The sequence below is a fragment of the Rhinolophus hipposideros genome (assembly GCF_964194185.1).
Source record: "Rhinolophus hipposideros genome assembly, chromosome: 13".
Lineage (NCBI taxonomy): Eukaryota > Metazoa > Chordata > Mammalia > Chiroptera > Rhinolophidae > Rhinolophus > Rhinolophus hipposideros.
In genome coordinates this window covers 67,620,641-67,692,729 of record NC_138059.1, presented here as the reverse complement: position 1 = coordinate 67,692,729, position 72,089 = coordinate 67,620,641, and the positions used below count along the sequence as shown (strand labels likewise).

The 72,089-nt window shown below is 37.1% G+C and overlaps 1 protein-coding gene across 1 annotated transcript; it reads right to left on the bottom strand.

Moving 5' to 3' along the window:
- Positions 1–39,014: 39,014 nt before the first annotated feature.
- Positions 39,015–66,132, bottom strand: PI15 (peptidase inhibitor 15). The gene is made up of 6 exons (XM_081070667.1): positions 65,998–66,132; positions 65,124–65,433; positions 44,621–44,739; positions 43,271–43,403; positions 43,031–43,146; positions 39,015–39,970 (listed from the first exon to the last, which is right to left on the bottom strand). Exons 2-6 carry the CDS (start codon positions 65,394–65,396, stop codon positions 39,835–39,837), a joined length of 777 nt encoding a protein of 258 aa, XP_080926793.1. The 5' UTR covers positions 65,397–65,433; positions 65,998–66,132; the 3' UTR covers positions 39,015–39,834.
- Positions 66,133–72,089: the final 5,957 nt, after the last annotated feature.

Below are 72,089 nucleotides of genomic sequence, written 5' to 3'. Positions count from 1 at the left end.
GGACCCAGTGAGATCTTTATCACCTTCGGGGGAACTACTTGGATTTCTCCAGCTTCCTCTTCTCCTTCCTTTATTACCAGGAAAAGGGAGTGATCTAGATTCTTGATTCAGGATACCTAGTGAAGAAGCCGAGAGGTGGACGGGGTGGCGGTGAGCTGTCCTGGCATAGGGGGAGGTGTGCCCACTCTGGGCCTCCACGGCCTTGCTGGCTTCAGCTTGTGCCCCTGTCCTGCTCCGTGGCCTCTGTCCCCAGTGCCGATGTCCATTGTCTTGCCACAGCCCCCACTTCCTAGAGACACATGTTATGCATGCTCTTCTCCCCCAGTGAATGATTACTTCTTCTCTTCTGGCCCTCAAAGCTGTTTCCACACCTTGCTCAAAATGTGATAGAATCCCTGAGTGTTTTCCCTACAACTTACTGGCTTAGGATGCAATTCATAAGCCCACAGACTGAGCAATTCTGCACTCGGGAACCATGTTCTCCATAAAAATCAATGTACATGTGGAGAAAACAGCACTTTTTTCTCTTAAACTCTTGGAACTGTTCTTCATTTTTCTCTGAACACAACTTATTTCTTAAGGATTCCTGAGCTCTCAGTTATTCGAACTTTGAGGTTGTCTGTGGATATCTTGCATGATTACTAAAACACTTCTTTTTTCAGTCCAAAGGTATTGTTAATTATTGTATTTAGGTCTCATGGAGCCCTACTTCACTTTTCTTTATTAATCCATTGAACGGATGTGTTTCTATCTTATCTATCTATGTATTGTTATTTCAAGTAAACCACTCCTTTTTTTTTCCCCTTGGAGATTCCCAAATCTTATTATGTACTAAAGTCTCGGAATTCTTACAGCAAACAAATGAACAAAAAAAGCCTGTTAACTTTACAATTCAGCATTCCTCAAACTTACTTGAGTATGGTGCCTTTTAATTATAGAATATGTTATACACTGGATAGTTTTCCTCAGGAGGTAATTTGAGAACAGTTGTCTTGAGCCTTCTTCAGACCTTTTATCTAAGTTCTCCCTCAGGATTCTGTAAACACACCCTGAGATGGCAGCTTAGAGGCAGAAAGTAAACAGCCTCACTTTTCCCTTTCAACTAGAAGTGTATTTAATTCCAGTGTCCTTTTAAACCAATCACTTTCAATTACATCCTTTAGTGGGTCACAGTTTAGATGAATCTGACAAGTGGAGGTCATGGCAAGAATATGAATTTCAAGAAAAATGCACTAAAACTCAAGACTACCTGGTAAGGTTTAGAGGAGAGAAGGTCAGCAAGAACAAATGATGGCACACACATCAGATACTCTACTCATAATTATTTCAGGACACATCGTAATTCCTCTATACCCCATGGTGAAAGGAAAGGGAAGAAGGTTTGGGGGTGAATTCAGAGTTCATTAAACAGTTACAGGAAACAGACTTAAAATTGATTGCAAGGATGAGTTTCATTTTTCCAAAGAGTAGAAATGCTATACATATTCTTCTAACTGTTTAAAAGATATAAATAAGAATTAATGCCCAAAGGAAATAAAACGGACAAAACACAGCCTTCCACATGCAAATTTAAAGGAAAATGTTCTCTTAAATAGAACATCAAAGCGGAAATAAACTAAATGAGAAATGTATAGAATTTGACAATAAGAAAAATTCTATATATCAAAGCCTACCAAATACAGGAAAATCACATAATTAATTATTTTAATCATTTACATAAATAAAAGAAATATAAAAATAAATAAAAATGCAACTAAAGTATTGAGAAAAAATTACAAAATCAATCAAAAATACAGAAGTAAAAAGTGAAGATAAAATAGAATTACTGAATTGAAAAAGCAACAAAAATATAATTCCAAGAGTAGTTAGTGAAAATGGCAAAACATGTTAAAAATATAGGTAATCTGAACTAATATAGAGACACAAATACACAAAATACACATGCTGAATGAGTAGTCTTAGATGGTTGGGAATTAAAAGAAGTACAAGATATTGTCTTGCTCAAGGTTATGCAATTATGTTTGAAAGTATATTTGAAGTAAAAATTTTATAGTAAAACTACACAAGAATAACTAGAAAATTGAAAGATACTAATAATTGCAGAAAACGTACTTATACACTAAATAGTAGGCAAAGTAGATTCTTTCTCCCAAAGCTTTATAAATAGGTAATCTTATTATTTACACTATTTCAGAGTGTTGCAAAAAAGGAAAACTTTTACTTTTTAAAAAAATAAATCTAGTACAACATTGGAACTATAAGCCACCATGTTTCCCTGAAAATAAGACTTACCCTGAAAATAAGCCCCAGTTAAGATCGTCAGCCAGACGGACGCATTTAGTACATTATGACGATGTTCCAGAAGAAGATGACATGACTGTATTTGAATAAATGTAGATTGTTGTACATGAGAAAATAAGATATCCCCTGAAAATACGTCCTAATGCGTCTTTTGGAGCAACAATTAATATAAGACCCAGTCTTATTTTCAGGGAAACATGGCATTAAAATATAGCAAAATTAATTTTATTTCAAAAAGTTTAGCAAGTTTTACATGAAAATAATGTCAAAACTATGTGCAAAAAATAAATGAAAAACTACCAAAAAAGGTTTCTGTAGATAGGTATTCTAGGCAAAGAGCTAATATATTTAACAATCAAAGAGGTTATTCAAATATGGAAACAAAAAAAAACCAATTACCAAATAGAAAAACAGGTAAACATTTGAAATTATTTGAAATTAATGTTAAAACCAGCCACATTATTAGAAATAAAAATTAATGTATAAAGGGATATCATTTTTCTCTAATCACATATGCAAAAACTGAAAAGTATTGATAAAAGTAATGTTTTGGCCAAGATGTGTAGATGTGGATTGGACATAAATTAAGCAATATCCATTAAATTCTAAATGTACTTTCCCTTTGACTTAATAATTTTACTTCTATACATTCATCCTGTGGATAAATACACAGCATGCATTTCAACATTTATTTTAACCTTTTTGTAGTAACGAAAATTGGAAATATTGAACTACCTATCAATAGGTTAAGGTATATATATCCACATAAATATATACATTTTATGTTCATTACAAGCAGCGAGTCAGGTCTGTGTTTATTGATATGTTTGACTTTCAAAATATATTAAATGAGAAAAAGCAAGAGGTACATGATATCATTTGTGCAGAAAACACGCATACATATAACCTTTTATTTCATTCATTACATTTTGTTTTTAATATGTGCATGATTTATCTACTGAAGGAAGGAAGGAAGGAAGGAAGGAAGGAAGGAAGGAAGGAAGGAAGGAAGGAAGGAAGGAAAAAATTAAGGAAGAGGAAGTAAGGGCAGGAGGAAGGGAGGAAATACTAATTGGAAGGAAATGAGTTAGGTTTTAAACCAGTTACATATGTGCTGTTTGCAGGACCTCCCAGGATAAATTTTCAGTTAGCAGATAGAATTCCAGTATAGAGGCTAAGAGAGGAGAACCTAGTGTTAAAAAATTTGTGATTCGTCAGTGTGCAGTAGAATTTGGAGGAATGGATAAGATCATCTTGAGGAAATGTGGGAAACAGTATTTAGAAAGCAGGCAGAGGAAGAAAGGCCAATAAATGTCACAGATGTGTGACCAGAGGAAGGGAAACAGCACAGCAAGTGGGGAGGACGTCTCAAGAAGGGACATACACCCTTCCCCATGTTTGAATGCCACTGAAATCTCCACCTGGTGCGCTGTATGAATGGTGAATGTAACCCAGAACACAAATTCTTTTGTTCTTATTTAAATAAGACTGCAATCTGTCTGTGCCTATATGCAGATGTAAAATACTGTGTTTTGAATTGGTATAGTAGACTGTGTCCCTACTTACCATAATTATTATTTTTGCTAACAAAGAGTCCTACGAAACCTAGCATTTAATCTCATAAATCAAAGGATGGATACATAGACAATGTTTGACATATTGTAGGAAATTAATAAGTAGCAATTGAATAAATGTTGAATAAGCACAATCACTTTGTCAAACTCAACATACAAAATGTTAATAGTTTAATGATTAGAATGTATTCTGTAACCATATATTAAATCAAGCAGCTATTAAATTGAGAAGTAATCAGCTATAAGAGAGTTCCATTTATATCCTTTTTCTCCCTAATTGTAAGCAGTGACTATAAGACGCATGTTAATTTTCCAGCTGTGCTGCAAGGAATTGTTCCAGAAAGAGAGAGAGAGGATGGGAGGGGAGAAGGAGCTGCTCATACATCACTACTGTTGTCACACACACACACACACACACACACACACAGACACACACACACAATTGTAACACACTCACACACACACAAAATTGTAACACACACACACAAAGAAAAAAATTGTGCAATTCACAAAGAAAGAACAAAATATAAAAATGAGCATTTTCAAATAACTATATTAAAAGTGATTTAAATGGCATTTAAAGAACAAGTAGCTATTATAAAGTAAAGGAGGCACTTTGGAAGACGTTTTGGCAGTTTCTTACGTGACTAAACACATCTTCATACAACCCAATAATCACAGTCCTTGCTATTTGCATTGACAACTTATGTCCACACAAAAGCCTGCACGTGATTGTTTCGAGCTGCTCTATTCATAATCCCCAAAACTTGGAAGCCACCCTGAGATCTTCCAGTGGGTGACTAAGATAGCCCAGGGGGGAGCACCAGCCCCTGGAAATGTAATCATTAGGAAACAGAGTGACCACGTCAAGATGCTTTGAGTACGTAGAACCAGACATCCTGGTTGAGCCTCCGAGTGAAAAACACTACATTTCTTCTCTGCATATTTTTAGGCAATTGTAAGAAATATTTGTTCCTTTATTGTTAGTTTGTTTTTTGGGGAGTTGGATTTTGAACAGTTAAGATACCTTACATTTCAGGTAGAGGTGAACACAAGCATTTTGTATAAACATGCTTCTTTCAATATACTTCCTATTTATCAATGTTTTATTCTTACGTAACCAAAATACACATGGATCACCTGTTCCAACAAGGCGGTGGTCCATTGATAGTCTCCCACAACAATGCCACTGTAAATGAACCCAGGAGTTGATCAGCTTCCTCGTTTTAGAACCCATTTTAGTTTTGCTGAATGTTAGAAAAGATCTTGACCTTTGTGCATTGGATGCAGTTGAATGTGAGTGAAACATGACTTCCTCAAAAGGGAAAAGGGCTTTGGCCATATGATAACTCTTACCAAATTTTTGATGAGTTAAGTGTAAATGAATCAGAAACGTATTATATTTCCTTTGAAATACACAGGGATTTAAAAATTAAGGAGAAAATGACTTGGCAAAAATGTGTTAGGAGGCTTTGCCAAACCCAAAACATTTGAAAAAATAGTCTGGATATTTTCAGAATTCTAACTGCCACCAGTTTTGCTTATCCCTGATTTTTATAGTTTGACATTTACTCATGGAATCTGGTGGTACAGGATTGAAAATTCTGGGGGAAAGTAGGTTACTACCTAATTGCCATTCATCCAGTACTGTGTTTTCTATAATTAGCTTTCTAGTACATTTAAAGTCTATATTCAGAGCAAAACGTGTTCCACTCTGACCTGGGTTTACATGCTATGTCCTCCAGTCACTAGCCACTTGACCTTGAGCAAGTAACTTAACGTCTCTGTGCCTCAGATTCCTTATCTTTAAAATGAACATAATTATATAATATTACCTACATATATATTTTAGAGCCATGAGTGGTACTGGGGACATAGTAAGGGCTCAATAAATATTAATCATTAGGTAGTACCACTGCTTTGGTTACCAAAGACAAGCCATTTATAAGTAACTTTGCTTCCCCAATCCCTACTGAATTGGAGGAGTTAAACATCCAGATTCTAGTTAAGACGTTCAGCTTTAAGCCCTCACCCAGTTCTGCTCCTGAATCCTTCCGTTCCTTCCATCCTCTCTACTTCTCCTTTGGGGCTGCTCTTACATTCCATCTGCAGAGGAGGAATTGGGGTCACTGCTTGTGTCAGAACAGTTGGGACCACGTTCTGTTCCTCTGCTCTTGCTGTGCCATGGTTCACAACACTGCAGTGACTCCATTTCCGGTCCCTTCCAGGGCTCTCTCTGGGGAGGGGGCTGCCATCACCGCGCCTCCCCCAACTCCTGCATGTACCCCAACCCAACCCTTGACCTCACCAGTAGAAGCATCAATGCCAGAAACAAAAGCACGATCTCATGTTGAGGTGGTCACTTCTCCCTGAGATGGTTTTCGACATAGATCTTTTGTCATTTATGCCTCCATTCATCAACTATAGACTGAGGATATAACACTCGATTTGATCTTTTATAGGAACCCCATTTTTTGAAAGACAGGCGAGTGAATTTATCCTTGCCATTCAGAAAGGTGCGCTCTAGCTGAGCGGACAGTGCCACCTAAGTCAGGATGTCACAGAGCGGAGTGCCTTTACAGGAGGGGCTGAGCGGAAAAGCAGAGGATGGGGAGGGCTGGGAGCGGGTGGGAGAGTGGGACCTGAAAGCTAAACCTTGTGAAATCAGACAGTTCCTCGTATTAGATAGATTGAGGGAAGAAGGTAAGGGCTGGAAAGGGAGGGCTAGAGACGGGGACATAAAACTTTGGTGATTTTGTAATGAGCTTTCCCCCAACCTTTCAACACACATGCGTGTGTGCGCACACATGCGCACACACATAATACCTAGCATTATTCATTCCATAAATACTTCTCAGCATTGAGTACATGAATGGCACTATGCTAGCACCAGGAAGAACAAGATCATGGAACTTTAATTCCAGAAGGGGAGGGAGAACAGAAAGAAGCATGATTATATCATTTGGGTTGTGACAGTAAGTATTATGAAGGAAAATAAAGCAGAAGAATGTGGGGATGGCCACCATCACACAGTACGTACCACTGCACTGCTGTTCTTTGTTTAAAGCATAATTTGTTCTGTGTGTTTCTATTAACCCAGAGAATTTCATCTCACCCAGAGATAAGATGGGAAAAGAGGATCCTGAGTGATTCATATCCAACTTTTTTCCTTTCTGTGCATAATGAAACACATACACATTATGTGTAACTTCCTGGCGGAAGTTGGATGCTGAAGAGTCTTCCTGTTGGTACTCTGAGAGTCTGACTGTTGCCCTCGACTCTCTTGACATTTCTCACCCTGGGTACGGGGGTGCTGTGTCCAAATGCAGCTGCAGTTGACCAGCTATCTCACTGTAGTTCCCAAGTTCAGCATACCTTCTGGATTCTGACTCCCTCCTGCCCCTTCCTCCTCGACCTCCAATCCGGAGGAGTTGCAAGAATGGTCCTTGACCCTTTCATGCCTTCTGATTTCCAACGCTATTTTCAAAGCCTATGAAAATTAATCTCTATTTAATTATTTGATGTAGTTTCGAAAAGTTAACTCATGTGCATTAAGTTTTTATGGATTTTCTCTCATCGCGACAAAAATCAAGTCAGAAATTTCACCAATATATGTGAATAAACACAGGGAGGGAGGCAGTGGCAAAGCTGGGTAAGATCAGTTGGATGTTGTCAACATTTCTAGAAGAAAAAAATCTTATTAATAAAGTGACATATATCAATTGATTAATAAAAGGGCTTTTTAAATTCCCGTGAGATAAACGTAACTAAGCAATTTTAACAAATAATTTTACAATTTTATAATTTTACAAAGATTTACAACGGTTTTTAAAAAATTGTGTCATTAATCAGAAGCATATGTGTTATTTGTACATGCTGTTCCATTGGCCTGGAATGCCCTTCCCTTTGGTGAAACTCTTATTACTTACAATTCCTTTTATGATCTACCTCTGCTTCTCTGATAGCATGCTGTATAAAATTTAGTGCACTTTTATTTTCCCTAAAGCACTAAGCTTTCCTCTGTTTCTGATTTTTTAATCAGAAACATAACCGCTCAAAATCTTACTTGCTTTTTATTTCCATTCTTCATGTTTGATGGATAGTTTGTCTGAAATCTGTCAACTCCTTACTTCTATGAAGAAAGAGTGTCTTTAGGGAGTCACCAATGCTTCCATGCAGATTTGCAAGTTTTAAGATCGGAAATTATGATCACCATTTTAGATATAATATGATCTTCTTTAGGTTGAGATCACACATTGGCTATAAAAGCTGTGATCCCCTGAGGATTAGTTACTTCATGCATGCAAACAATCAGCATTCATTGAGTACCTACTGTGTTCAGATATTGGACTAAGCAGAACGAAAAGTTACTATAATCATGTAAAATTATCTACACACAAGATACAGGAGGGTAGAATTGCCTCCCATTAAAGAATTTGAGAATTTCAGTCAGTATATAGAAATCTGAGATCACTGAACAGAGATGAGACATCTACAATGAAAACATGAAAATAATATTCTAATGGTTTGCTCAAGATGAAACACAAGATTACTCTTTCAGGTTTCCAATAGTTTTGTTCACTTGCAGGATTTTTAGTAAGAATTTTGTAAGTCAGGTTTAATATATGCTGATAAAAATAAATTGAAATTGTGACTTTTAATTTTTATTTATCACCTTCTGAGTTATTTGTCTAACGTTAAACCAGATTATAAAGTATTTAGTTGCTCTTATGGTTACTTTTTAGTTAAGGCGATTAAACTATAGAGTCTTACTGAGATTTAATTCATCAGATCTAAGACATTGGGGAATCCAACTTGATTTCACCCTTTATATTCACCCTAAAATTATAATTCCTTTTCCTCCCGAAATTTGTATAATTATTTATTAAAAATTTGAATTTTTCAAAACTAACTGACAAAGTTCCTAAAACTAATTGTAACATCATAATCTAAAGTGTCCTTTTGATAAAACATGACCATAAATATTACTACAAAACTCTCTGGATTTAAACGTTTCTGAAACCATATATTTTTGTAGGGCTTTTGTCACACATAATTATTTCAAGATCCATCCTTGTTGCGTGTTTCATGCATAACATCTAATTGCATTTACGTAAAACTCTAGTAAAATACACAAAGAAAGCCAGTCAGAGGTTGCCTCAGAGGGGGGCTGAGGGAGCTGTACAAAAGAGCACGGGAAACATGGGGACTGATGGAGACATTATTTTGATTGTGCTGATAGTTTCATAGGTATATGCATATGTTAATTCACACAGTTGTATAATTTAAATGTGTTTATTGTATGCTAATTATAGCTTAAAAAAAGCTGTTGGAACATTGTTTAAAACTCATGAAAATAAACTTTTTCACACTCTTTTTTTTAAGAGAAATAACTCCAATACTTCATATGATTGAAGTCCATTAATTTCATTGAGTGCCATCACATTTTCAGAAATTTTGCTTCCCAGCATCTACAAAAACAAGAAAACAAAAGATTCAAGACTCTCACTACACCTAACATGAGCAAGCACACATCCAAATGACAAAAATCTCAACCCAGTTTAAAAATGAGACCTAAAAAAAATAATAAAAAAAAAAGAAAAATAAAATAAAAATAAAAATAAAAAAATAAAAATGAGACCTAGCCAGACAATCAGGACTAATGTGTCTTTTGGAGCAAAAATTAATATAAAGACTGGTCTTATTTAAGACCAGGTCTTAATATAATAAATAATATAATATAATATAATATAATATAATAAATATATCAGGTCTTATATTAATTTCTGCTCCAAAAGACACTTTAGAGCTGACTGTCCGGCTAGGTCTTATTTTCAGGGAAACACAGTAATAAAGCTGAAAATAATGCCTTACGTCCTCCAAAAAGGCATAATAACCCTCTAAACCTGAAATTTATCACTATATGGTCAAGGTCTAGTCCTTGTACTATTTGGGGCCACCTGGTCCTTTCTGTGAAAGCATTGTTGAAATCCAAACTGAGAGAGACCATGGCTACCTTTTACTAGGCATAACAGTGTTCGCTGCCGAGAATGACCAACTTTTATTAAAGATCAGTTTTCTCACGGACACCATCAAAATGAATAATTAGCTTAGTTAATCAGTAACTAGCTTATATTGCCTCAAGTCCAAATAAGTAAAACCTTGGAGTATTTTGCCATGCATTGATACCAGCATTAAAATGTGTTTATTAATATATAATGTATAACATATATAATAAATATAAAGTATATAATACATATACAATAAAATAGAAATCTGTAATTTACATATTTTTAAAATAGTAATCCAATATACTATTGGTATTACCAACAGTTTATTATAATAATACTAACATATTTTATTGAAAAATTGTTGTGCAGTTTTAACACATGCATTTTTGTTTAGTGGATACTTTTGCCCAATAAAAACTTTTCCTCCTTTGTTATAAAATGTCCCTCATGCAGCCTGTCTTTAATGGAATCCTTACTTCAATCACATCATGCTACTTGCTGTTTCACAAATGCACTACATACGTTCACAGTTCTGTCCCTGTTTCTATCCCAGGCCACAAAGTACACCCTGAAAAAGCATTTTTCAAGAACCAGATTTAAATGTTGAATAAAATAAGTCAAAACAAAACAAAACAAAAGGTTTCCAGTGACTGTGTATAAAGTAACCATGCAATAAATGGTAGTTAAGCAATACTTTTTAATGTTCCTTTTTAGCTTTTGAATAGTAACAGAATTATCATAATATATTTGTTACGCAATGTAGTTATCTGTGGGGAGCCATGATTTCTTGTTTCTCAGAAACCTTGTGAACTGGCTAATATATAGTTAACTTGTCTCAGCTTCTAAGGTAAAGGACCTTGAGAATGTTTACAAGTTGCTAAGGAATGAGATGGAACTGGCCAGTTTCCCAGACACAGATAACTGGTGGCTATCATGACATTTTGGTAGTCTCTTTTCTATAATAATTATGACTAGGAAACTTTGTGATGATTCTGTAGTTTCTGTGTAAAAGTTAAAAATTTATTTTGCTTGAGGTAATGCACCCATGTTATTGTTAAACTGCACGTACCCCTAGGGTATATATATTGGTGAAGGTGATTAAATCATTGCTCCAGCATCACTGGAGACCTGCAGCATCATCATATGTGTGTGTGTCTCTTTTTTCATTCCCGCTCCCCCTTCCAGGGACTGTTCGTCTAGTCGGCAGGCTCCGACAAGTGGCGCCCGAACAGGGACCTGGACACGGGGGTAACAGCGAGGAACACCATGTGGTCAGGGCCCGGCTCACAAAGCGGAGCTTATTTCATTGGATGCACGGTGAGTGAGACACGGTCCCCCTCGGTCGAATGAGTGTGTGAATGATTGTTTTCAGTGTGTGAAAGAAGGGCCGAGGTTAGGGAAAAGAGATGGGTCACGCTAGCAGCAAGGACCTTTATGTTAGAGGACTTAAGAAATTACTCGCCGCCCGTGGCAGCAGGGTGAGCAGAGAACAGTTAGATAAATTTTTAGAATTTGTAAAAAAAGTTTGCCCTTGGTTTCCAGATGAAGGTACCGTCAGCCTGGAAACTTGGGAAAAGGTTGGAAAAAGAGTACAGGATTATTATACTGCCCATGGACCTCAACGGGTCCCAGTAGAGACATTTGGGCTATGGACTTTAATTAGAGACTGCTTAGATCTTAGACATGAGGGCTGTAGGCTAGAGAAGGTAAAGCAGGCAGGGAATGTGGAGCTTCCCGTTTCTGCCTCTGCTCCGGAGGAAGGAGAGGAGGGGGAGGGAGCTCCGATATACAATAATGAACCTGCTTATCAGGAAGTGCCGGATGAGCTATGGGAAGAATTAGATCTGCAAGATCAGGAAGGTTTGGAAGAGGCTGCAGCTAAGGTTGATAGGGGAAAATGTCCCCCAGTAGTGGCTGCAGCTCAAGAAAGTAGACAGCACACTGATCCAATTTATACACTTTCTCAGCAAATAAAAATTCTTCAGGGACAGCTTGTGAGGCTTAAGGTCAACAAAGAGGGAGAGAGTCGTCTCGGACCTCCCCAGGTGCCTTATACTGGGAAAAGCGTTATCAGACCTCCCCTGATTGCTTACACCGGTCCATGGAATCCCGGGGGTAGGGATCCCCCTGTGAATAATTTCACTGCACCGCCTCTTGAGGAATCTCGCATATGGGATCCCCCATTCACCTACAGTGGTGGTAATTCAACAAACTGACTTGGTAGAGTGGCTGTTTCTACCTAATAATTTTATCAAATCACTCCCAACTTATTTGGAATTAATTTCAGAGCTTGTTTTATGAGCTCACACTTAAGTTCTTTATTTAAACGGAATCTAAGCTGATAAAATAGTAGTCCTGTTTAAAAAACAACAAATTATACACTTAAATACCCATTCTAAAATCTGGCAAGTTGCTATTTATGGATATTTTAAAATTATTGATAATCACTATCCAAAAAATAAATTGTTTCAATTCCTTCTAAAGACCAGTTGGATTCACCCTAAGAGATTAAGTCCAGCTCCAATTTCAAAAGCTGTAACAGTTTTTACTGATGGGTCTAGTAACGACAGGACAGCGATAATAAGTAAAATAAATCAACAAGTCATTCAAACTAATTGCACCTCTGCACAGAGAGCAGAGTTACTTGCTGTATTAACTGCCTTATAGGATTATACTAAACCTTTAAATATTGTCTCTGATTCAGCTTATGTAGTTCACACAGTAAAAAACATTGAGATGGCATTACTGTCTAATAACTCAAGCCCGTCTCTCCAGTTTCTTTTTAATCAGCTTCAACAGGTGATCAAAAACCGACAACATCCATTCTTCATTACTCATATACGTGCCCACACCTCCCTACCGGGACAACTGATGCGTGGCAATGCTGTTGCTGATTCATTGATTGCTAATGTTCTAATTACTGAGGCAACTGAGTTTCATTCTTTAACCCATACAAATGCTGCTGGCCTTCAAGCTCGTTTTCCTATTATTTACAAACAGGCCAGACATATAGTTCAAACTTGCCCAACCTGCCAAATTGTTAATGCTTCTCAAGAGTGCAACAGATCGCTTTTGGCATCCTTCTGCCAGCTCAGACCTTAGTTAAATGGAAGGACCCACTTACGGGTTCGTGGCAAGACCCAGACCCGGTCCTCATATGGGGCCGAGGATATGTTTGTGTTTTTCCACAGGATGCAGACAGCCCTCGGTGGCTGCCAAAAAGATTGGTGCGACATGTGGACCCTCTACCTACTGATGATGCTGATGACCCTCAACAATGCAACAGCTGATGGACACATAAAAATAAGAGACTGAGATTGAACACAGAGACTGTTCCATGGAAAGACTGTCCAGGCAATGCTTCTTTTCGTTATGACATTCCTGGAACGGACAGATATATTATTGACTGGTCAAAGAACAATCAGCCAGGATGGGCTCGGGACTTGATTGCTGGACTCTGGATTTCTGATGCACAATATCAGCAAAATTCTTTATAGAAACTGATGGGAGTAATGGATGAGGTTGTTCAAATGGTTGAGTTTTGTAAATCAGGTACTCCTTGTACTCCTGCAACTGTTTTAAAAGATGGAACTAGAGACTGGTCTAATATCACTAAAACTGTTAATGTATCTGCTTGTGTTCCTTCTCCTTATACATTATTAATTGGACATGTTAATGTAAATTTTATGAAAAATCAGTTTCATGTATCTTGCAATAATTGTTCTCTTGCAAATTGTATTTCTTGGGTACCTCAGGGAACTCAAGTTATGGTTCTTAAACAACCTTCATTTGTTATGCTTCCTGTTAATATTTCTGGACCTTGGTATGCAAAAAGAAGTTTACAAGTTTTTAAAGAAATTGAGTATGCCTTAAGTAGACAAAAACGGTTTGTTGGACTTTTGATTGCAGGAATTACGGCTTTGGTTACTATTATTGCAACTGCTGCTTCAGCAGCTGTAGCTCTTTCTCAAACTATTCAAAATGCTCATTATGTTAATACTCTTACAAAAAAATGTTACTTTGGCTTTAGGGATTCAAGAAAATGTTGATGTAAAAATAGAACAAAAGGTAAATGCCCTTTATAATACAGTTCAATATATGGGAGATGTGATCCAGAGTTTAAAAGTTAGATCTCATTTGGAGTGTCATTCAAAATATCATTGGATATGTGTCACTTCTAAAAAGTATAATCAAAGTCAATATAATTGGAATCGGGTTCGTTTACATCTCCAAGGAATTTGGCATGATGCTAATGTGTCTCTAGATATGCTTCAGCTTCATAATGAAATTAAAATTATAAAAAAAGCTGAGCCATTAAAATTTGATGCTGCCCAGGCTGCTTCAAAATTTATTGATGTTCTTAAAAATGCTATGCCTTCTATGCCAAATCTCACTTATTCTATTTTGATTTTTCTAACATTAAGCATCTGTGTCTGTGTGATTCTGTGCCTACTTCCCATCCTCATTAAGCATTTCATTAATCAAATACTGGAGTTGCGAGCTGACATTTATCAACTGAAACTTAAAACAAGACCTTGATTCCCTCTCCCCCCTGTGCCTAATGGGACGGGTTAGCCAAAGACGGGTAAGTCTTAAAGAGCCTTTCAACACCTAAGACAGGGCTTGTATTGCACAGTACGAGCACCGATGACGGGCAAGTTGATAAGGTTATCCTGAGACGCCCAAGCCAGGCGCTGTCACCCTGCTTTTTTGCTGTATAAAAATTTTTACACCTTTAAAATAAAAAAAAGGGGGATATGTGGGGAGCCATGATTTCTTGTTTCTCAGAAACCTTGTGAACTGGCTAATATATAGTTAACTTGTCTCAGCTTCTAAGGTAAAGGACCTTGAGAATGTTTACAAGTTGCTAAGGAATGAGATGGAACTGGCCAGTTTCCCAGACACAGATAACTGGTGGCTATCATGACATTTTGGTAGTCTCTTTTCTATAATAATTATGACTAGGAAACTTTGTGATGATTCTGTAGTTTCTGTGTAAAAGTTAAAAATTTATTTTGCTTGAGGTAATGCACCCATGTTATTGTTAAACTGCACGTACCCCTAGGGTATATATATTGGTGAAGGTGATTAAATCATTGCTCCAGCATCACTGGAGACCTGCAGCATCATCATATGTGTGTGTGTCTCTTTTTTCATTCCCGCTCCCCCTTCCAGGGACTGTTCGTCTAGTCGGCAGGCTCCGACAGTTATCTTTTCAGTGTATTCAGCTACCCTATTAGACTATCCTTGCAAAGTGCAGGGACAAACTGTCCCTTACTCACTTGACAGCTAACTGGATTATGCCTGCTACCAGGCACTTCATGAATATTCGCTGGATTAAATTGACTTGAAATTTATACAGAGATTGGAAACATTCAATAACTCCTAGGGCATATGATTAGGGCATATCATCTTGGTAGAATATAAGATATCAGGTCATCCCTTCCAGCTCTTCTCTTTGACTATGTGTAGGGAACCAACTCAAGAACAAGAGTATGAAGAAGCTGAGATGCATTTGCACACTTAGAGAATGATTTGCATTGCCTATGATCTGGCTCCATCAATCCCATGTTTTCCTGGGTCAGGAGTGGAAGTTAATTTGCTAATTGATTATATTTTAGACAGTGGCTTAGGTACAGTGCAGTGTGACATAAGTTTTAATTCAAGCTCAAGTATAATAAAATTAGCTTTTGGATTTCAAAACGATCACCAAGGCTATAAAATCGTGAATCAATATAGGGCTATTTGGGGAAAACAGGTAAACACTGTTTTGAACATTTTCTGAATATCTACATTTCTCCAGTTTTCCTCAAGGAAGCAAGTACAACATGGATATTTCTTTCTTGAAATTTCTAATGGTCTTGGGCTATTTCACCATTTGTTCAATATTTATCAACATCTATCTGTCTGCCTGTCTTGTCTATTCATCCATCTATTCATCTATACATCTTTCTTTCTAAAACTTGGTCTCCACTCTCACTAAATTTCCTACCCAGTGGAGGAAACAGACAAGACATTAACTATCCAGTTAATAAAATAGTAATAAATTGTGCTACGAGGAAACAAATGAACAAGATCAAAGACAGGAAATAGAAGCAACCTTAGAAAGTATGGCCAAGGAGGTCTCTTTAAAGAGGTACTATTTCAATGGATTTCTGAATGATGAAGGATAATGCATGCAAAAGTCTAGGAAAGGAAATTGCAGGTCAAAGCAAAGAATAGGTCCAGAACTGAGGCGAGAAAGCCCTGAAGGAACTTTCTAGGCTATTTGTAGCTTAGGGTATACTGTCAGATAGGCAGATCTACCCAACAAATTACTCTCTTTTCTTCAAAAATAAAGACAATATGGAATAGCCAACAATTCCTGAGAGATTTCTGTGGCTCAGGAACTGTTTGAAGTCCTTTGTGCATAACTTTCTTGATCGTCCCAAAACCGTATGTGGTTATTATTACCCTCATTTTGTAGAAGTAGAAACTGAGACACAATGAGGATAAATAACTTCCCAAAGTCTTAAAGCCAGATTCAGACGTCTTTTTTCTAGAGTCCATCTCATTATGCTATTCTACCCCTTCTATATTCTAGAGCTTTTAGGAAACTAGTATGGACATATAATTAAGCGTGCCTGGGTAGTAATGGGATAGCCAAAAGAGGATATTTTGGAATAGAAAAAAATTCCACAAAGGCCTCTCTCACACACACAACCCCCACCCTGCTCATCCTACTCCAGGACTGAGTGTAAAAATAATTTCAGCATCAGTGTTAGTCCATTAGTCCAGTGGATACAAATCTGAAAGCAGATGTAAAGCCAGGACACCGATTAAAAGAGGACCATGTGTACACAGAAACTGTTGATAAGGCATTTCACATTCTGGTGCCCAGAAGTTCATCTATCTAACAGTGGTTACTTGAGCTAACAAGGTATACAAGCAACCTTAGGGTTTCAAGTTGAATTGCATATGTTTGTTTCACAGAATTTTTCCAACTGATAATAGCTACAAAACCGCAAGATGGCTAGAGTTCAGAGATGGAACTTTTTTCAGTGGGAGAGTTAGAAGAACAAATTAGGAACCCAGCCAATGGAGGCCTGAGGGCAAAAGTGAAGATACATGAGAAAAGACGAGGTGAAATAGGAGAGAACGGAATGCCAAGGTCCTGGACTGACCAGTAGTAAGAGGTTGACTAGCCTGTTAGGAATCCGAGTTCCTTCATTGTCTTGCTTAGGTAGGAGGCCTGACGCCCTCGGTGTCAGCTGATGTGCTGAGAGTCATGACACTTCAAGACTGAAAGAGTAGATGACAGTATAGGGCAAGAAAGCAGAAGCAGTCCATTCCACAAATATATGTGGAGACAAACTGTGTGTCTGGTAATGGCGTGCTCCCTTTGTGGCTCTCTTCTCAGACGAGCCAGTGGAGGCTCCAATGCACCCCCTGACCTGCCCTTGACTTCCCCAAGCTGGATCCTTGCATACAGAAGACAAATAGAAACAGTAAATGCTTCAATTAAAAATCAACTAAAATGAACATTGCAGACAACATGTGCTTCTGCCCGTTAGATATTCCTGAATGGATCTAAGCCAACATTTTGAGGATAGAACAGCAAGACAACCAAGCAGCATGAGAGCATTAGCGATAGCCAGGCTAGGAGGACGTCACAATGACATTTTATGTGATATCTTTCTTTTAACTCATCCCAGCTCACTTTCCAGAAACCTCCAGACCATTCTTTCATCACTTTGTCCCACCATAGGTGTGCTAAGTAAAATAAGTCAGACAAAGACAAGTATTATGTGATCTCACTTATATGTGAAATCTAAAACCAACCAACCAAACAAACAAAACAACCCCCCACCCCCAAGCCCCAAGTTAATAGATACAGAAAACAGACTGTTTTTTGCCAGGGGTAGAGGGGATGGGAATGGGTGAAGGGGGTTAAAAGGTACAAACCTCCAGGTATAAAATAAATGTCATAGGGCTATAAGGTATGGCATGGTGACTACAGGCCTCTGATTAGATCAGACCGCTGATTAGATCGGCATCTGATTAGATCAAGCCTCTGATTAGATCAAGCCGCTGATTAGATCAGGCATCTGATTAGATCAAGCCTCTGATTAGATCAAGCCGCTGATTAGATCGAGCCTCTGATTAGACCAGACCGCTGATTAGATCGAGCCTCTGATTAGATCAGACCGCTGATTAGATCAAGCCTCTGAAAATGTCAGTACCTGGAAGAGATCCTTCTCAGTGGAGCTCAGATACTAGACATGCTTATGTATGGTTCTCTTCCTCATCTTACAATGTGATCATTTGTCCCCTGGCAGCCAAAGGAGCCCAGTATTAGCTGATAGGCTCTTACTTGAAATAGTTACCTTTAAATTAATTTCCCCACCTCATTCTTCTGCTGCCATCAGTTAATCTGAGGTTAAGAGAAGAAGTCCAGTAAACAAATGCCAAGTGAGTACCATCAACCACTGTGATGGCAGCAATTCTAGACCATAAAAGAATTTCTAATGTTTGAAATCAAAATATGAGAGTACGAAGATCATTTTCCATTCAGTCATTATTATCTTTTCTGGATTAAAAGTTTCAATTTCACCAGATTCCTCAGATCTGTTTCTTTTTAATATTTTGTTCAAAAGTTGCCTTTTTGCTCCCACTAGTTTTGCTTCCCAGAACAAATAAGCATTTCCACTAACCACGGCTTGTACTTTGGCTGGTTCTTGAGCAGAGGTCTTAGAGCCTGCTCGTACACAATAATTTTGCAAAAGGTGGAAAGCCAGCTTTTAGCTGTTGGAACCTATGTAGAAAAAGGGCAAAGTATTCAAGAAGATAACTTTTCTCACCAATTCTCGTGGAGAAAGTCAGCATGGCAGCCCCCACTGGAAAAACTTTCCCTGACTCTCTTCTTTATCCACAATACCCAAAGAAGCTTTTTTTTTTTTTTGTCTTGCTGTGAGCTGAGATTGCAGAATTCTCCAAGACAGCTGTGTGTGCATAAAGTCAAAATATGAGGAGAAGGATACTGTCTGTAGTGTGTGAAAAGTCTCACGGACTCCTAAGAAACAGCATGCCAGAGGGGCAGGGAAATGGGATGATTAAAACAGTACCCCACTCAGTGCCTGGGGTACGCCTCCGTGTCATAGATAAACTTAGAAACAGAGCAAATCGTCTAGGCACAGAAACGTTTTTCCAGTCGTTGCTTCAATAAACTAAATGGCTCCTGAAAGAACATGAAGAGCTAGTGGAACTATAGAGAACAAGAGCTGGCCAGTTTTCCATTCGATGTGGTGGAGAGAGTGTGGGAAGGGGGGATACATGCTAAAATCATGTGAGGCTATCTGCACGTCTGCAGTAGGAGGCTGAGGGATGTCCTTTGCTTATTACGTCCTCAAAGAATTAACGGATTGACATTCTAAATGCAGAAGTAAGTTATACATAGGTCAAAGAGAGTGTAAGCATTTTCCCCCCAAAATTCCTTCTAAGCTAATGGTATATTATTCTGCCATAAAAAATAATGAAATCTTTCCATTTGCAACAACAGGGATAGACCTTGAAGGCATTTTGCTAAGTAAAATAAGTCAGACAAAGACAAGTGTTATGTGATCTCACTTATACGTGAAATCTAAAACCAACCAACCAAACAAACAAAACAACCCCCCACCCCCAAGCCCCAAGTTAATAGATACAGAAAACAGACTGTTTTTTGCCAGGGGTAGAGGGGATGGGAATGGGTGAAGGGGGTTAAAAGGTACAAACTTCCAGGTATAAAATAAATGTCATAGGGCTATAAGGTATGGCATGGTGACAACAGGCCTCTGATTAGATCAGACCGCTGATTAGATCCGGCATGCTGATTAGATCGGGCATCTGATTAGATCAAACCTCTGATTAGATCAAGCCGCTTGATCTAAACAGAGGCTTGATGTAATCAGCGGCTTGATCTAATCAGAGGCGTGATCTAATCAGATGCCGATCTAATCAGCGGCTTGATCTAATCAGAGGCCCGATCTAATCAGAGACCTGATTTGATCATCCGATTGATCTAATCAGCGGCCCGATCTAATCAGAGGCCCGATCTAATCAGCGGTCTGATCTAATCAGAGGCCTGTTGTCACCATGCCATACCTTATAGCCCTATGACATTTATTTTATACCTGGAGGTTTGTACCTTTTAACCCCCTTCACGCATTCGCATCCCTTCTACCCCTGGCAAAAAACAGTCTGTTTTCTGTATCTATTAACTTGGGGCTTGGGGGTGGGGGGTTGTTTTGTTTGTTTGGTTGGTTGGTTTTAGATTTCACGTATAAGTGAGATCACATAACACTTGTCTTTGTCTGACTTATTTTACTTAGCAAAATGCCTTCAAGGTCTATCCCTGTTGTTGCAAATGGAAAGATTTCATTATTTTTTATGGCAGAATAATATACCATTATATACAGCATATATGGCCATATTTTCTTTATCCATTCATCTATCGATGGACACTTAGATTGTTTCCGTATCTTGGCTATTGTAAACAATGCTGCAATGACCATAAGGGTGCACATATCTTTTCAAATTAGCGTTTTCATTTTCTTCAAATAAATACCCAGAAGTGGAATTGCTGGATCATATGGTGGTTCTATTTTTAGCAATAAATGTACTGTTATCTCAACATAATTAGAAAAATTGGAAAATATATGGGAAAGTGATTTGTTCCATATCTTCTTTTTAATTAGGTTTAACTTCCTGGTCCCCTAAAATTAAAAAAATGTGTCATTAGACAAATGCGTGTCATGACTAATAAACAAGTTCAGTAATTTCGTGTGTCTTCATGTATGATAAGTTTTTCCCCAGGAAGTTGCAAAGATAGTATAGAAAGGTTTGGCTTACATATTAAGGGGAAATATCTGTGTAGCTATTTGTCCATTCATATCCCATGTCCAGAGGTACCATGTTCTCTATTTGGCAAGTGCAGGTGGGGAAAAGCAGATACTACAAATGAGAACTAGAAAGGTAGCCTTTCTACTTAGTGCTCGAATCGACCAAGGTGCTTAGTGTTTTTCTAGATTAATAGGCCCCTCTTCCCTCCATTGGGTGTACTCTTCTTGGTCACATATTTTCTTAATAGGAATTTTTTACAAATTTTTATAAAATGTATTTGGGGTGACATTGGTTAGTACAATTGTATGGGTTTTAAGTATACAATTCTGTATTACATCATCTATATATCACGTTGTGTGTTTACGACCCAGAGTCAGTTCTCCTTCCATCACCATATATTTGATCCCCTTTTCCCTCTTGTACCAGCCCCCTCTTCTCTTCCCTCTGGTAACCATTAAACTGTTGTCTGTGTCTATGAGTTTTTGTTTGTTTGTTTGTCTTGTTCCTTTGTTGCTTTCAGTTTCATGTTCCACATATGAGTGGAATCATATGGTTCTCGAATTTTTCTGTCTGACTTATTTTGCTTAGCATGATAATCTCAAGATCCATCCATGTTGTCGCAAGTGGCAGTATTTCATATACCCCATCTTTTTTATCCAATCATCTATCAAAGGATACTTCGGCTGTTTCCATGTCTTGGCCACCATGTAACGCTGCAGTGAACATAGGGGTACATATATCTTTATAGGTAAATGTTTTCAGATTTGGGGGGTAGATACCCAGAAGAGGGGTTGCTGGGTCATGTGGTAATTCTATTCTTAATTTTTTGAGGAACCTCCATATTGTTTTCCATAGTGGCTGTACCAGTTTACATTCCCACCAGCAGTGTATGAGAGTTCTAATCATTCATGGAAACCTTTTGGCATTTTTTTTCTTTTAGGTCCTTATGAAAACCTTAAATGGAAATGTAGTGAAATTGTGTTTCATAACATGAAATGATAACAATAAAGGTTGTTGATAATAACATTGAATTCTTACCTTACATTGTTTCTCAAATCAGTTGCTCTATCAAAGTGTTTGTTTGAATTATTCATCAATAGAATTTTTACTTCCTCTAAGGCACGCCTCAAATTCAGCTCTTTCTTTAAGTAACTGTGAACCTTAGATAACCTGAAGGAAAATTCTACTTGATGATGAAACCAATAAAAAGTATTCTAGAGAAAATGTTAACCTATTTGGCAGAGTGGAAGTTACCATTACCTTTGTTTTGTTGTTTTGTTACAAAAAAAAGTTATCTTGCTTATGTTTTGATTTCTATTTAATGTTCCCCAACTCTCAGTCTACCCTTTGCCCAATTCCAGACATCCAGTTAGTCTTTTGGAATAACGATATAGCATTTAGCCAAATATAAAGCCACCTAAATTTTATTGCATTGTACTTAAATTACATATTATTTCTATTCTTAAATTCATATTGAAATCTGGTTAGTTTCAGCATCTAGAATTGTGGATTGGGAAACTATTCCTACTCACTCAAACTTTTGGAATCAAAAAAGGTATTCAAAAATACTAAAACCATGTTGATTTTTGTGTCACATATGCTGAATGCTAAAGATTTTTTAACTGTACATAAATATGAATGCACTTTCTTGTCATATGGAAATACTATATATTGGAATTTTTTCTCAACCATCTATATGTCTATGAAAGCTCAAATTTACTGGGACATGCACTCTTTTAAACTTGTCAGGGGAAATCTGTTTGACAAGAAGATTCGAAATTTGATGTGATCTCGAAAAGTAAAAAGGTTAAATAGCAAAATTGTCTACCAATATTTCAATTGAGAATGTAGCCAAACTCTGACAGTTTTGTAAATGTTTTACAAAGTTAATGTCACAACAATGAAAAATTCATTTGAGAGGAAGGAAGTCAAAATTTTAAATTGTTTTAGTCTATAAATAATATGAATATGTAAGAAATAAAATTGTACAGAACAAAACTCCTAACTTCAGGGAAAGACAAAAACCATATTAATGCAAGTGTTTGAAAATTTAATGTCAAATGGTGGATCCAAAGTCTAGATCATTTCTCGTGCTGTAATTATGGGTGAACATCACAACATCTGGAGAATCCATGTAAAACATGGTTCCTTGGTTTTCTTGACTCCGACTATTTTCATTTCTATAATTACCCAGGTGTTGTTACCTATAAAAACAATAGCTATTATTTACAACCAATTATTTAGTCACTAAGTAGGGGCAATGCCATTCGTCAATATTTATCCAATTTCCACTAATTCGGTAGTCATTATGTCAAGACAGCTCCATACAAAATGGAATAGTGATGAAGAGCACACTCTGTAATTAATTTGCCTGGGTTCAAATCCTGGCTCTACTAGCTGAAGGTCTTCTTGCTTAAGTTATATACCCGTTTGTTCAAAAACCTATTCAGATTTAAAGTCAGTGCAAAGATATCTTGTTTCTAGCAGTGTGATAAAATAAATACCTTGAAAACCCCTCGTACTTGAAATTATTAAAATTTTTTTATAGAATACGTATTTGCTTTAATGCATCACTGAGCTAACATAAAAGGACGGAATCTGAGGAACATTGTAGTATAACAGGAAGCAGGCGGGTAGTCTCATAGGTGACTTCACGTAAAGCTGGAACCCATCAGTGTAAGAGAAGATGAGAAAGAAACCCACCACACAGGAAGGGACAGCTGGAAACCTTGCCTGACTTGATCTTGGCACTAGGTGGAAAGAAAATAAAATCGTCCTTGAGAATTTGTAACCACAAGCTAGCCCTTACATGACAAATGTTTCCAGTCCAAATCCACCATGTCTTTGTGGTCTGAAAACTCTGAATCAGGGAACTTAATTTAAAGTAGTTCCAGATTGGTAGCAACCCTATGGGACTCAATGAGGCAAAGGAAACTCCTCTCAGAGAAACTGGGCTTCAACCCAGGCCTCAAATAATCTCCAGATAACTTTCCTGCATGTGTGTGTGTGGTAGGGGGGCAGCAGAGGGGAGCTGTGTGTCAAAAATCACACCAAAAAGAAATCAGCAAGAAATTCATACATTAGAATTGTTAGCTATAGAACATAGAATAACTACATTTACATTTCTTCAAAAAATATAAGTAAAGTCTATAAATATAGAGAGGAAATAAGAGACTATAAATAATAACCAAACAATGTTGAGTAAAAACCAATTCTATCTTTAAAAATAAAAACTCAAAATGTTTTGTTATTTTTAGAATTATAAGTCTTTTTCTTATTAATTTCCTCAATAATTATTGCTATAAACATTTCCAGAAGGTCACTATATTCTGTTTTCTCCTTGTTCTGCTTTGTTTTTTTTATTCTCTTGATGTCATTTTTGATAAACAGAAGGTCTTAATTTTGATGTAGTCCAATTCATTAATCTATTCTTTTAGGATTAATGTTTATTTTGTCCTGTTTAAGAAATGTTTGTCTACCTCAAAGTTATGTAGATATTGTTAGGTTTTCGTCTAGATACTTGATTGTTTTACTTGTTACTTGTACACCTATGAATGTATCTGAAATTATTTTTTGTGTATCATGTGAGGCAGGATACACTTTTTTCCTACACAATGATATCAAATTGACAAAAAACCATTTATAAAAAATATGAGCCTTTTCCTCATGAAATTGCAGTGCTGCCTTTGTCAAAAATCAGGAACCATATACGCGTATGTATACTTTTGTTTCTGGGCACCCTATTTATTTAGATTTGTTTATCCCTCTGCCAATACCACCCTGACTTAACTATAGTAATTGTAAAATTAGTCCTGAGATCTGATAATGTACTTCCTCCAGTACATTGCTCCTGCAATTAAAATTTTTCTTGGCTATTCTAGGTTCTTTGTTTTCTTCATATAAATTTTTAGATTCAGCTAATCAATTTTCAAACAAAAAACTCTCTGGAACTGGTATAGGAATAGGGATTACACTGATCTTGTAGATCAATTTAGAGAGTATTGGCATCTTTAAAATACTGGGTTTTCTAATAATGGAACAATATATACATTTCGGTCAATGAACTTCTAAAATTTCTCTCAGCATTTTTGTTGTATCCTTTTAGGCCAAAGCTCTTGCATATATTTCATTAAATTTATAGCAAGGTACTGGTTGGTCTTTTGGTACTACTGAAAATGAATCTTTAAAATTTCATTTAGTTTTTGTTGCTAATAAGAAGAAATTCAAAATGACATTGGACTATCCAGTAACCTTCTTAATTCAATTACTATTTCTAATTATTTGTAAATGCTTTTGGATTTTCTGTGTATGCAATCATGTCTTGCATTGATAACGACAGTTTTAATTTTTCTTTTCTGTTCTTCAATTAGCAATAATCGCGCCTGGCATAAACCTCATTGGCTACGATACTGCCACTGTGCAAACTCTTTTCTGTTCTTTATATCTTTTTTCTCCTTGTCTTATTGCATTAGCTAAGACGCAAATACAGTGTTGAATAGAAGTGATGATAATGTACATCATTGTTTTATTCTTAACCTTAGTAGATAATTGGTTAATATTTAACCAGATTAAATATGGTGATACCATTGAGACTTTTAATTTATTTCTATGGCAGTTTTGTTAAATTTTTTTCCAAGTAATTCGTGTATTTTATCAGAATTTTCAAATGCATTGGCGTAAAGACAATGTATAACATATTTTGTTATCACTTAATATTTGTAAGATCTGTAATGGGTTCTAGTTTTTCCTCCTCGACATATCTACTTTGCTGTTTCTTTGCTAGCTTCTTGTGAGGAAACCTAAATCATTAATTTTCAACTTTTGTTATTTTCTATTATATGCATTTAGAGCTACAACTTTATTTTTCCAGAAACTTTTTAAAAAGATTTTTATTGAAATACAGCTAACAAACAATATTATATTACTTTTAGGGGTACACCATAGTTATTCAGCATTTATATAACTAAAGAAGTAATCACTATAAGTCCAGCAACCATCTGACACTGTACCACGCTATTACAATACTATTGACTATATTCCCATGCTGTACATTACATCCTCATGACTTATTTATGTTATACCTGGAAATTTGTACCTCTTATTCCCTTTCACCTTTTTCCCCCTTTTTAATTTTTCAATTACAATTGACATTTGATACTACTTTATATTAATTTCAGGTGTACTGTATAGTGGTTAGACATTTACGTAATTTAAGAAGTGACCCCCCCCTGACTAGTCTAGTACCCATCTGGCACTATACGTAGTTAATACCATGTTATTGACGATATTCCTTATGCTGTACTTTGCATACCCAGGACTGTTTTGTAACTACCAATTTGTACTTTTAATTCCTTCACCTTTTTCACCAACTTGCCCAACCCCCGTCCCATCTGGCAACCATCAAAACGTTCTGTATATCTATGAGTTTGTTTTGTTTATTTCTTTAGAATCACCTGCGAGGTGGGATCAAAAGATATGGTGAATGTTTAAATTTAGAAAAATGTATTACAATGGAAGGTACGTAGCCATGAATTCCTCTCAAAATACGCACCCTCGCTTTGAATACACTTATTTCATAGTTCTTGCCACTTTCTGAAGCAGTTTTGGAAGTCCTCTTTCATGTGTGTCTTTACTTCTTCCTCCATCATGACAACGCTCACACATCGCTTCTGGTACGGCAATTTCTGTCAGATAAAAACATTATGATGTGTCCTCATCTACCTTAGTCACTGGAGCTGGCACCATATGACTTCTGGATCTTCTCCAAAGTCAAAATGACCATGAAAGGTAAACGTTTTGAATCGATTCAGGACATCGAGGCAGCCACGACAGCACAACTAAAGACACTCACAAAAGAGGACTTCCAGAACTGCTTCAGAAAGTGGCAAGAATGATGGGATAAGTGTGCTTGAAGCCATCGGGGGATACTGTGAGGGGGATTAATGGCAATTTGTCTTTTACTGTAATATTTATTTTTTAACTTAAACATTCACTGTATTTTGATCACACCTCATATAAGCAAAATCACATTAAATCTTTCTTTCTCTGCCTGACATACTCCCCTCAGCACAGTAACCTCCAGGTCCATCCATGCCACGGCAGATGGCAAGAACCCATTCCCTTCCATGGCTTAGCAATATTCCACTGTATATACATACCACCTCCTCTTTATCCATTCATCCATTGATGGACAACCAGGTTGCTTTCCAATGAACATCATGTCCATTGCAAACAACATTAAAGCTGTAACTTCATAGTTGAGCACTGCTTTAGTTTCATCACCTAAGCATTTATGTCATTTTTCGTTGTTGTTGTTGTTATTCAGTTAAAAACATTTTATAATTTCCATGTAATTTCATTTCTGACCCATTCATGAAATACTTAATTTCCAAACATTGAGGATTGTTCGTTTATATTTATCTTATTTCTTTCTAGTTTAATTCTATTGTGATCAAAAGACACAATGGTATGATTTCAGTCTCTCAAAACTTGCTAAGTCTTACTTTCTGGCTCAGCAAATGATCCTGTATGGTAAATGACCTATTAACTCACATACAGAGCATTATTCTGCAGTTGTTGGATGAAGTCATCATATGTTTTAAGTAAGTCATATTTGTTGATCATATTTTCTATGTCTCTTCTGATTGGTTTTTATTTTGTCTACTGATCCTATCGTGTACTGAGACATGCGTTAAACACTCCCCCTCCACGATTGTTGAATAGTTTGTTTTGTTCTGTTAGTTCTGTCATCTCTCTATATTGAAGCAATGTTACTCAGTGCAAAAAAACTACAATTGTTGTATCTTCTGGTGGAATCAACATAATACGAGTCTTTAATGTAATTGCTGATATAGTTAGATTTTAAACTGATATCCAGCCATTTATTCTCCATTTGTTCTCTCTCTTCTTTATTTCTTAATTCCTTCTTCATTGGATCCATCAATTTCTTTCCATTTTCCTGTTTTATTAGGCATCTAGTTTTACATTCTCTTTATCGTTTCTTTAAATATTTCTCTAGAGCAGTGGTGTCCAAATTTTTTTTCAACGTTTTTACCAAGGGCCATATGCGGTAAAATACACAAACAGCTGGGCCACTCACTCGAGGTGAAGTACGTATTGCCTCACCTGGTTTATTTAAGTAAAGTAAATATATTTTTGGAATTTGCTGCGGGCCAATTAAAAATGGATTGTGGGCCGCAGTTGGCCCAGGGGCCGCAGTTTGGACACCCCTGCTCTAGAGACTATGATTTCTTAGATTGTTCCTGAAATTAATACTGCTACCATTTCCTCATCAATGCAAAAACCTTAGAACAGTTTAATTCCATTTACCCCCTTTGATATTATTGTGTTGTGACATATATTATTGTATATAGATTATAAACCCCACACGATATCATTATTTTTGTAATATTAAACAATATTTATTTGTACTTACTCTCATACTCACTATTCTAGTGTTCTTCTTTTCTTCCTATAGTTTCGTTATTCCTGCTAGGGTCTCCTTTTATCTGTATCTGAAAAACTCTTGTTAGTACAATATAGGTATAATACAATATAACTACAATGTAAATATAACTACAATATAGTTATTCGGACAACCATTTTCTCAACTTTATGTTTTATTTAGTTTTGTTTTTTCTAAATCTGCAATTCTGTTTATTTCATTTTTAGAACAATGGTTTCTCTCGGTATGGAATTCTAACTTAGAGGCTTTCTCCTTTTGATACTTTACAGACATGATTCCCTTGGATTCCATCTTCCACGGTTTCTGTTCAAAACTCACCCATCAGTTTTCTTTATATTAATGTTGCTCCATTAATACCAACAGATCTTTATTCCCAGTTGCTTTTGACATCTTTCACTGTGTTTGACTTTTCTCCATTTGACCATGATGTGCTTACGTGTGGATGTCTGTATGTTATGATCAGGGCTGTAAATCTTTTAAAATCTATTGGCAAATGTCTTACGTCACTTTGGGGGGAAATCTCAGTAAATCAGAGGAATGTATAACTTGAATTATGACTATGGATCATGGAGAAGGAGTATAAAGGGAGGGGATTTAGGTCAGGCATCATCTTTAGAAAGCTTAAGAGCCCACCCACTCACAACTCCTGAGTCTCCCATAAATGTCCTCTCTTAGGACATTGAATTTTAGCACATTTCATACTGCACTGTAACTGTCTATCTTTTTCACTAAAATGAGCAGAATGCAAATAAAACTCTTTTTTTTCAGTTAGTACAAATGTATATGTATATTAAACATGAAAAAAGATTGTATGCCATTATATATTTTTAATTGATTAGTTTTTTGTTTTTCTTTTTTGCTTATTTTCTTTTAAAAAAAGCTAGAAAATTGAATAGGTGCTTTAAAATGCCTGGAATAGTATTTAATTACTAGAATTGAGTAAAAACTTATTATTTACATTAAGAAGTTATATTTTACCAAAAATGATTACATTTACTTAACAGGGAGATCAACTCTTACATTGTAATTGGTTTCTAAATTTTTATTAAGTAGAAACTACTTTTAGGCAATCCAGCGTTGAAAATACTTTTAATAAAGCATAAGGTATAACACTGAACAATTTTTTTAAATATTTACAACCCTGTATCACATACTAAAACTCTTAAATAGTCAGTGTTTCTCTCTCGCCTTCATTCTCAAATATCTTCAGGAAAATCACCACCCACTTGCCTGTTCACCTGAAGAATGAATTACACTACTTTGTCAAAGGTTGGGAAACGTAAAGTGATTCCCATATTCTCGGCATAGATTTTGTTACATGCATTTGTATTTAATATAAGTCAGGCAAAAGGAGTACTAAATGTGCCTCTGATACATAACTCTTGTAAATTTTCAACAGAATGATCCTGCAGATAGTTACAACAGCGGTATCTGTTGGTGAGTCACGTACCTGCAGATATGTGACCAGAGCAGAAACAATGTGGCCGCTTGACCACAGACTCGTACAAAAGCATTAGTTATTTCAATAGTGATGGTTATTCTGTGATAATACTTCGAGATACAAAGATGACCCTAGCATAGACTTGTAGTATAATTAAAGAGATGTTTAGAATTTATGAATATGCATTCAGGGAAGCTAGGAGATAAATGCAGTGATAGAGATACAGTTCAGGTACCATTGGTGCTCCAAAGAGAGAGAACAAACTTGTAAACGGAGAAACCAAAGACTCCCAAAGGAGGTTAAATTAAAGCCATGTGAGCAGGATTTGTGCCTTAGAGGACACACACGCACACACACGTGCACATACACATACGTCCAGACAATGTAAACCATATGAGACTAGACAGAGCTGTTGAGACCTTTAGGTTAAGGTATGAGTGATATCGGGCAGTTTTGTTCATCTATAGAAAAGGTGTGTGAAGCAAAAAAACATAAATGAAGGAAAAAAACATAAATACAAGCTCTCACCTCAGCATAGGGGTAATTAAATGTGAGGAAAGGTTGTTTGCATTTATTCTGTAAGAGGAAGAAGCAAAGGAAAGTATTAGAAGATGGGAGCTACATGTTGGGGCCTCAGAAACGACTGATGTAGCAATACGTTGTGCCATAAATTCAGTTTCTCAGACATACTTATGAAGCCGTTATTTCTCACTGGAACCGCTTAAAAGTTCCAGAGACAATCGAGGTCACAGAGAAGAATTTCATGGAGAATGGAATGAATTACTTCTTTGAGTGCAACAGACAGATTGAAGGTAGAAGTGCTGATTTTCAGTACACAGATCCCAGAAACCTCCCCAGGCAGTTTCATTTGACAAAGAGCAAGCATGCAAGTGTTCACACAAATTTCACCTCTTTGGTGAAACCCTTCTGGACAACCCCATCTAAAGTACCCTCAATCCTTTCATCCCATCACCTTCCTCTCCTTTATTTTTCTGCACAACAGTGATCTCCATTGGGTATTTTATTATGTATTTGTTGGCTTATTCACACTTAACATGTGAAATGTGCTTGATAAATATTTGTGGATAAACTAATGAATTAGAAGACACCAAGGATTCATGGGGAGCCAGGATCAGACGTCAGTGAATATAGGCGGCACATTTATGAATCTGAGTAATGAGGCGCCAAAACGAGGATAAGACAGTGACTATTTGTTGTGCTATTCTGGGCTTGGAAGAAGAGTGACAATACCCAAGAAAGGATGAGTGACAGAACAAGGTCTTAATGAAGATGGCCTGACTCTCTACATTGTGTTTGAACACAGCGTCCGGAGTGATCCTTCTGAAACGTGTCAGATCATGGCACTTTTGATTTCCCTGACCTCGTTCTAACACTGCTTTCTTCCCTAACTCCACTGCAAGTCTGTAGACATGGCCAGTCTGGTGCTGCCACAAAGGCTCCGCCCTCCCTTCATTCTTCTGCCTGGAAACTTCTTCCCCAGAGGTTCACATCGTACAGATGTTCCTCCGTTTATAATGGGTTACATCTGAGAAATCCATCAGAAATGGAAAAGACCGTAAGTTGAAAATGTACTTAATACATCTAGCCCATTGCACATCAGCGCTTACCCTAGCCTGCATTAAATGTGCTCAGAACACAATGTGCAAAACACACCGGAACACCGTCCACTGTTTACTCTGGTGATCACCTGGCCGACCGGGAGCTGTGGCTCCATGCTGCTGCCCAGCCTTTGTACATCCTAGCCCAGGAAAAGATCCAAAGTCTAAATTTGAAGTATGGCTTCTGTTGAATGCATGTTGCTTTCCCACCACCGTCGGGGACCATTTGTGTATGCGTAGGTATGGGTTCCCCATGGTGGTCTCCCTCAAACCTTGAGTTAGGTGGAGTCAGGAGCCTTGAGTTGTTAGGCTGACTGCAGCTGAGGTAATTCCAAGCTTTGCTTTGAGTGCTGAATGGCATAGAGACGACCATCTGGACAGTAAATGTGCTTGTCACTACAGGATTGTCATAGCACTGAGGGCTTGTCAGCATTCAAAGCTAAAGGTAGTAATTGTCAAAAAGAAGCGATCTAGAGTTAATAACATTTTAAACTCGTATTTAATATTTTAGTGTTACTTAACTTTTTTTGGAAGTTGTACTTCTTTTCCAAAAGTATGTTCCAAAAAACAAGAGTAGCTTTATTACTGATTTGCATTATTCTTTCTCCTCTTCCCCCCACCCCCACAACAATGCTACTGCTAGACTCCTTACTAAAGGTAAATATCTCTTTGTAGCTCTGTCTTTGCAACATTTTCCACTAAGGATGTACACTCAAAATCCTGTGCTTCAAAGTCACTTGAAATATTTTTTTGTTCCCACCATCCAGTTCCCTTCTTACTCCTAAAAGTAATCGTTTTTTATTTTTAAATTTAATTTGATTTTCTTTTTGCAAAATTTTCTTTTTGCAAATGAAGACACATAAATGCATGTGTGCATATATGTATTAACCCCCCTAACCTTTCTCACAAGGGTAGCATTCTACTGTGTACCATGCTTTCTCACTTAATGTCATCCTGGGAGACCGCTCTACCAGTTTATGGAGAGTTTTCTCATTCTGTTTTTCAGTTGCACAGTATTCCTTGTGTGGCTATACCATTCAGCTAGTCTCCTTCCTATGGGCCTTTGAGTTGTTTCTAGACTTCCTAGTACAAATAATGCTATAACAAATAACATGTATGCATGCCATTTCATATATTGCCGGTGTATCTCTGGAATGGATTTGTGGAAGAAGAATTGCTAAGTCAAAGGGTAAATGTATATGTAATTTTTCAAGTTACGGACAGATTCTAGGGTTTGTAGAATTTTCACATACCTTTTGATTTTTAGAATTAAGTAGGGTTATTGCATTTTTATGTACTTTTTATCTTTAGACAAAATCATTTTGAAATGATAATTAAGTACATTGTTCCATTCATTATGTAGAAACTCAGAGAACAAGTCTCTGTCGGCACTCCAGTTTAATAAAACTTAGGTGTCCCTGATATGCCGGCGTGTTCCCTCCAATTAATAGACTATTAAGGAAGACAATATGCCAGGATCCTGTTCCTTTTTCAAGGGAGAGAACTGGGGCCAGAAAGATTCAACTAGGTTGGCAAGGTGTCTCCCGTTGGCCATGACAGGGCCAGTCTCTCCTTCAGTGTTGGCTCAGCAGTGTAAGCATGGCTGAGGAAGGAGTCGGTGCCCCTGGCACCACAATGCCAGGGTTACTGTCTGAGGAGCCACTGGGTCAGAATCCCTGACAGTGGGAACAGGCTTTGCTCCCAGTAGCATCGTCTGCTGTTCCGGGGAAAGTCAGTGTTTGCCTTGCCAGGCTGTGCTTGCTTCTCATATTCTCGTCAGCCATAGTTCTCATGGGTGGGAAGAAGGAGCAGGATCAGCCCCCTCCCTTGTCTCCACTATGGGAGGTGTGAAAGAGTAGGAGGACACGGCGTCATTAGCACCCAACAGTCCTAATCTGAGGCTAGAACCTGTAACACACACACACACACGCACACACACACGCACATCAATGAATGGAGCCCTGTCTCCTGTAGAGATGGACAGAACTTTCCAAACATGTGGGTTGCCAATTGAAGACTAGAAAGAGGAGGGAATGAAATGAAAAGGACTTGCGAGAGAAAGGGAAGCTGGGAGAGAGCTACCAGGCTCCTGGGGGAGACCCTGTGAAAAGGCTTCCATTAATGAGGCCTTCTCGTCTCGTGTGAAGTGTGCTAAGGAGAAATTTAATGTCCTGGATATAGGTCCTTTTCAGCGAGCTGGCCTATGAGCTCTACCATCTCACCAGAAAGGGGTGACCCTTATACAAGGCAGAGCTACCCTGGGAATGATGGCCGTGGTTGGAGAGGGTGCCTCTCCCCCAGAAACATTCGTGGTTTCTCTTCAGGCCCTCGGTGTGGGGATAAAAATATTTATGTTCAACTGATGCAATTTTCCTTCCACAGAACTTCTTGGTATATTGTTCTTTTCCTCTTCCTCCATGGAAATGTCTTTTATATTGGTATTTCAAAATATTTTTTGGAATTAAGTAGAAAAAGAAAGGAAGAAGCCAGGGTAGGGAGGAGGAAAGGAAAACAGAAAGGTTGGTGTATTTCAGTGAACCATTCACAATATAAACATTGTTGCTTTAGAAAAGTAGGGCATTTCTTATCAAAATTACCTTGCCCTCTAGTTCTGAATCTATTTTAGAACACTACTGAAAACAAGAAAACAATTTGAAAGCAAAACAATTAATTATAATCTTTTATTGAGAGAAAAAAATAATATAGCCGAGCTCAAAAAGCTACACTTGTTATGCTTTATAAGGACAGAGGTTTACACAGGTTTCATGTATGTACACATTCATGACATTATATCACAACATCGAACAGCACCTTTCACTTGCCACAGTGTTAGGTAATGAATAAAACTCATCCAAATTCATCTTTTTAATAAAAAATATCTAAAATGATACAGTATATTTTAGGATTATGTACATATTTGAAACATTTAGCTATTTTAAAAAACACATTATTTCCATATGTGCATCACAATTACCTCTAATTCTCAAAATATTATGGTACCAAAATTCTGTTTGTCAAGTAACACAGCACAAGATGGTGTAACCAAGCACCAGTTAGAGTCGGCATTTAATTCTCCCTCAAACTAAGAGGCTTCTAACACACGCTATGGGAAGTGGGTATTTAAAAGAATTATTGAAATAATTAAGACCCTCCATTTCTTTTTCTTTAATTAGCTGACTATTTTTGAGAAGGTGGGGGAGCAGGGTGATTTAGATCAATGGTTTTCTGTTTCGTGGAATCCAGGACTCTCAGAAGAAATTTCCAAGGCACAGGGGAAGATTCAGGGGATAAGCAGGTCCATTTTATACGTATTAGATGTCAGAACTTTGTATAGGATTCAGACCATAGAAATGACTATTGCTTTAAAATAAGTTTGAAAATACTAATTTGGCAAAGTGCTTTATAGCTTATTTTATTTGGCTATGCTAACATAGATTAAGAAACATCTCTTTCAAAACAGATTATAACACTCAGTCAATTAAACACCTTACCTGAAAGTTTATCTAAGAGTCCGACTTTCATTAGTTACAGGTAATATGATTCTAAGTTTAAATGTACATATGTTAGGCTAAAAAGACTTTGAATGAAATAATAAAATGTTGTTATTGGATCAATGATATGAACAAAGGATATTATCAAATTATAGACCAACAAGTAAAGGTAGAAAGATAGTCTTTTTATATGTGGAATTAATTATTTTAACATACCTCTTTTTTATCTTATGTACTATTCAAAATAAAAATAATTTATTGCTTCTGAAAGTGAGACACATGTATTATAATTCTGTTTACTAATTTTAATTCTAATTGTATTTATAATGTAAACCAAATGAAAAAATATACGTTAGCAATGCCTGGTTAAAAAAAAAAAAATGCTGTAATAAGCACCTCAGAACTGGAAAATCACGAAAAACATTGTTTAGAGAAGTGGGTATCAAGATATATTATCTCTTGTATACTCTTAGGAGAGAAGTTCGGTAGAGTCAAATATTTTTAGATGCTGTCAGAGTTAGAGAGTCTTTGAGAATTCTAAAATGGTGCAACTTAAATTTGTATTAAAGAGAAGAAATGGCTTTTGTTGTAGGCCAAGTAGCCATCAAGAATTTGTTTTGACAACCACCAGAGGGAGCCAGTGACTGCAAAATGGTCTGTCTAGGTGTAATCTAACCTTTAGGCGATATTTGGACATTGTCCACTTAAGAAATGCCTTAAAAAACAAAATTGATAACTTCTAAAAATATGCATTTATATTCTGTAACACCTAATTTGGGACTGTTAGTTAACTGGCCTATTTTTAGTTAATATTAATTTAACAGGAATTTATTAGTATTTCTGAATCAGGAATTGACTGGATAACACTTTTAACAGTGAATAAAAACAGCATCACTAAAGCTATTAACACTAACAAATCGTTTAGCACCATATTTTTAGCACCAGACTAGATGATAGTTCACACTTAATAAAAACTGTAATAGCAAATAAACCTCAAAATTGTAGCAATTTTGGTGGTTGTAACACACTTTCAGCACCATTACCCAGTTAACTGTTCAACTTTCTGAGGTTTAGATTGACCTCTCATAAGCCAAAGTTATACCGTGACATGCTATTTAGAAATCATTTTGCATGTGTTTAAATATGTCATCCCCATACATAGAATAACAATAGAAAAACATATAAAAGTAAAGCTACTGTTAGACTTTGATAGAAATCTAACTTTACTCTCCTTAAACACTTCGATAGGTAAAGGCTACCACTCATGTCAAGATGTTCCTCCCATGATACTGCAGGACTTAGGGAAGGTTCTTATACAAGGGGGAGAACACGAACCACAGGCTAAGCATTACTTTTCCTTCATGGACACGTTCAAAGTATCTGTTTAGCTTATGCATTCACTTAAAGAACAGGGTATGAACACAAAACGTTTAAACAGGCCTAACTGTGTATGCCATTTGCTTATGTAGATGTTATAAGCTGATTTAACACAAGCATGTGTTAATGAGAATATATATATATATATATATATATATATATATATATATATATATATATGGTTTCAATTCAAATATTCTGAGTACATAGTATTGGTTGAACGGCCCTAGCATTTGGTGAACTCTGTGCCAAAGCAGCATGGAGCTTTCAAATGAACATTTCCATGGTTTCAAGGGAACATTACAGCACTGCCAAATGAAGTTGGTGGGGACGCTGTGATGGGCCACAGAGTAATGATATTTAGACTACTGAACAGAAGCAAAACAGATAATAATAATTGCTTCTGCCACATTTTAACAGCAAGCTCATCTGTCATAACTAAGAACATCAAGACTGTGCCTACACAACTCAAATACATTTCTATAAAGAAATCCATCAGTTTAACAGCTGAAATTGTGATTTTTTTCCAGTCTTTTGATGATAAGAAAGCCAAAAAAAAATCTGTGACAGACTTCTTCTTCTTCTTTTTAATTTTTCTACTGAAAAAAGGGTGGTCTGAGAAATCAATACCATAGAGAAGATCAGTGCTGTAGAATATGTATGTCCATTACTATTTGTTTTGAATGAAACCTTTTGAAATGAAAACCTCAATACTGACGATTTAAAGCTGCTCTTATGAAATAGCTTAGTCCAGACCTTTTCTGTGTCTGGGAATTACACTGAGAAATAGCGATGCTAGCACCATTGTGGCATGCTGTGAAAAATATGACGTGCTGTGTGGATACGAGCAAACTTTCATTTGCTTTCGCCTAGGGAATAAAGCATTTCACATGGCCACGTTCTATTTCCAACTTTAAAAAATACAGATAGAATAACAAATATACCCGTTATGTTTTCAGCTGAGTTGTTGTTAAATTATAAATAAACTTACAGTTCTAGTTGTGATGGGAAAGGACTGTTTGCAAATGGTAAATTTGTAGACCCTAGTCTTAATCTGATATGTGTAATCATTAACTGGATTTTTGATGCATTCAAAGCTTTGTAGTTAAGATATTTTTGTCGTCACACAACATGGTAAGATGGGATTCCTCTACATTATTGCAATTCTAGACTTTTTAGTTAATTCTAAAAATCCACTCATATAAACATTCATTACATTTTAAGTCATTATATGAGAAGCTGGGATAAATACAAAGAATTCGAGTTTCTGCCAAAAAGGAGCTCATGAAAAACTTAATTTTATCTTAAATAAGTTTCACATTAATGATAATTTTAATATAACTTCTACTGATATGATAATTTTACCTTCGTAGGACCCTCTGTGAAGTACGTAGCAAATATCATTATTCTTTTCTAGAACTTAAAAACCAAGCCACACTAGTAAGCCAGCAACAGAGTACTAAGAATAATCACCTTTGGTTTAATAGTACTTTTGCTACTTCCGTAGAACTAGTATAGCAAAATCAAGATTGGGAATACTTTCTGGATAAATCAAGCAGACATCCTACTAATGAGATTTCTCTCCAGTTGCCTATTGTATGTTAGATAAAAGTTGGATTGGGGCCTGAATCATATAATTATTTCTGTTCTTCATTTGAGGCTCCAAAAATATTTATTTCTAATAAAGTCTATATATGTGCCCAGAAAAGCAGAGTGGCATGATATCAAAACATTTGGTCACCATATTCAATTTGTAGGGAGATCAGGCCAATCGATTGTCATCATGTAAACCTAAACTCCAGATGCACAATTACTCCCAGATTGAATGGATTTCATTGTCTGTCATCTTTCAATGCATCCACCCTAAGAAACTGCAAATGTGTAGGGAATTTTAAACAAGTAGCTTCCTTCTGTTATTTGCACTCTGGAGCTAACCATGTTTACTTATTCTGTAATTGGATGGAATTATTACATAACCTAAATATCTATCTCTATTATCTTTCTTTCTCCCTCTCTCTCTCTCTCTCTCTCTCTCTCTCTCTCTCTCTCTCTCTCTCTCTCTCTCTCTCTCTCACACACACACACACACACACACACACACAAAATGTATCCTATGAAATGTCTTGACCCAGATAATTGACTTCTTTCTGAAAGAGATTTCCTGAATGAGGAAACATTGCAATTCCAAAATAACATGAGTGAAATTTTCATAGACACTTTGATTTCCACATTCAAACTTAATTGAGAACTGAAAATTGTTCTTCTACATAGACATAGAAATACAATTTGGTACGTAATCCTTAGACAATGATTCATAGAGGCTACTTTAATGAACCGTAACCGTCTGGGGTGTGCACATAGTCTTTCATAGATGTGCACAGACCCATCATGAGTAGATTGATTCTCACCAAACAATGACAATGGAGAGATGGAGGTGCCCTCAGCATCTCAGTGTTTCTTTCTGGCATCCTTTACCTTCTGCTGACAGGCCTCAAGATATATTAGACCCTCAAGAGAGGTCCTTCTGAAGCTCTCCACCTAGTTTTTTGCACAATAATCCTATTTCTGTGACTTTTCATACCTGTCTCCTAAATTTTACTCCTCGTGGGCCTCGTCAATTTTCTTAGGGTCTTGCTTTCTGCTTTCCAAATTTACAACTGTCTGCCCTAACAGTAGTTCTGGGGCAGCGTTAAGTCTCCCCAGACTCTTCTAGTGCCCAGCACTGTAGCTAAATTTCCGTGCTAATTGGGAGCCTTACTTGTTACACAGCGTGGCTGCTCACCTGTTACAGCTACAGATGAGCACCATGGCCGTGTTCACTGCCTCAAAGCACCATGGAAATCAATGTGTTTAAAAAAAGTCATCATTTTACAGTAAAATCATTAGGCTGCTTTATTTCCTGAATATTTCCGTGAGCTTCTTAAAGGCAGAAACCATAACTCATTATGTTTGCATTATCAGAACAGAACGACCAGCGTGCTTTGCACATAGTAAGCACTCAACACACCATTACTGATTCAGTAGAAGAGATCAAGCAAAAGGCATGATTTGAAACGTACGTAAGTTTGAGCATATCCTTTTGTGAATCCAAATAAGATAAAACATCTCCAGAATGAAGTTTGTGATGGCTTAATTAAATTATTATATCCAGGTATCACTGAGAGTTATTTTGCAAACTATCGTTTTGCGGTATTATAAAAATGAGTGCTGAAGATGTCCTACCCCCTCATGTATATTTTGGAATAGAATTTTTTTTTTATTTCCCTCAAGTTAACTACTGAATCATGATTATGTATGTGTTACATCACTGATTATATGTTTGTGTATGTATATACATATACACATAAATGTGTATATTATATATATACACATGCATTACAAGTCAAATCAATTTTTCATTCCTTAGAAACATAACACAATTCTTTTGGAAAAAAGTTTGGGAATTAGATGCATTAACTATGTCAATACTACATATACAATATTTTAATTTAGGCTTAGAGGTAAGAAAATAGAAATGAATATTTTGATTATCTCAAAAGATTAAACAAACATACTAGACAAACACTAATTTATACAATGAATAATAAAAAGAAAACAAGATTATTATAAAATATGTATAATATGTGCAAAACTCAATATATATATAGACCTATGATTCCCAGAAACCATTCTATTTCCTGGAAGCAAACATAAGCTTATTTAAACCAGTATAGGTAGTTTGACGTTACTCCTGGAAAACAAAGATTGTCAGTACAAGATCCCCCGTAACTTGGAGGACAAGCTGAACATGGTACCCCTACTTTATATGGGGCTTCTCCAATCCAGTTGCCCCTAGAAAGAAAAAGGGGGGAAAAGGAAAAAGATAGCATTAGTGTTACTTGCCCATTTGAAGAAATTTGATTGTCTATAATCACGTGACCATATGCATTGACCTATAATGATCTTTTTGAAAAGTTTGTCATTTTTGAAAGGCGCTGAAAGTTATATCTGTTTCTTATTTCTACAGTAACTTATTCTGTATCTTTTTCAATATTTTCTCTCTGAGTTAATATTATCTCAATTTAGAGATAAGAAGTGAAGCACCGCAATGAATGGTGACATAATTAGTCATCTGACACCAGGTTTGATGCTTATTCCAGTCACCCCATCTGTCCCCTTCCTGTAGCCACCTTCTAGAGTACACAGTCAGGCCATATTCACTTCTCAAAGACTCATGCCTTACACGTGCATATATTTCTAAGCTTAGAAATGCTTAAGTGAGAAGGAAGTTGTCATAAGCACAAAAAATAGGTCATATATGTTCACAAGATTTATTTCTAAAGTTGTAAAATATTTTAGACTTTCAATATTTATAACATGATATATATTCTGTTATTAAGAGAATAATGGCTCCTAGGAGCAATTAAATGTGATTCCAAACCTTTTCCAATATGTAAAGCCATAGCCTGTTTTCTTAAGTAATGCTACTCATTTTTTTAATAATGAATACATTCAGCTGAATTCCTCTGTGTTCTCAACGTTTTTCTTTATCTGTATTGATGACCATGACCAACATAATGTACCAATTCACCATTTGGGATAGTTAAAAATAGCCACGTTGACTTACTATTATTTGGCTCCTTTAATTATGAAGAAGGTAATAAACGTATTTTCAGTAGTATTGCGATTAGTAACTGCAATACTAAGAAATGGCAATCTAACCGACAATATGAAGGAAACTAAATGGTCAGGAGAAAATTTGGGGTCAATAATAAAAAGTCAGAGTTGAAGATAAGACAAAAGTAGGTAAGAGGCTAAAATATGCAACAGATGGTTCTCATCTTTTTTAAGACCCCAGTAATGCCAAGCAGTGACTTAGAAAATGTTATCTATAAGACATGAAAATATCTGCTTAAATCAGTCAGTTAAAATTTCAGGCTTTAGTCTATGAAATATCTATAAAAGAAAATGTACCTATAAAGATGAAAAACATGCTGATTAACTACCACATTACAGAATGTGATGAGATTCCAAGACCGTTCATGTCTGTTTGGTTTATTCTACAGCCTGTCCCCAAATAAGCTTCCTCAAGCATAATTTTTATAATGTCACCAGCTTACTCAGAAACATTCATGAAGACCCATTCTTTTGTGAGTGTAGCTCACTCCTTTATCCTAATCTCTCCCATTCTATATTTATAATCTTATTTTCATCTATAACTTTACCCAAAGCTATGAAAGTATATGGACCCAGCCTATGCTATTTTAATTTCACATTTTTCTATTTATTCTATATAACTTTTTGACATCATACAGCACATATTTTTAGAAACATAAACTTAGGAATACAATTGCATTATATGTAAAAATTATAAACTTTTACATAAATTACAGATTTTTATTGAATATAGGATAACTATACTCAAGAGTAAATCAGTAAATTGATAAATTTATTAATACTCTTATTTTTATGTCCTATTCCATGTAATTAAATTCTCCCTTCCTTTCCCCTTGAAAAACAATTCTGCTTGAGATAACTTCATACTGGTGTTGGAAGAATCATATTCAGATATAAGTCAGAATTTCAAAACTTCTTCATTGCCTAGGTTTCAAAATAATAATCTTATTACAACAAGTATAGCATATTAGTACAATATCTTAATTTCTTGGACTCATAAAACAATCAACTCTTTCATCAATGGTATTAGAAAATTCTAATCCTTGGCCAAAAGCAGAAAAGTTAAATGAATGAAATAAAAATCTCTTTCACCATATGGGTACTACTTGACCTATTTATGTCAGTAAGAAGGGTAAAAGCTTAATGGGAAAATATAAGGTGTGAAACTGAAAATGTCAAACAAATGCAGCTTAATGCTTTTCGTAATGCAAACACATTCTACTTTCCAAATCTTACTGTTGTAATAATTGTGAAGGGGAGACCATCGGGAAATCGCTATTTTTCTAACTCTGCAAAAACACTGGCATACTACCATATAAATGAGTAATGCAGTTGTTTGTGAAACATTTTCTCATTCCCTCCCCATACTGGCAATGCTGGAGAAAATCTTTGTTTGGGACTTACTTTGGAAGCCACCAAGAATGTCATAAATCCTTTGCACATTTTGGTATTTACTCCAAATAGAAACAGACTCATGAATAAATACTGCAACCTTTTATCATCTGAAGAGTTCTTGTTATCAAGAAGGCATTTTACCAAATGTTAACACATGCCTATTTATTCTCATACTGTAAAAAATGTTCATAAATATGGCCATATTTTATAATCTTTAATCAATTTTCACAATACTTTTTTTTATGTGTGCCAGAGGATGAAATTACTGAATAATTTTTAATACTGAAATTTAAATCATAGCAAAGCCTCAATTTATAAGAAGTCATAGCACGTAAATTTTCCCTTCTGATAATGAATGCCTCCTTAACCATGTATGGAATTAATAAACTATAATTTTAAATTTCACTCTTAAAGAAGGAAGAAGGGCTTGTTTTGTTTCCCTAGTAAAAAAAGGAAGCCGACATTCTAGTACTGAGAGATGAGAATATTGTGGTGTTGATAAATCCCCTAGAAGATTCTTTTCTGATGCCTTTTTAATAACTATCAAACACCTGGAAGTACAGTGTCTATTCACAATTACCATGACAAGAGAAAGATGGTGAGGAGAATTTAGTGACGCTCCATACTGAGAATGTTTTGCCTCAAGTTTTAGGCCAGAATCCCTTTCCTTGTGAAAAGAAACCTTTCAGCTCATTATTTTTCAGGTAGAAGGGAGTGATGGAACATTTCAAGATTACAGGCCATTGTAGTTCAGTCTTACTCATATTAAAATACCTATCAGGCTGAAGACATTTAACAGCATTGAAGATTACTAGAAGTAGAATGCCACCTAGTACTTACTTTGGGGCATAGTTGCATACCAAATAAACTGCACGTCGCCATACAGCTCCCCACACATTCATGTTTTGGCAAGTATGAATTGCACATCCTATCCGATTGGAGGTGGCCCAAACCATCTGTGAAAATAAACCAGTGTACCATTATTGATGTCAGAGCTAAGAAATGCATGGTCACCAAAATAGTTAAGAGCATTGTTTTTTTTAAGTATGAATCAAAAATTAACAGCACAATTGAAATAACCTGTGTGTAATGTGTGCACATGGGGCCAAAACATCTCATAGGACATCTGGGGTTGCAGTCCTGGGGATATGGAAAAGCATAGTCTTTCACTTCATCATACCATGGCTTGACCAACTGGAGAATAGAGCGATATCTAGATGTCAAAACAAAACCATGAGAAGAACAATGAATATAGCACTGGTCATGTATAGTGGACTCATGTTCAATTGTAAGATAATTGTTATTTTACGGATTATTCTTGATGAGTCAAGAGTATACCCATCCCTCACAATTACTACCACCAACTACCGTGTTTTCCTGAAAATAAGACCTAGCTGGACCATTAGCTCTAATGTGGCTTTTGGAGCAAAAATTAACATAAGACCCGGTCTAATTTTAATATAAGACCAGGTATAATATAATAACATAATATAATAATATAATATAATACTGGGAATATAATATAATATAAGACCAGGTCTTATGTTAATTTTTGCTCCAAAAGATGCATTAGAGCTGATGGTTCGGCTAGGTCTTATTTTCGAGGAAACATGTTAGTAGAAACCTCTAGTCCTCCAAGTAGGGCGAACATAAAAATGCCCAGGACTAGAGCAAGTGATCCTACAGTTGTTTAAGTATATGTCAGGTTGTTTCAAAAACACAACTGCAAATATTTCAGGAATTATCTTCATCTTGTTCTATCAGTGTCAAAAAATGTCTTCCATCGGAACCTTATACGTGATTAAGAGTTAGATGCGTAAAAGTAGTTACAATACTAGAACCTAGTATTGTGTGGGGTTTTTTTTGTTAAACTTGTATCACTTTAATTTTAATAATAGCACACCTGCTTTTCCTTCCTATAATGGAAGAGAATGGGACCTTGGAACATTGGATGAGACATTCCGTAGAGGTAGGAAAATAATCCTATCACTGGGAAAAACTTTCCCATAGTTGTGTATACTTGCACATATATAATGTGTATAACACACACACACACATATTGGTGTATGCAACTGTGAGAAAGTTGCATACACACAAGAATGGTTTGTGCCACAGTCAAGGGATTTTTTTGTGTTGGAAAAGACAAGATACAGGATACAGCATATGCCTGATCCTTTTGGAGATTCTGTGGCATTAATGAAGATTACAGGCTAAGGGAAAGTGTTCCAAGGTGAAAGGGAAAACTGGTCTTATTAGACTCCTTTAACCAATTAAATAATCCTCGAAGACATCTGAAACAGTCATAGGCCAAGCACCCAGACCTGATGTAAGTACTCAATAAATAGTTGCTGATACTACTTGAAATTGGTGGCAATCCTTCTTGGTAATGAAGTTGGGTGGAAAAATGGTATCAGTGAAACGGCTTCCTACCTTCCAGTTCGTACAGATAGATTTTGGCCCAAAAATCTCAGTAAGTAAGATGGTCCATGGTCCCAAATGCAAGTAGCTGCCCAGGCCTCTGCAGATTTTGCAAGATTTTCATCCCAAACCTGTGAAGGGGAAAAAGCCTTCAGCTTTACCAGGTTTGCTAGTAAGAAACAAAAAATAAGAGGAAAGAAATGGTGCTACTGTTCCCTTAATGTTTTTTCAATTCTGTTTCCTGAGACTATTTCAACCAGAAGAAAGCAAATTGAGACCATTGATATTCAGTTCTATAATGCAATATGATTGTGCCACAAAAAAACCTTATTGTTGTTATAGTAGCATCTAGTTCCAAAGTCCAGACATCACCGTTAGTAAAAGATAGGTTAATAAACATACCACATCTAGATGTAACCTGGGGACACCTCGTACTGACCACTGAAATTTGAGTCCACCAAAGTCAACTGATTTCCCTAGAGGTCATCTTCACAACAAGAAGGAACCATGCTATCAATATAGCTTAAAAACTGATATTTAAATCAGTTTATCAAAATTAATAATGTCTAATATTATACTGCAACTTTTAAGGGTCAAACGATATTGTAGTATAATGAATCCCACAGAACCTTCATATTATATATCATTTGAATCTTTGGTAGTAATGATGATAATATGAGAATTAAATTTTAGTTGGTATGAATTGGAAGCAAACTGTGATAAACAGTAACTTGATTAGGCTACATAAGGCTGCTATAAGAATATAGTACATTATGATTGAATTAAGTAAGACAAATAGTGATTGTTCTTGAAAAGTTGTTTAAATCAGTACTATTTATAATAAATGTATATAATGTGTATAATAAATTATACTGATGTATAATAAATTTTCTGTAATTAGGTAAATTGGGGGATAAAATTTGAAGCAGCGTTAGATTTAGTCTACATTTATACTAGTTAACCGTATGGATTGATAGTCTCATCTCCAAAGCTGCATGGGGAAAACAAGCTGAGCATTTGAAGACCTGCCAATAATAAATCAACTCTAAAATGATAATGTATTTTCTAGCAACATACAAGATACAAAACACAAAGTGAAGAATATTTGTAATTCTTTTACCTAAGTATAGAAAAAAGTGCTTTTAAAATGTCTCCCTGGTGAAAATATAATTTAGTGAAATACTTACCTATTGGAAAAAATGATTTTAATTGAGTTATAGTTAAATATCATGACATTATTTCCTAAATTATTTAAGTAATTGTATATTATCCTACCTGGAAAAGAACATGTTCAAATTATGATTACACAGTGGACGGTAGTACATTTTAGAAGGTAAGACCTTCTGTGAAGAAGGAAATGACAGTTTTATAATTACTTAAATTCACATGGAGCTACACATATGAATGCATATAGATGTCCTTCTACTAGTCTTTGTTTTTCTACTTGTCATAGTCTCCCTTATCTTAGTATCATTCTTTTGGTGACTTTCTCCTCCACAAGGTTGTGTGGAGCTATGGAGGACTCACCTACATTAGAGTGAAAAACCATGAGTTCACTATGCGTTACAAGCTTTCAAGCAGACTCATCGGGCTGCTTGAACATAACACAAAAGCATAGGATGATTGGATACGTAGATGTACTTAGTATAACAATGTATTTAAGTGAAAGGAAATTAATTCAGTGACTTTGAAATAAAATAAGGAAAAAAATAATAGATGAACTCGTCAAGAGACACTTTCATGCTAGGAGGCCGTGGCAGCCAACCTCAAAAGAGATTTGTTACTTACTCCGAAGTTGTTTTAAATCAGAAAAACAAAGTCATATTCCATGAATTGATCTAGAATTACATTAAAATAAACTCATTCACAAAGTTTATACACAATCAGAATTATTTAGAAAGGATCTAGAGTCATTCTCTGGTGACAATGGCCATATCTCCTTTGCCCACATACAAAGAAAAATTACTGAAGGAGCTATAGCAAAGCACACTCTAAATTATCCAGAATATAATCTGCTCATTTTGTGGATTGCATTCAGTGTGACAAAATATTACAAAATACCATTTTAGTAGCTAAATAATGTTAAATTCACTATCAAAAGGGATAACCCACATTCTATAATAGTTTATGAGCTGGTGTCTATTTCTTTATGTGTTTTTTTTCTCTGAATTGATATCATGCTCTTTTACAATTATGAAAAAGGGATTTTTGTACTACTTTTTTCATACTTAATTCATAACTCAGTAATCATTTGGCATAAACTTTATGAATTATTACTTCAATCTTTTGTTTGTAAAAGTCTGGGTAAAGTATATCAATAATAAAAAATAAATTTATAATGAAAGCCATAGAATCTTAGGACTGAAAGTAAGTTTTAAAAGCATTTTGTTTGGCTGATAGTGAATTTGTTATTTATTCTTCTGATGTTTTTAAATGAAATATGGATTTATGATATATGGGTTACAGTTCATCAAATATAAAACATCACAATTAATTTACAAAGGAATTCCAGATTGAATATTATCAACAAATTATGTCCCCTGAAGTGTTCTTAATTATAATCACTTGAGAAAAAAAGATACATCTAAGTATTATTTACATATTGAAATACAACGAGCACTCAGATCAATAACTGCTACAAACACCTTCTTAGAGTCTTGTCCTGGTCAGGACATCAGTACAGCATGGCACCAATAACATTGACCTAAAAATAAAAAGGCTTGTGTTCTGACCCTAATTGTACTGCTGAGGTCATTTTCTTTATCTCCCAGTTAACTCATCTGTAAAATAAGATTGGATGAGGTCATCTCCAGGGTGACTTTGCTCTTCATCTTCTCATGATTTAATATACCTGCGTAGTCCCAGCATCAGAGACAGGAAGACCCATGTTATCTTGGCCTGTAACTTACACAGTTCTAGCCATTGTCATACCACAGAGAGTAAAATTAGATTCTTTTCAAAATGATTACAAATAGTCAAGGCAGTTAAGAAGTTAAGAAGGAATTCACCATAGATAATCCTATCTTTATACTCATTCATATATTTAAAAACTAAATATCATGTATGTCAAGAAGTAAGCCAGAAAGTTCATGTGGAGAAGTATCTTACACGAGCACCCTTTGTTAGATATGATGAGGGATTCTGATAGGAAGACCATGCAGTTAGGACTACCGATGCCTATTTCTTTAGGTGTTCGATGTACGTGTGTCACAATTAAAATCTTGGAGAAGATAGTTGTGGGGGAGGAGGAATAACCACTTTTTCTCTCTGTGGTGTTTACTTTTAGGGAAATGATGGGAGGGATTCCTGCCTGTCTCTGTGTCCCTGAATGAAGACGCTGGAGAGCCTGATGGACAGGTCCCACATGACGAGAACGGGTCACGGGTCATTGTGGCTCTTTGTGGAAGACATGAGCGACAGTCCCTTTGATGCCCACTGCAGGGTAAGTCAGAGAATTCTGTACTCTTTCTTGCCTTTTTTGTTCCTGAGCAAGACTCACACCTGTAGAGAGGGGAAGGTCCAGCTTTTGTAAGGAGGTCTGATTAGGGAAAATATCGATCACATCTATTGGTAAAGCAGAGATCTGCATTTGCTGTTTCTGTCTTTCTCCCTGGGTTACAACTCCTCGGAAAAGATGGGTAGGTTGTTTATCCATTTAATCTCCAATGCTATTGAAATTTATTAATATGATGAGAGGTCTCTGAGATTTGAAAAAAGCAAACAATGATAACGTTAATAACAATAGAAAATTTCAACCAAAAAAATTGGGGGCTGTAGGGAGTGGCCCAATATGATCTATTCTTTTCTCTCCAGAAGGTCTAAATTGCAATGAATGTTGCCAGTGTAACCATGTAAAAGAATTTTAACAACTTATATAAGTTTATGGAATAAGATGTAATTTGCTAAGCATCTAAGTTAATATATAAATGTATGACTACTTGATGGACATCTGCCGAATTTCTCTGAGTATCCGTGGCATTTATTTGAAATTATTTTAATGTTATACCCTACAAATACAGCAACAGAAAAAAGAAGGGCACACGTGCCTTTACTTAACATTCTATGGAATGCCTGGTTAATATGCACCATATTATTATCTTTTGTTGGAAAAACTAAATACTTTATACTTACTTAGCTTCTTATTCAACCAGCTTCGTCATTCTGTATTCCCTCTGTACAGATAAGATACTTTCACAGATAAGTTAGTTGTAAATGCTTAAAATCTGATCTTGCCTCCTAAAAATGAGGCAAAAATTTAAGAATTTAATGCATATATATGCAGAAATGTTTACAGGACCTAATAGAAATTAGATGCTCTGCTAACATGAGCATATAATTTAATTGTGATTAAATTACACAAATCACAAAATAAAGATGGCCTAACACAGTGTTCATGCTAGCATATGCTTGCAGGTTTGCCCTCTTGTCCCCCAACGGTTTTCTTCCATTCTTTGCTGTTAAGGGCCATTTAGTTGGTCATCTCATAAATTGATTGATTTAGCTTTGTACTAAATTGTTCACCCTGAGCTGTTCTGCTTATAAAGTCAGCACCTCGAATATGGCAACCACATATTTGGACTAACCCCCAAGCGATAGCCAGAATTCAAACTGTCACTTAGATATCTAAAAGACTTGTGGCTGTCAGAGATAGGAAGGATGTGAAAAGAATGCAATTTTCATCAAATTCAGAGGTCTTGAGAACTTGAGTCAAAGAAATACAAAATCGAGTCAAAGAATTTTGCTGCATGGAAGAAGGTTGTTGACTTTCCTAAGTGGGCAGAGGAATTAGAGAATAAGATGGGCCAGCCGGGGATGAGGTCGTTGTATCTGCCGTTTCCATATGTTGGCAGACAGAGTCAGGGAGCACACTGACATCTGAAGCTTCCTTTTAAATCCCACTCAATATTTCTGGATAAGAAAGGAAGTCAGACTGAAAGGCACCTAAAAACTACTTGGAAATATATGTCCGACATTGAAATGACAGACTGCTTTTTTTTTTTTTAATGTGGGTATCATCTTTTAATTCCAAACATAAGAATTAAGTGTAGAAGTGTTTGAAAGAATCCAATTTAAGGTATTATAAAGGATAGATATGTCTGGCTAAGGAACCTGTCCATATTTGGCATTATTAAGACTTGTGATGGTTAAGAGAATGTGGCCTATTCAAGCAACAGGTTAGCCTTGTAATTTCAGCATAAATATATCAATGAGTAATTATTTATACTTGTGATTTTACATTGAATTTTATAAGAAGCCTTGTTAATTTTTTTAAACAGTGTTGCAAAATTTAGAACTTAAGAGGCACTGTATTACTTAGACTTTTAAGACATTTAAATATACGGAAATTATTTTCAGTAAATCAATTGAAATACTTTTAAAAAAACAAATATATTAAAACTCTAAATGCAGTTTAAGAAATTTAATTGATTAAATTTATTAGCAACAGACGTTAAACAAATGTGATTGCCAAAACTCACTAGATTTATGAATAGAACAAAAGATCCATAAATTGAAGCTTAATTGACGAAGAACCAGAAATATTACTTTTAAAAACAAAAGTGACCTCTTGAAAAATCTATTATGCACATGGACTCCTCTTTTTTTTTTTTTTTAACTTTTCAATATTTTCTTTCTAGATATGGAAAAAGACTTAGTATTCTGTACCCTTATAAAACTGTGGTATATTTACTTATTAAAATGCCTGTAATTCTATAAAAGTACCAAATGATTTCAGTTTAGAGGACTAGGAGAAGTTAAAATTCTGAACTTTTGGTGACCTCATTATTCATATGAATGCCACTTATTTTATTTTTTATATGCATTTCATTATATTTGCCTTCAATGTTAAATGAAAATATCACACTTTGGATTTTTGGAGACATATTTCTAAACTGGTTATTGGCACGGATTTTATGACAGCAGGGGCTTTGGATACAGTATGGCATGTGCTGTAGACATTTATTTTCTTGGACATTTTTGTGGCCATTTCTTGTATATTAAGATAAAATATAAAGTCAATTCAGATAGACAAGTTTTAGAGTTTTTTCAAAAATAATTTAGCTGGGACTGTTTGGTCTTTTTCTGGGCTAGATTGAAAAAGAAGTGCTGACTTACAGAAGTGAGAAAGCACCATTAAAAAGAAATTAAGTGATGACAAAATTATTTCCCCCGAGGGCAGCCAAAAGCTTTTAAAACACTTTAAAACCGCTTTAAATCATGGGCATGATTGCGGTTCTTGTTTGAAATTGGTGGGTTTATTCCTATTAGGTAGAAATGCCTGTGAAATGCCAATAAAGGAACCTCAGAGCTGAATATACAAGATTCAGTGTTGACCAGACAAGGGGGCGGGAGTGAGGAAGACTGGAGACAAATGTGTGTGGTAGACCAGGGCAGAGGAAGAGAAAAGGCCTTCATATGGGCGATTTCTGTCATTGATTAGATTAACTGCATGATATTAAACTGATTGTACTTTATAAGAGAAGTGGAGAGTTAAAAGAACTTGATAAAACAAATTCCCTCAAGCTACAAAAATAACTTAAAACATGGGACCACATTATTTCACAAAATATCAAAGTGGGATCCAAGAGTCTCTTAAATATTTAAAAGACGAGTACCACCTTTCCTATAGGTGAGAAAGATAAATTTCTAGAAAGAGATGGTGTAAAGTGCACTGTTTTAGAGGGAATCATTTCCAACAGCATACATTTATTTTAAAAAAACGAAAAAAGCACTTCCTTGACCCCCTTTTCATCTTCCAATTATTGCACCATTCTTCTCCTTGTTATAACAATGAAATTCCTTGAGTTGTCTTAACTGAGAATTTCCAATTTTTCTCCTTCCATTCTTTTTTGAGCCCCCTCCTCCCCGGGCCGGTTCCCACCCCATCGCCACTATACCCAACGGCTGTGGTCATCTGTGGTCATTTCCTGATCACCGATTTCCTTGATCCACCAGCAGCTTTTTGTCCCTGGCTCCTCCTGGACACACCCCACGCCTTGGTGTCACAGTTGCCTTGTTTTTCTCTGGTTGCTGATTCCCCATGTTTACCCTCCTCATCTCTCCAACCTCTACCTGTTGGAAGGGCTTAGGCCATGCCCACTTCTCTCTCTCTTTCTTTTTCTTTTCTTTTTTGTCTATATTCACTGCCAACATAACCTCATCCATTCTCATGGACTGACATACGCTGATGGTATTATACGCTGATGTATTATCATCATACGCTTATAAGCTAATGGTATTATTACTCCAAATTATCTCTCTAAACCTCTCAGCTGAATTCCAAACTACGTTATCCGCCCACCTACTTTAACCCTCTACTTAACTGTCCAAAATTGAGCTCCAGATATTCACAACCCTACCCCGGTCCCCACCACCTAACCAGCTAGTCTTGCAGTCTTCTCCTATGGGCGAAAGGCATCGCCTATCTGTTAGCTCAGGAGTCACTACATCTGACCCACTACCTGTTTGAATATTACCTATGGTTCTTCATACTACAAACTTAGACTTAAGTCATTGCAACATAAACCATAAGGCCTACACAGCTGGTAGTATTTACTATCTGACCCTTTAGAGAAGATGTTTACAGGCTGCTGTTGCAGTCGCTCAGGCTATAAATCTTGTATTCATCTTTGATGTTTCTGTTTCATAATCTTTATCTGCTCTGTCAGCAAATCTTGTTGATGCTACCTTCAAAATGCTCTATATCCAGAAGATAACCACTGATCGTTACCACTAGTGCCACCATCTTGGTCAAGCCACTGTCATTTGTTATGTGGATTATGGAAAGGGACTTCTATCTGAGGGAGTGCCTCATATATATAAAACCTTAATATATGAATTAATAAAGGCATGGATAAAAGAAAAACTTCAGAGTTTGGGATAAGAGTTTTTAAATCAGATTGGTGCAGAGGAAGTAAAGGACATTTTTCAGTGTTTTAAATCTATGCACAGCTAAATCTGCACTGTGAAGCTGTACATCAGCCACATGCTTTGAAAATGCCGAACGCTATGTAAATATAATCAAACTCAAAGGATTGCACTGCGAGGATGGTCTAGTAATAAAGAGAATGAAGTAGGATTGGGTGTAAGATGACAAAGTGCAACTGTTGCTTGGTCTCTGGACAGTAATGTGAAGCTAGAAAAAAGAGCGAGAGACTCAGAAATGAGTGGATTTCCCCCATTCAAAGAGGCTACTCCTCTGTAAGCAATTGCTGCTAAGGAGGAAGTGGGCTCCGTATGTCTAGACCTTACCTCTTGTCTGGATTATCTAGAAATCCTGATGTACGTGGGGAATGTATCAACTTTTACAGGTTGACAAATAATGTTTTAAAATGTAAAGTTCTGGACAGCTCACATCTATGCAGAGCAAATTAAACATAACCTGCTAATTAGAGTGGTTGATGGGCCTACGGTTTACAAAGTCTGATATAAGGTATTATTATCACCATTACATTTACATAGATATATCATCTTCCCTCTTAATATCCATGGATGGTGGCAGGAAAGAGGGACCCTGTTTAAAAAAAAAAAAAGAGCTATGTTTACGCCAAACCTCCTTACAGTAAACTTATCACATGGGGACTACTGCTTTGTCCTCCATGGTGGAAAATGCAAGAAATGCACATTTCCAAATTAACCAATAGTATCCTAGGTAATTCATTCATCTAGGCAGCCAGTAAATGAATATTTATTGGACTTCACTGTGACTTCAACGGTCAGCAAGACTGACGTAGATGCTGCTTTATAACTCAGAGAAGAGACAGGCAACAAAAGCACTAACACACAAAATAAATGAATAATTGCAAATTATACCGCACTATAGAAATTCATAGTTTTATAATACTTTACATGTGTAATGCATGTGACGCCTTATTATCATAAAGAAGCTCCAAAAGAATCACCTGCTTCTAAAGGTTGGCTTCTTCTGAAGTGTCCTTCATCAGAGAAGTACACACGTCACTCCGTGTTGCGTACATCGGTACCTCACCCACAGGGCTCACAGGTGCTGAATGAATACTCAAGTGAAATTTTGTGATAGTATAGAAATGATCACTGGACTAATTCTTCTTTTGGTTTAACCTATTAGTTCTTTCAGCATATAGTCTCTTGATAAATAAGTGGATACTTGACCACAGGATACTTTCCTCATTTCAGTTTTGTGTCCTGAACCATGACCTGAGATAGTTCTCACAGCACCTTTTAGACTTTGCACCTCAGAAATTACTCCTGGATGTCCAGGGGAACGTTTGAGAAGGCAGATGCCTGACCCAACCCTGGACCTACCGGATCAAAATTGCAGAGTTGGGGAGCCTGAGTGTGGACCTGCAAAGTGGTTCTGGGCTCTTCCGGGTAACTCTACTTATCTAACGCCTTATTTGGTGTTGTGTCATTCTGATCACAGCACTTGAGGCCACCTCACTCCTCGCTCACCCCTATTCAGCCCTCCCTGCCACATCCTCACTGCCTGAGGGACTTAGGAAGGAGGGGACATTACTGGTACTTAGCGTCGATTAATTTTTACATAGAAGCACCTACACAGTGTCCTTCCTCTCAGCTCTCACCTGTCATTGATCCACGGTTTGATAAAAATAAACATCACACTTCATCAGGAAAGTATCTCACTGTCACAGACACTGGGGGCCAAACTGTGAGGATGTTTGTTCTCTATATTCACAGAAGACAGAATTATAGTGGAGAGAGGTAGAGAAACCGCCCTGAATGTGGTTGTACAAATAAGCCTTCATCACTCATGCTGAGAATAATTCCCGTGAAGGGAACATGTAGTTTGTGGCTACATCAAATATATGTATGAATATAGACAAAACAGATGGTGTTTGTGGCACTTATTTAGATATCAGAGGAACTTGAAATGGCTTTGTTAACTGACGTATCAGAAGTAACGTGTGGAGGAACTATATACGTAACTGTCTGAAAATCTGAAGTCTTAGGAAAAAGATTTAAAAAATTATAAAGTAAGATAATCCGTTTCCATTATAATCACATCAAACCTGTATTTCAAACACATATTTGACCTACGTGTGACTTAGTTCATGAGACTACGATCTGTGCCCACCAAATCTGCGGCCTCTCTAGGATGCAGACAGAAGTAGGACAAATGGAGGCCATTTCTCTTCACTACTGTGCACTGGTCAGGTCAATCGATTCCAGGAACCTCCCTGTCAGAACAGCACGCACAGGTTGGAAACCTTCAGGGAAGACATCCAGGTGACAGGCCTTCTTTAATCAAAGTCACACTGCTTCTGGTTCCCAAAATGTGCTCACTAGCACCACTCACTTGTGTTTGTGTGGCGTTAAGGGGTGAGGGAATACCTTGCTTCTCTGTTTCCTCAATAACACAGCTCTTACCTTTGCCAGGATTTTCAGAAAGCAGATACCTTTGTGCCGTCTGCCCTGATAGGCCACGTTGCCGGTACCCTGGCTACTAGAAGTGGTGTGTACAGGCGTTTAGCACAAAAAGGGCTGGAGGCTAAGAAAGAGCTGGGTGACTGGAGGTGGAGGGCCTGAGACATATGCTCAGAGTCTTCAGAGAACTGAGGCACATTTCTCAGGCAGAACGTTCCTACCTGGGGACCAAGAGAGACTACAGGGAGCAGGATTTGATTCCACAAGAGAAAATACTTTCTGATGTTCAGTCACGTCCTCAGATGAGGCACATGCAGGAAAATTCCGCCGAGCAGGTGTTGAACACATGAAGGGCAGTATGTATTGTAGGGTCTTTCAAAGCATGAGCTTTGTTTTCAATAGAACTGCATCCTCGCCATTTTGATTAACTTGCTCTGGGACCTTGGCACACTTCTGCTCTCCAAGCTTCAGGTCTCCTGTCTCTCAATGAGGGAGACTGTCCCCATTTCTCGACTGTTGAAGGTTAAATGAGATAGTGACTGAAGGGCACTTAGCTCAACTCTAGCAGAGTAAGGCTGAGCTTAATACTTAATGGCAAATATTACTACCATGTTTCCCAGAAAATAAGACCTAACTGGAAAATAAGCCCTAGCATGATTTTTCAGGAAGACATCCCCTGAACATAAGCCCTAATGTGTCTTTTGAAGCACAAATTAATATAAGACCCGGCCTTATTTTCCGGGAAACACGGTAGTACTGGGGATTGCCGCCCCAGAATGGTGATGATGTCAGGGAACCAGAAAGCTACCTAAAATGGGAAGCAGTGGGAGGTGGCCTTTTTATTATTATTACTAGTTTCAGGTATACAAAACAATGTAATAGTTAGACATTTATACCCCTCACAAAGTGATAACCTCTCCCCCAATCTATTGCCCCTCTGACATTGTATATAGTTATTACAGTTCCACTGACTCTATTCATTATGCTGTACTCCACATCCTGTGACTATATACATACATATGTATATATACGTATATAGATAGATAGATGGATAGATAAATAATTATAGTTGACATTCAATATTATTCAGCTTCAGCTTCAGGTGTACAATGCAGTGATCAGGCATCTAGACTGTCCATGACGTGGTCTCCCTAATAAGACGTGTGCCCATCGGATACCCTATAAAATCTTTACAACATTATTGATAGAATTCCCCAAACTTTATTTCATATCCCTGTGGCAATATTGTTGTTACCAATCTGTGCCAATTTGTGCTTTCTAACCCCCCCCATCTAGCAACCATGCGCTTTCCTCTATGTCTCTGAGACTATTGCTGTGTACTTTGCTCATTTATTCCGTTCCCATCTGTAGATGACTGGATTGAGGTGGCCTTTTGATCACTTTATCTGGCAGCCTGAAGTTTAAGACACATCAAGCTTTAATCTCAACCAAGCATGCAATCAGATAAAGTGAAAGCAGATAAACCCTAAAGCAACTAAATAATCAGAAACAGAATTGTGTATAGATAACAAGGAGTTTGCTTCCAGGGAAAATAACATCAGACAGTGGAAGATAAAAATTAGAGGACACTTTAGAAGTTTTCAAACTTATTAATTCCACGTCTTAAATCCCTCTTTCACATATGTTTTATCTTTAAATTTGAAGACCATTGATGGGTGGAGTCTGTCACTAGTCCTCCTCTCCGGAGGAATACAATGCCCATCAACTATCATTTAAGGCTGGAGTCATCAGCCAGAATGACATTTTCATGTGTGGTTAATTTTTTTTTTCACGATTTTAATGTTACAATAATCTAAAAACCGATTCTTGATTGCTAAACTCTCCTATGATACACATGCAAACATCATATCCTGGTGACATGCCATTGGCCACTCGGTCAGAAGAATTTGAATGCCTTTCCGCCTACCTCCTGCCTGCTAAAAACATGATCTCCCTGGAATGCAGACGCAGATTCGACAGAATGTCCATATTTAATGAAATAAGAATTTGATGCACTTGTTAGGAGGAAAAACTATGTGCCCTTAACATTTTTAGACTGTTTCAGTTTGGAGTATGTGGTGTGAAATTTTAAGAGTCATGAAAAGTTTAGTCTGAAAACACAACTTGTTGGGCATTGTTTCATGTGAGTGTCAAAAAAAAATGCTTGGTACCTGATTTTAGACACTATGGGTAACATGCTCTGGAAACATTTGAATCCCATCCCTCCAAACCTCACTCTAGGATGTATTTTGTGCCAAACATGTTTTCTTGACCATTTTAAGCTGTTAGTCTTTCTCCTCCTCCCTGCCCCCCTCCCTCACCATTCTGCAGAAAGTCTCATGGACAGTGAAACATCTCAAGTTCAGAACTATTTATTTAATGGCCACTGACTGACTTGTAAATGGTTTTCAGACATACTAAACTCAGGACACCAGGCCAGCCAGACGAGTCGACTTCTTTTTTTCTGGAGCCTTTTGATTAGTTTCCAGAAAAACCTTACTCTGAATGTGTCAGAAGGAATAGATGGGCCTGGTTCTATTTAGGCCCCTGAAACAGATTTGGATTCGTGTTGATTTAAGCCTCAGCACTTATTCTAAAACAAACAAACAAACAAAATACATAAAACCTCCTTGCAAAAATTCTTGAGTAGATTGCCAGACATAAAATCATCCATTCATAGTGTCTCCATGACACTACTCTACTCCCATTTTGCAAAGGGGTCCCTTTGGATTACCAAAGCATATTCCCATCCGAAGTTCTTTGTAGTCGAAGAATGTTCCCTCCCCCACACTAGCTACTTCTTTTAACCTCTGTAGATGTGTACCCTGGATGATAAACCTGCAGCCACTCACAGGCTCCCTAAAAGTGGCTTTGTATTTTGTGTTCTCCAGCTCAGAGAAACCCAGTTGTCCTAAACAAAAATGAAGGTGTCCTCCTTCATGGCCTCCTACTATCACTCCTCATTCCACTTCATTATATAAATCACTTACTCCTGTTGATTTGACCCCTGAGGCGACTTTGTCACATTCCTATTGCCTGAACCTTTATTGAGGCTTTAGTTATCTCTCACCCAGACTCACAAAGTAAATACCTGCCTCTGGACTGTGCTCTCTGCCTTGACTTCCGCCTCTCTCTTATCCCTTCCTCATCCCATAGCCCGAATGACCTTTCTGAAATGCAAATTAATGATATACCTTCCCTGCTTAAAACTTTTAATAATTTCCTTTGATCTTAGAATAAAACACAACAAGCATCTTTCACGCCTTCCCCAGCCTCATCAAACATCACTTTTTCCTTAATACACTCCATCCAAGCCACGTTGATTTTCTTTTAATTTATTTTCGGTTACAGTTGACAGTCAATATTATTTTATATTTGTTTCAGGTGTACAGCATAGCAATTAGACATTCATATAATTTATGAAGTGATTCCCCCCGATTAGTCCGGTGCCCACCTGGCACACTGATGTTTTATCCTTGCCTTCATGCACCATGCATCTTCTTGGAACACCCTCTCACTCCTACTATACAGTGCCTCTTTCCTTAACTCCCTATAACTTCTATTTATTTGCCATATTTAATATTTGAAGTCATTTTCTTCTGGAAGCCTTCCCTGCCTCTCTACCCCAAGTCCACGTCTGGGCTAGGTACCCCCATGTGATACCAAAGCACCATGTATTTATTCTGCTTTAGCCCACTTACTTGTCTGTGTACAGTGCCTCCTAATGAAGGGTTTCTCTCCTCTCCCCACCTGATCCTCTCAGCACAGTAACAGGCATATGAATAGATAGTGTGGAATGAGTGATTGAATTTTCAATGGCACTTGCCCCGCAGAGAGCCATAGCCACTTGCTCTTTACATGGATGCCCAGAAGAAGTGAAAAGACTTCATTCAATCGTTCCACAAATATTTACTACGTATTCTCTGTGGAACAGATATGATGCTATGTTCTACAATACTCAGCAGCAATACGATAAAATTCTTTTTCTGCACTGTCGTCTGAGGTCAAACATCATTTTTCTGCACTGTCACCTGAGGTCAAACATCAAACATCATTTACCACCGAAACAGCAGTGTTTGAAAATTAGGAGATAAGGTCGCCCTACTTGTGGCCTCTGTGTGATTGATTCACTGCTTTTCTCTGGACGGTCAAACAGTGACGTTCTGAACCACATCCTGTTCATGCTTTTACATTTGCACTTCTTAGAGCCTGTATTCAAAACAGTCACAAACAAAATGTTCTTCACCTTCGGCCAGCTCCACACATGGAGAGCTGAACATTCTTACATAATACTAAGCAATACTAAGCAACCGGCACCTTGAAAGCAAATTGTACAAAACGTGCCCGGTCTCCACTTAAAGCCAAGACACTTAAAAGGTTCTCCATCTAGAACAGGAATGCAGTTCCGAGTGTGCTGGATAAATTCCTTCCTGTCAGCAGTCTCTCAGTTCCCCAGGGAGGCTCTCTACTGGCTGTGAAAGCATTCATTGAGAGGATTTAGGTTAGACACATCAAATTTCTCATGTTTATCACAAGAAAATTGAGTTATCCTTCCCAAGTGAGAGAAAATGTGCCATTTGAGACAATACATGGTTTTATTGTTTCAAAAAATAACGAGGATGAACGTCACAAGCATTTAGTCAACTATTGAATAAAGGAAAGAAGTAGTTTGCATTATCTACATTCTTTTCCACATGAAGCCCAAATAAGCGAGATCAGCATTTTTCATTTTTCCCAAGTCATAAGTTATTGTAGGCAAATAGTTTATTGGCTATTTCTAAGGGTGAATTAATCTATTCTCCATTCATTCATTCGAACCATAACTTCCTGTTATGTTACTACCTGCTGGGACTTGGTAACTAGTCTTTTTCTCTTTTCCAAAAATGCACAGGAAGCCATATTCCTTTAGCTCTGCCAATAACATTTTCAGTCACCAAACAAATGAAATGGGCTGTCTTCTTAGTATAGCTATTTTGGCTTCTTGAAATTACATTACACCTTTTCTTTTCCATGTTAAATCATCCAGTTAATATCCATCCGTGTCGTCATGCTGCCCCTCCCCTGCCTTTCAACCATCCTGCAGCATCTGGGAAGACCGCCATCTCACGCACTGCACTCACTCAGTGGGTCATACCCGTCACTGTGTGTAGATGTCGGTGCCTAGCTCGCCCCCACGTCTGCCTAAAGGAAGTGCACTGCTGACTCACATTGCCAATCTACACGCCTGTCGCTTTCACTACCAATCTAAACTCCATCAATCGCCAGGGTCATCTTTCTAAAATGCACCTCTGACCCTGCTCTAAAGCCTCCACAGCCTCCCTAATGTTTTTGTATTAAATGATCCTCTGTCTTTTCTCAGCCTCCTCAGAAACATGGCTACCACCTTGAACTTTTCCTCTCTTCTGGCGATTTTGTTCATGCCCTGCTTTACCTACCATAACAGCCAACTCTGCCCCTTCCTATCTATCTCAACTGCCTCTCGTCCAAGGAGCCTTGCAGGATTTTGCCAACTAGAGATTATCACTTCTTTCTTTGACTTCTCCATGGTATTTATCTGGACCTCTTTGATGACATCAGTCTTGTGCAGCCGTATGTTATACTGATTTATATGCTCAGTGGGTTTCTCTTCCTGTTTTGTTTTTTCCTGTTTTGTTTACACTTTACAGACAAAGATGTCTGTTATCTCTGGATGGCATCTGCTCATTTAATTTTTTTAATCAATTCATTCAATTGACTTGGATTCAGAAACTATCCTACAAATTTTACTCCATGTGTGAGTCTCACAATTTCATTCTTTTGGGGATAATTCTTATTCTAAGAAACTAGTGTGGTTTGTGGTTTAGAGTCATGGTTTAAGCTGCCCTTAGTAAGAATGAAAAACAGCTGGTGTCCAAGGAGCTCTGGAAATTTGTCAATAAACTAATTGTAGAACAGAAGCCAAGAGTAAAGAAGTGTGACTTGCATATCTTAATCTCTATCTATATTATTACTTTTTTTGAATTTATATAAAACTTTTTTTAATTTTGGGTGCATGGGATAAAATATGATTATGAATGATGAGAAAACTTCTATTAAAATGTAAATAGTGTAGTCAGCCCTCGTTATCCATGGGGAATTTGTTCCAAGACCCCCATAGACAGATACTAAAATCCGCAGATGCTCAAGTCCATTATATAAAATGACGTAGTATTTGTGTATAACCTATGCACATGCTCCCATGTACTTTAAATCATCTCTAGATTACTTACAATACCTCATACAATGTAAGTGCTATGTAAATAGTTGTTATACTGTGTTGTTTAGAAAATAATGACAAGAAAGAAAAAGTGTGTACATCATAGGTCTGACAACATAGCACACATCAGCAACAACATAACATTTTTCTTTTTTCAAATAATTTTGATCTGCAATTGGTTGAATCTGCAGATGGAGAAGAACCTGCGGTGGTGGAGGGCCAACTGTAATATGGAAATTGATGCTACTTATAAATATATAACAATTCATAGAGGATTTCAACTGAATTCATCAAATAATGGTAGATCACTGTCTATAGGCAAGAAATTGCCCAAGAAAATAGTGATCCAAAGATGAATAAACATAGACTTAGCACCTTGAAAGTTTAAAATTGGGAAGTTTGCAAGAAATATACAAATAATTATAAATCACGTTCGATTATGGGGAGAGCTGTATGACAGACCTAATCGGTTACAGCGCTTCAAAAGACGGAGAAATTATGGTTGTGATTGTCAAAAACATAAATAAAGGACACAACTTTCTGATTAAAACTCGAAGGGTAGGATTATAAATAATGGAAGGCATCAATGAGGGAACATTAGAAAGAGAGGAAATGGCATAAGAAAAAGTTCAGAGAGAAAAGTTGGGGATGAAAGGGATTGCAAATAAGGCTGGTGCTGTTAGGAACAGACCTGAGCTGAAGACCATCTTCCATGAGGCTTCACGGTGATATCACTCAGTGATGGGAATAATTTAAACACGTGGCTGGTGGCCCTAGGGACCGACATGCCCCAAGGTTTTGAGTTACATAGCAGAGGTTAGGAACTGAACTCATTTTCAAATTGCTCACAATCCAAATCAATGTTGAACAAGTTAAAAATAAAGGTAACCATGTTTAATCGAGATCTATAATTTTTACCTGACCTAGAGATTACAGTCACATCTGACCTACGAGCTACCTATTATGTATTATTCTCAGCGTTTCTCTGAGGGAGCCAATGAATTATTTTAATTGGTCCGTTTACTCAGAGCCCTATGATTTCACTAAATTGAGCCTATTTTTCTAACTGAATCAATTTTGGCCTCCTCGGGGCCTTCCCTTTGTGCTTCCCTCTGCCTGGCATGGTCTCTCCTCATTTACCAGCCTGACTCACTCTCTCACCTCTCTCCACGACCCTCTCACTAAGCAAGTCCCAGACCAACTTATTAAATTTCACAACCTCACCACAACCTGCTTTGTTTTTCTTCAGAACCTTATTAACTTCTACAGCACTGTGTAATCTATTTATGTATCTTGTTTACTGTCTGCTTCCACACCCAGATGGCCAAAGAGTGTATTTTGTTGGCGTTTAGACAAGCGCCTAACTTATAGTAAATGCTCAATAAATGTCAGATGAATGAATACATGTGCCAATGAACTAACTGCATGCAGTGTTTCCATGATAATTTGAGACAGTCATATGTTATTTTATAGAGCTTAGTGTCCTAACTGCTGCGGTTGCTCGTTAACCTTCATGAAGTTAACACAGACTTATAAAGCATCTACTATATAACTAGCACACTGTATCTGGTTCTTACAAAATAAATTATATGCAATAGCGCCTACGTTTGAAAAAGCAGATGAGAGGGGAATGACAAACAGAACGTGAATACAATAGGATTTCAACTGGCGTTTTAAAGAAGGAAACAAGATATTCTGACATCTCCGGGGGTTTCCAACAATGGGACATTTGCTAGTTCTTGCAAAAGAAAAGATCCTCCCAATATAAGCATGGGCTTTACATTTACACAGGCCAAAAGTCTAATCCCATCGATCCTGTTCCATATGCATAATGATCCATATGCCTTGGCCTAGTGATTAACCTCTCTGGGTCTGAGTGATCTCATTTGTAAAATGCAGATCCCAGTCTTAACCTCATAGGGGAAATGTAAGCTATTCAATGAGCATTTGTGGAAACAATTAGCCAAGTCCTTGGCACATAGATGCAATTAAATAAAGGCATGTGGAATGAATTAATTCTTGATCAGTGGGGAAAGATAACTAGAAAAATGTGGCTTTTTTCAGTCTATTTCTACTGGGTTGTACCCCACCTACGCCTCCAGGTGACCCCTCTTCCCTCGATATCATTAAAACAGTGAATCGCATTATATACCTATTGGCGGTTATGCAAGTTATCACTCCCACTTGACAGATAAGGGAGCTGAGTCTTAAGACCTTATGGAACTTACGCAAGGCCACAGAGGAAGCAGCGGACTTAGGACTGCAGCCCAGATGAGCTTGTCTCCAAAGCTGGTGCAGTTGTCTCGATTCTCACCTTAGTCTCAGGGGTGCGATCGCCTCCAGGAAGGAGTTCCTAAACCCGCAATCTGGACATTATACCTTTCTGAGCTCACAGAGAATCTCACACACACTTCTCTCATCATTTTGGGTAATTTTGAAAACGTATTTGTTCCTCTTCTTTCTATGTCAGCGCATCACCTAGAAACACCTTCTTCAATGTATGTCATTGTTTCTGCTTTTAGATCTTGACTAGGTTTTCCCTGGGCACCTTTCACAGAAGTTTCCAGAAACCCGTCGAAGCTCATGTTTATTGAACATCTATTTCGCTGTAGGCTCTGGTCTGATTGCTCTACCACTCAACTCAGGCTTTCCTCATGACAACTCTATGTGGCGGATGATCCCTTTATCCTCATTTTACAGGTGGTGAAAATGAAACGCAATAATGTAATGCATTCACTCAGCTTAGATTCTAGGACTGGGGTGTGAAACCAAACATTCAGATTCCAGAGTTCAAATTGTTAATTATGTGACTACGTTGCCCCTCAGACCCCATTTTTCTTTTCCTCTGATTGCATTTTCTTTTCCTTTCTTTAAAAAGTCCTGGCACAGTGCATTTTTATAGAGACTAAATTATGCTTCTGTGGACTATGCCTCTCCTATGTTTGGCAAGTATTTAGTTTTCCTGGGACACTGATATCAGCATTTGGTCAAACTTAAAAAACTTATTTGAATAAAATAGATGAATTTATAATCTGATAGAAATCCCACAATTTCAGGTCAGTACTTAGGAAAAGTTGTTAGTGGCACCCCCACAACTCGCCCCACCTTGGAAATCCCATCCTGGTGGTCCTCCCTGCCTGAAATAGTCTCCCCGCTGTGCTCTGGGAAGGCACTGGAATTTAAACCATAACCTTGCATGAATTCAAAACCCCAAAGAAAGAAACTTGAAAAAGACATCTATCCTTTCAACACCAACTTTTTTTTTTCTCTTTAACTCTCTAAGTAACATGATTTAAACACAGAGAGCCTATTTTTAAGAGAGAGCGAAGAATGTTGGAACAGTGTCCGCATGTACTGGCTGCCCTGTGATCTGAGTGACAAGCCCTAAATCTCCAGGAGAAGCAAGTCAGCATGTTCTTGGAGGATACAAACAGACCAGCGTCAGAAAGAGCTTTACCCAAGAGAGGGAGCAGACACCGACCCAGAGACTAGATCGTGCCCCACGAAACCTATAATTTGAAAAAAATGATGTTCAAGAAATGTTTTACCTGATAGATACAATTGTGACATAAACAAAGCACAGAAAATGTTCCATGTGAATTTTTTTTTAAATGTGGACCTTCCAAATGTAATCAGTCAACATACCCCACTCTTTATCTGTGTTTCTTGTATAAGAGCTGAGTTATCGATGGTTATGGACTCACAAAAGGTACTTAGACTCCCTCCCTGCACCCTTTAATTGTATGATGGAACACTGCTTAAGTTTACCAGTCATGTAAGAACCTTTCTAAGTTCAAATGTGTAAAAAGCCCCTGCACCTCATATCTCCTACTATACAAACACCCTTTAGGTTCTTGTAACAGACAATTTAAATAAAGCGTTCTCGCTCTAAACTTAAAGAAAACAAGTTCCTCTTACCATATATTCCATGTTTGCTGCCGGTGGGAACACTTTGCCCCGGACCTGATTATGGTAGTCAAGAATGGCGATCATGTCATTTTGCGAAATGTAGCGCTTCCGCCTGGCTTTGGGGACGTCCGCAGAGTCTAGCTGTGCTGTTAGAGTTGCTTCAATATCAGTGAAATTATTGGTTGGCGAGGATGAGTCAGTGGAATTGAGTAAGACGATAGTGCTTGCTTCACAGAGAAGGGAGACCAGGAGAGCACTGCTGACAGCAGAGAGTGCTGGCATTGTGAGGGGTGGACGAGAGGCCACCAAGGTCACTTTGCTTTAAATCAGAAAGGTAGAGTTAGGGTCCATGAAAGGGAAGGGAAAAAAATAGGGCCAGAGAATATGGATTTACAGGTCACTATGTGGGAGCATTGTTGGATTTGATTTTCTCTAAAAAGAAAATCCAAACACATGCTGAACTCTCAAACCTAGACGACTACCTGAAGTAGCGTCTTTACATTTTGCTTGGCATCCTAAGGCAGATTCCTAAGAGGAATTTCCTACAGCTACAGAAGAAGTCACAGCCTGACTACTAACCCTGAAATGAATGTGAATCACTTGCCCCAAATGCCTGGACCACAGAATGCATTATTGCACATTTGTTTTCAGAGGGAAATCTTTTAGGAACTGCAATTCCTCTTGAGAGTGAAGAGGAAAACTGCATCACAGGTAACAACAGAGAATGTGCTGATAATGTCTCCCAGACATATAGGGACACCAAATGATAGAACACATACACAAAAGTCATAATAATCCAATCTCATTTCTAAAAAAGAAAAAAAAAGTGAGCTACTTTAAAATCAATGCATGCAAAATAAACGTGTTGAACTAAACAGCTTACCTCTGCACAATGCCAAAATGAGTATTTTGTTCTTCCACAAATTTAAAGTTCTTTGCTAGGTGGTAGTATAAACTCTTGTAAGAGGAGTGTGTCTTATTACAAACTCTCAGAGAGCAAAAGTCTGCAAGGTTTGAATGCTGCTGGCTACAGGAGCAACTAACAGCTTTTATATGTCACAGTCAGCAACGTCCAGAAAGGGCAGTCTTTCCTAGGGTCTCCCCTAGCCAAAATCAAAGGGGAGGGCTTTGGGATAGAAAAAAACCGTGATTGGGTGGCAACCTTTTTTATGTGGGTGGTGAGGAAATTGAGTTACACCCACAGCTTACAAAGTACAAACCATAAAATACAAACCCCTTTTTCTCTGGGCTTCCACCTTTTCTGTGAGTGGTTAATTTTCCCCATTTAATAGTTCCTAGTTCCTGGTTCCCATACAAAAAGAAGAAAGAAAGGGGGGAAAAAAACAAGAACTGTGAGTTCTTGAAAACACAGACGACTGAGTAACAAGCAGTACATTTTTTTAAGACACTAAATGACATGGGAGCTGAAAAGAGCAAGCTGATATTAAATGAAAAGACGAGCTCACTTAGTTCAGCTGGGCGGCCACAAATATGATTTGAGAGGGGTGCCAGACAAATCAGGAGTAGCCAAACTATAGCATATGGTATTAGGATAATAGATGCTGTAGTACTTATACTCCATCTCTAAGTGGCTTTATTTCTCTCATTTCTCTCTCTCTCTCCCTCTCCCTCCTCCCCCCCCCCATTTTATCCTCCCTCTCCCTTTTTCTCTTTCTCTACAAAGTGAGGCAGCAAATTACCTGCCTTGTACACAATGCAAATAGACAAGCCCATGACAAATGACAGCAGCCAAGATAACATCTGTTTCAGGTTTGGAAGCATATAGTTGAAATTTTAAGCAGCGAGTGGCTCCGTTTCTCAGGAAGTGTCTTGGAGGGCACAGCACAGAGGCCATGAAGAATTTAACAGCAGCAGCGGCTGCCAGCAGTCAGAAGTGCTCTTAGAAAGATGCCATTGGAGCAGAATCCACGTCCAGCAAGACAAGAGCCAAGAATGTGAATATTAGGGCAGTCTGTAACAAAAGGACCCTCAGAAATGCCATGCCTCCTGATAACATGACTGAAATGCGGCCCATTCACACTCTGTGGCAACAGGAATCCTGGAAGATACACACTGTTCAGTTTAGAAACTTACTTAACAACGCACTGACTTGTCCTGTTTGCGATGAGCTTGTCTCCTGCCTATGCCTGCAGGAGGAGGCTCTGTAAATGTACAGTCGTCAGAAGTGATGGTCATGTGGTTAGAAGTATACCAGGCTGAGAGCCAAGTTTCCTGGGCTATATTCCCAGTCGGGTCTCCAGCAATATGTGTGGCCTGATGCATATCGTTTAACTCTTTATCGGTGCATGTGAAAATAGGAGGCAAAAGGTGCACACATTCTGTAGTGAGAGCGACTTCATCCCGTTCCTGAAGAAAGCAGTAAAACGTTTGAAACCAGAAGAGCCACTGAGGTTCAAAATGCCGTGGGAAGATGTGGTCAGAGATGCCGATAACATGTGTGTCAAAGTTCAGGTCTCGCTCTGTGTTCATGACTGTCAAGCTGCTAATTAAAGTGACGTCGTGTTAGGGGCGCTCAGGTAACAGTACAGAAAGCTGTAAACAGGACTTTAAAATAACACTGTCGAATTGCAAAGGCAAGACCGTCGCAGCACAGGGAGGTGAGCAGAAATAGTGTGAAACGTCAGAGCAGCTGGAGGAAAGGCACGTGATCGCTCACAGCTGCAGATCTTTAACCACTGGAGCTGTCCAGCCAGGGTGTCACCCCTTCAGAAAATACTCCTGGTGCCTTGCGTGGATTTCAGAGAGGCGGTGTTAAGGATTCCTGAACCGAATAGGAGGTTCAGCAACAGACTCTCTGTGGGCCATCCAGCGCAAAGATCCCAGGACCTTCTAGAGAAATTAGTGCCAACACTCATTAGCCTGTATTTTTCAACCTATGTCCTGTAGCTGTCTGGCATATAGGGCACTAAAGGGCTTTTAATGCCTATGCAGTGAACAGGAGCCTTTCCGTCTCCAGGGTGCAAGAGTTCTTGCTTAGAATCTCATAAATATAAGCCGACGCTTTCAAGGTTTCCTCTCTGTCATGTACACAAAGAGATATTGTCCATCTCTTCGGGTTTGACTTGAGGGACTTCCATGCAAAGAAAAAAGCATTCCTTGAGAAACCTGTCAGAACCATAAATGAGTTTCCACTAAGAGAAAGTGGAAGGATAGAGGAGGAGAAAGCGAAAGAAGGAATTTCTGAGATAGACCTAAACATAGGCAATTACATGAGGGCAGAGTTGACGGTTGCTTAATCTTGAGACCCTGAGGCATGTCAGTGATTTCAGATGTCTTTCAACACACATGGATTATATTGTGGAGTTTTGGACCATTAAGGAAACCCACAAGGCTATGGAATCATAAAAAAAAAGACCTGTGGCAGGAGACTTAAGAATTCTGCTTCCAAGCCAACTTTATTGCCAGACGAAGTATTTTGAAATGCTTTGCAAGTAATTTTAATTTTAAAATACTTGCAAAATTAAGAGGCATACATCCAAGTTGTCAGTAAAAGAACTATTAATTAACAACTAACAATGAAGTGATTCTTTATGAGATCTCTTCTTGAAAAAAAGACCACTGATGTGTTTAGAAACCCTTAGGGAAATGCTTGCCAACAGAGATCGAAATGGAATGCAGTTATATGACTGCAAGGAAATACGTATACAATTGGCAGCAACTATTATCCACCTTGGAACCTGTGAGAAAATGGTTGTGATTTTAAAATTGTAATCAGATACCTTGTAATTGTTTCAGAATGGCATCCCTGCTTAAGCAAAGGGGTGGGTGTGGGGGTCGGGGGAGGGTGGCTTTAGTCTAAATTCCTTCTAATCAAAATGTGTTCCGTGGACTAGTAGCATTGCATCATGGGAAACTTGTTAGAAATGCAGAATCTCAGGCCCCATCTAAGACCCACTAAATCTGAATCTGCATTTTATCTGAATCCTCAAATGATTCATATGGGCAGAGTTTGAGATGTACTAGCTAAATCATTTTTTTCCCCAGAGACACACAGATACAACCTACTACCCACCTGCCCATTAAATAAGCTATTTGTAAAAGTCCGTTTATCTAATATTATGGGAGGAATCAACCACAGCATAGGTGTATGTACAAGTATCTTTGAAGAGGGGAACACAAGTCTACTTTATAAGGAAAGATAGAGGACTGGGAAAAGTACCTATATATAGCATCTCACAAAAAAATGATTTAGTAGTGGTTAGAGTCTTTTTGAGATTACTACATAAACCCTAATTGTTATTTAATACATATTCATTTATAACAGGTTGTTGAAACAATGGAATTCAGTATAAATGAAAGTGTTTAGTAAATGGTGGTGTACCATATAAACAGAAACTATAACTTTACTCTGTCATTCCAGGACAGAAACCCAAGGCGTCCTTTGTTCCTCATTCTTTCTCACCTTGCTTTATATACCCACTAGCTCTACAAAGCCTGTGAATTTTCATCCCTGAAATGTCTCAACAACCTACCCTTTCTTCTTTTATCATTACTATCATTGCTTAAAGTTAATCCTATTATCTTTTTCTAGAATGACTCTAGTGTCTCTAACCTCATTCATTATCAGTATTGCCTTTGGTTACCTTCTGAAAAATTGAATTGAAATCATTTCACTCATTTACATAGAACTCTCTGTTGGCTCTCCATTGCTCATAGGATCAAATTCAAGTGCCTCAGGGTCCTTGAGAATGTAAATCAGCTTGCCTTTTAAACCTGATTTGCTGCTTAATTTGCGCTTTAAGCTAATTTGCTAAAGAACTATTCCTTTCTACTTGTCTATTCCAGCCACACCGAGGCCCAGGCCGCACTTAACCACTGTTTTCTCTGGTAGCTTCAGTGAGTTAGCAAACCCATGTGTGTTGCACGTTGGGTAGGGCGGCAGCAGTTTTGCCTCTGATAATGTAATTCTTATAGATAATTATGCACGAGTATGTTATTATAAAACAGCTTATCAAACAGTGATGCATTCGATGTGCATTAACCTCTCTATAATACATGTTTCATAATTAAAAGTCTCATATAGCATTCTAGAGTCATCAACTTTCACAGATGTCTAAATGACTTTTGCAAACCTTTTTTTTTTTTTTTTTTACCTATTTAGCCATTTATAACCAATGTGTAGGTTATAAAGGGAGTATATGTAGGGGTAATCTGATGAAAGGTAGAGGTTTTGCGAAAATGGTAAAGAGTTTTTGTGTCTAATGTATATTTCTATTTTGTAATAGAAATATAGAGGATCGTCACTTTCTTGGATTCAGTGAATATGCAGAATAAACAAACAAAATATTTTCAAATTTAGAGCCCTCTGTCTAATTAATACTATATATAACTATATATAACATACATATGTTATATATGACATATATAGTTATATAGTTATATCTAGACATATATAGTTATATATAGTTATATAGTTATATGTTACATATATATTTCATCTATAGTTATATATATTATGTAGTATATATTATGTAATATATTATATAATATGTAGAACATGTAATAAGTATATATAATTATGATATGTAACATCAAAATACTGCATGTTCAAAATACTTGAGAAATTCTTAAAATACATATGTAATACCATCTGTGCATATATTGTAATTTATTATATAGTATTGTGAAACCAGATTCAAGTATCAGAATTTTAACTTACCATTATCTCTTCTTTTTAACTTTCTTACAAAAAGTGATTAGGAACTAAATATCACATAATGATATTCCTGTGATTATTCCAATTCCTATGGGTTTATTTTTTTTTCAAGTGAAAAAAAGAAAAAGAAAAGGAAAGAAAAGAAAAGAAACACTTGGAAAAGCATAAACATTAACAATTTTAAGTGTGACCAAACTTGAGCTTTCTCATTGGAAATAGTTCTGAAAAGCACATGTTTCCAAAGCAGCCTTTTTAAGTCCCTAACACAGCTTGATTCTAAAATAAAGAATAAGAATAAAGAATAAAGTAAAGAATAATAGTTCAATGGAATATATACTGTAAGAGTAAAATAAAATTGTTTTATATTCATACAAGGTTTTAAAACCTTGTCATTCGTGTACCCTTTTTTGGAAAGCTATTGAAGAATTTGTTAAAACAAAACAAAGGAATAAATCAAGAAGGAGATAGATATGCAATCCAAGAAATTGTTGCTACAACATGAGAACAGGGGATTCCCAAGATGATGGGAAGGGAACTCTCAAAGTGAGATCTTTGTAGTAGCCTAGGAAGCAGCCAGTCTAGATGGAATAGAAACACAAAGAGCTTCCATATAGAGATTGTTTACACGGGGAAAAAATGAAATCAATAGATTTCATGATCCTTTTTAACATGTTGAGAATATATTTATAAAACATTGTAGGAGACAGAAAATGTAATCACAGATTACTAAGAGGCTCTGTTATGAATACTCCTATATGCATAATAATATAAACAATAAATAGTGCTATAACCAAAGATATGAAATTATTCTATTCGAAGGATGAAGAAAGAAGTGTGAATTCATATGTTTATAGAGAAGTAGGTGGGGCTTGAAAGAGAGCTAAATACCGTCTGTTGTAGTATAACTTATCAACCACTGCATAACAAATTATTGCAAAACTTGGAGACTAAAACAACAATAAATATTTATTATCTCACACAGTTTCCGTGGGTCAGGAATTTGAGAATAGCTCAGTTGGTGTCCTGGCTCAGGGTCTCTCATGAGGTTGTAGTCAAAATGTTGGCTAGGACCTAAATGGGGCTAAAGGATTAGCTTCCAAGGTGGCGCACTCACTTGGCTGGCAGGTTGGCGCTGTTGGTAAGAGGCCAGCACACATGGACCTCAGCACATGGGCTTCTCCACGGAGCTGCTGAGCATCCCCACAGCACTGAAGCTGGCTGCCCCCAGCCTGAGTGACTCTAGAGTGAGCAAGATAGAAGATCCAATAGGTTTTATGGCCCAGAAGTCACACACCAGC

Coding starts and splice junctions, on each gene's coding strand:
- PI15 (XM_081070667.1), bottom strand. CDS start 65,396: ATGCCAGCACTCTCTGCTGTCAGCAGTGCTCTCCTGGTCTCCCTTCTC. Junction 44,740..65,123: donor CAGCAAACATGGAATATATG/GTAAGAGGAACT, acceptor TCCCCTTCACAG/GTTTGGGATGAAAATCTTGC. Junction 43,404..44,620: donor CTATCTGTACGAACTGGAAG/GTAGGAAGCCGT, acceptor TTTGACATCTAG/ATATCGCTCTATTCTCCAGT.